The following is a 65,000-nucleotide window of genomic DNA, read 5'->3' on the forward strand; positions in this document are numbered from 1 at the left end:
AGGACGTTACATTAGTGCATTAATCACCTGGGCTGTTTCTGTTCCTATCTGACTACTAATTCAGTTCTAATGACTGGATCGCTCTCAAAACATCTCAGCTTACATTCTACTGTCTCTCTCTCTCTCTCTCTCTCTATATATATATATATATTTCTCTCTCTCGCTCTCTGACTTGCATACATACTGGCCACACAGAGTACTACATTAGAGCCAGCGACTATTTTACACCCCACAGGCAAAAGTTAAATTGAGAAGCTTGAATTTGACATGTTGGGGCGAGTACCGTACCCCTGGTCTGTGGGAACAGTCCACCAAAACGAAACACTGGAGAAACACGCGGGGGCTTTTATGATTCAGCAAAATCAAACACGTTCACGGGTTTGATCTGCAGCTTGGAGCACGGGCATCAGATTTACTCAAGTAAAACAATTCACACAAAAAAAGGGGAGAAAAATATCATAAAATGTTATGTAAATACCCGTCGGGAGCCGTGGAAACAGAACGGGATCCGCGACGGCGTTCCAGAACATTCCCTGGGCCTTCGCCGCCGCGCCGTTTCCGACGGAGACGCTCCGCATCCCAGTTTTTTGGCTCGGAGCGCCGGTGTGTGAAAAAAAAACTTGGCTGCGAGATTTATGGAGAGAAAACAGCCCCGCTGCGAGAAAGAGAGGAACCTCTCGGATAAATTAAATAAATCAGGTTGACCATAATTAAATCAGCGATTTTTTGAGCGTGACGGGGTGTGTAATTGGTGTGTGGGCGTGTGTGTGGTGTGTGGTGTGTGGTGTGTGTGTGTGTGTGTGTGTGTGGTGTGTGGTGTGGTGTGTGTGTGTGTGGGTGTGTGTGTGTTGTGCGTGTGGTGGTGTGTGTGGTGTGTGTTTCAAAAGTGTCGTGTGTGTGTGGAGGTGGCCGAGTCGTTGTCAGAGTGATTGATCCCAGTCTGAGTGATTGATCCCAGTCAGAGTGATTGATCCCAGTCAGAGTGATTGATCCCAGTCTGAGTGATTGATCCCAGTCAGAGTGATTGCTCCCCAGTCAGAGTGATTGATCCCAGTCTGAGTGATTGATCCCAGTCTGAGTGATTGATCCCAGTCAGAGTGATTGTTCCCAGTCTGAGTGATTGATCCCAGTCTGAGTGATTGCTCCCCAGTCTTATGTATCTCACCAGACCTGTACAGGGTCAGGGCAGTACAGATTGTCTCGTCAAATCAGAGCGTGTAACATACTACAGCACCTGCCAATCACAGCGGTCCTGGCCTCAGAGTGATCTGATTCGGCCTCACCGCCCCAAGGGGAACCATGCAGATTTCTCCCAGCATGCCGTTGGGCAGGGCTTCGGTGCTAAATGTGTGTTATTCTTTCATACTGTCGCTCAGTTTCAAATAAAATGCTGAATCTGCAACTCTGCATGGTCCTCATTTAGGGTGAGGTTTTCGTATAAGGTTCTGAAAATTTATTATGTCAATTTTTTTTTAAAAACTTTTTTTAAAACACTGTTGGGTTGAAGCAGAGAATCAAGAAATACAATTCGCCTTGCGGTCTATTAAAATATTCTCTTTAAGGGGACAGATGTACAGCCTGGAACACTGGTCATGTTTAAACATTATGCGTTCTCATTATTTGACATTTCTCTAATTTGTAAAGCTTTGGCACCACAACGTTGTTCATTCTCATGCCTAAGAAGCTTGTTTAGTTATTGAGCAAGACAGAGAGAGAACAAAACTAAAGAAAATTCAACCCCACAGAAGTTTAAAATCATCTCGTGTGTCCCTGTAAATCAGTTACAGAACGCACTTTACAAATCAGCATCTCTTACACGGCTGGGCTGTAATATTCGTTCTGACGCACACGCATGTGTTTACAGTTTACACCCATTTAGCACATGCCAGAGGGACTCGGAGGGTGGACGGAGAGACAGACCAGCCGTGTCTGTAATCTAGAAATCAGTTCAGTTCAGGGAAGAAAAATACCCCTTTAAGTGCTTCACATAAATATATGGAAAATCAAATATGTACTGTAATGGGGGGGTTTATTTATTTTTGACCACGCGATAGTATCTTAACAACCTGACCTGGCTTTCATACCCCCCAGTGCATTGTGGGGCAAGAGGAAACCCCGTTATGATCCGCTCCTAAATCTCCGTTTCCAATCGAAGTGCGGGACCGTTGCATGCTGGTGTGCTGAGCCAGCCCAAAACCAGCACTGTATATCACGGCCGTACACCGCTGAGCATCACACCGGCTGACCTGCTGCAGCGGAGTACTGGCACAAGCTTAAACAAATGTGTAAGACGAAACGTACACTTTAAAGGAAACGTTTCTCCAAAAACAAAAAAAAAAAACGTAGTTTCAATGTCAGCAGACAGTAGTGAAACGCTCAGAGCCATCTTCACTGCCAGTTTAGCATGAACCACAATAGAAATAAGTCTGTTTGCGTCTGTTTCTGAATCAAGCAGACTTGCCTACTATTGAGTATACAAGTCGTATACAACTTGTGTGCAACTTGTATACTCAATAGTAGGCATGTGTGCCAATTCAGAAACTGTGTTATCCGTGATATCAGCCATTTAAGCTGAGATGTAACCCCACGATTACATTACTTTTATTATCAATTAAACTAAACTAAACTAAAAAAAAATGTAACGCCTGATGCATGTAATGCCCTGTGAAAGCTGAAAGTACTCCTAAAACAGTTGGAAAGAACTCTGCTCTTGTTCAATATAAAAGTTGGCCTGCCTGTATGTCCTCATTCATACGCTCCAGTTTTTGCTGTCATGATTCAAATTTCAGAATGAATTGTCTAAACAAGCACAAGCCCTTTGTCAGTAAATTAGTAGTAGTGAGTCACTGCGATGTTCTTGTTTTTTAAACTATATAACCATATAGATTGTATGCTGTCATTTCCATGTTTTCCTTGACTCAATCTCCCATAGTTCATTGCAGAGTCATTGTGTGTGATGTCAATTAAACGTTGGTGAAAGGCTTGATGGGACTCGTATCAAGGCCTCGGAAGACCAGCTTGGCAGAGCACGGTAGCTCTACCATTTTAAAACGGCATTTTTATAACTTAATAAAAAGGAATCAAGCCTACATATTGGTTGGATTACTACTGCAATAAACGCAAGTAACGGCAGGCGGATTCAGCTAATGGCAGTGAGTTTTGCCTGTTAAAATACGAGAGTCTGATGAAAGTAACCCAATACCCCCCCGGCCTTAGGCGAGTGGGTCGTTAGTCGCTCCTCGTACCTGATTGGGGATTTAAGCGTTCCAGTTGAGCCCTTCGCTGGCCCTTTTAGGTAAGCCGACTGTCCCTGCTGGTGTACCCCAGAGAGAGGACCTGGGGCTCTGCCCCAAACACAGCTCACAGTTACACTCTGACTTTGGGGAAGCTTAAGAAAACCTCTTTCTTAGTAGCTACAGATTTGTGTGCGAGAGAGTGTGCAGAGAGAGTGCAGGATGGAGAGAGAGTGCCAAGTATGAAGACAGAGAGAGTGCAGGATGGAGAGAGAGAGCCCAGGATGAAGACAGAGAGAGTGCAGGATGGAGAGAGAGAGAGCACAGGATGGAGAGAGCGCAGGATGAAGAGAGAGAGCACATGATGGAGAGAGAGAGCACAGGATAGAGAGAGAGAGCACATGATGGAGAGAGAGAGCAGGAATCTATTCTGTTTCCTAAATGAATACCTCTCAATTGACATGAAAGCACTGTAATTTTAAATCCATCAGTTTTATACCCAAGAGGACTAAACACCACCTTTTTCTGTTAAATCATCATATACATGTGTATGAGTATCAGAACAGAGTTACTCATGAGCAGAGTCTGCTGTCCTCTCCAGCCAGTGTGTGAGTCCTTACCATACTCATAGTTTTGTGTAGCGCGTTTTGTAATTAGCATAAATATACAGGCTTTAATTTAATTCGTGAATCATGTTCATGCATGCAAAGTTCATTTCCTGTCCTAACGTTACTTCCTCTGTCACATCAAATATATTGAAAACTAACGGTGAAAATGGCAGCCGAGCAGCATCGGAGGAGTTGGTCCCACTAGCTGGTAAGCCCTGTTTGGGAGTTTTTTGGCTTCTTGGCCATAAATGGCGAGGACAAGGACAAGAAAAGAGTTTCGTGCAAGCTTTGCAGAGCAAGTCTGGTGTATCCGTTTGAATCGTTTTTGTGTTAAGAAATAAACAGGGATTTCCTATAAACAATCATTTCCCTATTATTGCAATTTGAAAAATGCCGAAATTACATCCACGAGAAAATGCTTTCTTCATTTGCGCATTAGGCTATAGAAACTGCACTTGCATGCATATGTCAAGTGAAGACCTGACGTGGAGCCACAGCCGTTTCCACCGTCAATTCGAGTCATGTTTAAATTTTATAAATCACTACTTTGACGTGATTTTCTACGTACACGCCACACAGTTGATCTAAAATACGTTTTATAAATGAGGCCCCAGATGTAGTAACCTAGTATGAAAGTTCACTGATGTCCTCTATTCTACTGCCCGCTTGTGGAAAATAACGTGCTGACCAGTTTAAAGGGAGCGTCACGTGCATATTGCGCCCGACAATAAGCAGCTTATTTCTGTGAATTATAGGCAAATGATATTTGAATATATTCAAACGCTAAGTACAAAAGCTAATATTAAAACTTAATTTCATGGCACTTTTGACAGCCTTACAGAGTATACCTGTGTTAGTGTGCGTAGGTGTGTGTGAGATTTTATCCAGTGTGTGTGAATATTTGAGTGTGTCCTTCTTCTTCGCTGCACTCTGTTCTTAACCATGGATGGAGTGAAACATAAACCCGAGACCTTCAAACGAGTTTTAATGCGCCGTTTAACGAGACTTTCCGCCGAACGGCTGCACAGCACGCACATAAACCCAGACCCCGCGGTCCGCCCGGCTGGACCCAAAGCTCGGGTCAGGACCCCAACATCCCGCCACACACAAGCCTGCCGGGACCTCCCTGCTACCCTAAATCACACCGGGCGCTCCCCAAAAAATAACAACAAAAATAGTGTTCAGCTTTTATGACTAATGGCCCACAGTAGCATTCATATGAGGTCCGTGTGGGGTCCCAGGTCCGAGAGGTCCCAGGGTCCGTATGAGTTGCATGGGGTCCACAAGGTCATATGAGGTCCTGTGGGGTCCCCAGGTCCGCATGGGTCTCAGGTCCGATGAGTCTGCATGGTGTCCACCAGGGGTCATATGAGGTCCACCAGGGGTCATATGAGGTCTGCATGGGGTCCACCAGGGGTCTGCATGGGGTCCACCAGGGATCTGTATGAGGTCCGCATGGAGTCCACCAGGGGTCCGCATGGGGTCCACCAGGGATCTGTATGAGGTCTGCATGGAGTCCACCAGGGGTCCGCATGGGGTCCACCAGGGGTCCGTATGAGGTCTGCATGGTGTCCACCAGGGGTCCGAATGAGGTCCACCAGGGGTCTGTATGAGGTCTGTGTGGGGTCCACCAGGGGTCCGCATGGGGTCTATCAGGGGTTCGTACGAGGTCTGCATGCAGTCCACTAGGGGTCTGTATGAGGTCCCAGGTTAGGCGAGGACTCGAATATTTGCTCAGTTTGGAAGCCGATACAGCCCTGCTTCATGTCTTGAGGTAAAAAAAAAACTCTGATAGATGGGTTCTCTGAGGTACGTAAAAAACAGGCACGGTAGCATGAAATGTAATTTATGGTTCTGCGTATGTTCAGTGTACAGTAGGGAGCTTGGGTTCATAAATCAAGTTTCAGCATCTGTTATCAGTTCAAAGAGCCACTTGTTTGGACTTATAATTATACATGCTGTGTGTGTGTGTGTCTGCTCTCTTTGTGGGGAACTGGGTTCTATCAACATTTAAATCCGTGAATTTGACATGCAAATAATTTGTGAAGTGAAAGTTTTTCTTCAAAAGTGAAGTTTTTCTTCATAAATTCAGTTTGGCAGATTGAACAGGACTGAATAAAATAAAAACATGAATGCTAGCGTTTGTTTGTGAATCAAAGTTAAGGACAAATTGATTGAATCTTGGCCTGTTTGTGCATGTGTGCGTCTGCTGGTACTACAGCACAGTAGTTCCATATGAAATAGAGTGGTGTTTTCTTTGGACTGCGAGCATTGAAGTTATGATTTAGCCACTACGCAGTCAGTCATATTTATGACACAAATGCCTCTGTCATATCAGCCATCTTCCAGCAGTGATTAATCATTCTTGTGAAATATGTGTGGAAAGCTGTGTAGATGATCAGACCCTTCATAACCTCAGCTTTCAGACAGGGGCTGAGACAGAACCAAGATCAATTAGCAAGCCCCCCCAGTCCCCCACCTCCCCCAGCTCAGATCTGGACTCACTCATCTCTGGAGAAACTGGACTGGACTGCGTTGGACTCCAAGCTGGCTACAAAATATTGAAATGGAATCCATTGCCAAGATCAAAAACAAGACACTTAAATGTATATCAGGCGCTTAAATGCGTATATTTGCTGGACAAGCACACCCCCAAATTGGATGGAACCGGTCACATCCAGTCACATCCAGGTCCAGAAATTGCGGATCAAAGAGACGTCTGTTGTTTGGATTAATGCATCATGCGAGGGTAAAAACAAATTTGACATTCCTCTAAACGGACACCACCTTTCACCAGCAATCGAAACCTTTTCCAGTCGGCCATTGGCCATGAAAGCAGTGTTTCAGTTCGAAAGAAGTCTTTTTCTCAGCCTTTATTTTTATTTGCTAAATGGCTTTCGTGGAACAAATATCGCATACCCCCCCAAGGAAATGGCAAAACAAAATCCATTTCTGTTTACTTGATTCGTGTTGGCAAGGGAGTGTTTATGCTGTGCCTGCACAGCTAGCTTACTAGCCTGCAAGCTAAATGGCCTGATAAGCTATAGCTAGCTGGCAGCGCTATCAAAGCTAGGTAGCCAAGTAACCCAGCCAAGCCAGGCCAGAAAAGTCTGACACATTTCCACATTTCACATTCGAAAAAAAAATCATATAGTGTACAGTCTCCTCTCCACTTCCCTGTCTGTCATTAACTTCCATTAGGGGAATATTTCTCTGATTGGTTGCTCCGGAATTGGATGCGTCCAATCAGATTACGGCGTGCCAAGCTAAGCAAAGGCATGCTATTTTTGCGCAAACCTTGAGTCTGAGCCTGAGCTGAGTGCGGCACTGTTGGCGCTTCCGCCAAAAAAAACCCGCGGAAGGACGCCGACGGCGGACTGAGAGGAGAAGAGGGTGGAGCGGAGTCCTCTTTCTTCTGAGGAACCTCAGGTGAGGAACCTCAGGTGTAGTCCGTGTCCACCTGTAGGATTCACCTGTACGGACGGCTGCGAATGCTGCAGCGTCGTGCGCTGTGGCTCGGGCTTATTGCTTGTCCTCCATCCTGCAGCTTTAACTGAGACTAGGGGTCCCCAACTGTGTTCCTGGGGTCCTCAAATGCATTTCTGGGGTCCCCAGATGCGTTCCTGGGGTCCCCAGCTGTGTTCCTATGGTCCCCAAATGCATTTCTGAGGTCCCCAACTGTGTTCCTGGAGTACCCAAATGCATTCATGGGGTCCCCAACTGTGTTCCTGGGGTACCCAAATGCATTCATGGGGTCCCCAACTGTGTTCCTGGGGTCCCCAAATGCATTCATGGGGTCCCCAACTGTGTTCCTGGGGACCCCAAATGCATTCCTAGGTTCCCCAACTGTGTTCCTGGGGTCACCAAATGCATTTTTGGGGTCCTCAACTGTATTTATGTTTTTATGTATCTATTTGCTCTTAATTCAACATTATATCAGAAGCAATATTTACTGTGACAGAGTGATAGTTACCAAAAAAAACAAAAACAAACGACTGCTTTTATTTTCTGTAATGTGCTGTGGCGCACGGTTCATTTAGAAAGCGGTTACATCTTTAACTGATTTTGATAAAAAATGATAAAATCAGCCCAGTCCTAAATGCAGATAGTGGACACTTGGCCACTGAAACTAGCTGAATGAAGAGTTCGGAGGCCAAGCCAATGGCAACGAGCCAAACCTGCGCTGTGTCAAAACCTGTTTCGGAAAACAACGTTACGGAATTACGCGCACGCCTGTTTTCAGTAGCCTCACGGATCGAGATATCGGCCGAAATGAAAAGCAGGAAACACAGCGGACGCAAGCCACCGCTTTGCAGAGTCCATCTCTCTCTCTCTCTCTCTCTCCCTTTTCTCCTCCCCCCCCCTCCTCCCCCCTCACCCTCTCTCTTTCTCTTGCTATCCCTCTCTCCTCCCCCCCCCCCCCCCCCCCCCGGACCTTAGTTCACAACCTCTTGGCCCCTCCACAGCCTGACGTCACCACCGCCCTGGATCCTGGGGTCAAACAGCCTCTCCAGCTCAGCACAAAAGATGAAAGATCGGAAAGGACATTGCAACGCTTCACGATGTATGGGTAAACATACGTAGACTGGATACGATTGCCGCTTTGAGATATTGCAGCAGACTTAAAAAAAAAAATTAAAAGTGCTTATTAATCATTATATATATTTTTTAAAAAGCCCAAATATTGCTTATTTTCCCCATTTCCATAAGGGACTGCAAGTGCTGCAAAAAGGATTGTGAGGCTCCTTCAGAGGGGCCGGGGCAGACCTGGTTCAGCCTCTCCACCCTGAAGCACCCCTGCACCTCACCAGGGTTCAGCCTCTCCAACCTGAAGCACCCCTGCACCTCACCAGGGTTCAGCCTCTCCAACCTGAAGCACCCCTGCACCTCACCAGGGTTCAGCCTCTCCACCCTGAAGCACCCCTGCACCTCACCAGGGTTCAGCCTCTCCACCCTGAAGCACCCCTGCACCTCACCAGGGTTCAGCCTCTCCACCCTGAAGCACCCCTGCACCTCACCAGGGTTCAGCCTCTCCACCCTGAAGCACCCCTGCACCTCACCAGGGTTCAGACTAACGGGCCGCTCCCTGTGAACATGACCGCAGCCCGTTATGACATGGTTACTACTACCATGCCGACCGTATCCATGCAACATTAACCAACTGCACTGGAGGGGAAAGGGCTTTCCCCTGGTGCCGAACCGCCACTTTGAAGAAGGAAGACACACACATACACACGCATGAAGACACACACACGCACAGGCACAGGCAGAGGCACACACACACACACACACACGCACAGGCACACACACACACACGCACAGGCACAGGCAGAGGCACACACACGCACAGGCACAGGCAGAGGCGCACACACACACACACACACACATACACACGCATGAAGACACACACACGCACAGGCACAAGCAGAGGCGCACACACACACACACACACACATACACACGCATGAAGACACACACACGCACAGGCACAGGCAGAGGCACACACACGCACAGGCACAGGCAGAGGCGCACACACACACACACACACACATACACACGCATGAAGACACACACGCACAGGCACAGGCAGAGGCGCACACACACACACACACACACATACACACGCATGAAGACACACACACGCACAGGCAGAGGCGCACACACACACACACACACACACACACGCGCATGAAGACACACACACGCACACGCACAGGCAGAGGCGCACACACACACAGGCACAGGCACATGCACAGGCACACACACACGCACACACAGATACACACACTCACACATGCACAGGCATACACACACACACACACACATTATCTGAGTTTAATAGACATGAAAATAAATCATGAGCCAGTACAGCTGCCCTCACCAAGCCTTCCCTGGTGTCTCTCTCTCCCTCCCTCTCTCTCTAGCTCTCTCCCTCTGTCTCTCTCTCTCCCTTTCTCACTCTCTCCCCCTCTCTCTCTTCCTCTGTCTCTCTCTCACTCTCTCTCCCTCTCTCTCTTCCAATCTCTCTATCTCTCTCTCTCTAGTCTACCCTAAATGGGCTCAGGTAAGTGAGAAGTTTCTTTTAGGATCAATATTAGTGCCCATTCTGTAGCCCCGTAGGGTACTTTGACCTCTGACCTCCCTGACATCACAGTATTAGCATTACGACCCTTCCATGCATTATAGTTATGTCACTGTGATTGCTGGAGTCCAGACCTGCCCGATGCATGCCTACTCTGATTATGACCTGGGGTCGCCATTGGGGCTCTGTTTCTCCTCCACACATTGTACATCTGCACACATTGGCCCTGTGAGCCTTATCGGCAGCCATTACGGTTCTCAGTCCTCAACGCACGGTGCCAGTAGTGCAGTGTCCACTGCCTGCGTCCCCACCCCCCTCCCAAAGCCCTGGTCTGCCATGGTAGGGAGCCCTTCGGGGGGGGGGGGGGGGGGCTTGTTTGCGCTCTAGAAATTTCTGTAAATTCGTGCGAAGGGGCCGCTGGTTGTCATGACGTCGTCCGCACTGCTCACGCCACACGTACTCAACTGATCGCACACCCTATAAATTCGGGAGGGAAAGAAAACAAGACAGATGATATACTGCGGTCTAACGACTGAACATGGAGGTGGAGGTGTGTGTGTGTGTGTGTGTGTGTGTGCGTGTGTGTGTGTGTGTGTGTGTGTGTGTGTGTGTGTGTGTGTGTGTGTGTGCGTGTGTGTGTGCGCGTGTGTGCGTGTGTGTGTGTGTGTGCGTGTGCCTGTGTGTGTGTGTGTGTGTGCCTGTGTGCGGTAACAATCTGACAAAATGTCTCAACTTCCATAAGGGCTTGACTGTAGGGGAGCTCTGAGGAGCTGACTGTTGTTAAAAGGCGTTTTCGTGGAAAGAGTTGTATTTATACCGGGGAGGTAACGAGCTGAAATTATTCGGCAGCGGACGAGCCGGACGGCCGAGACTCGCCCTCTCTCTCCCTCTCTCCCTCTCTCCCTCTCTCTCTCTCTCTCTCCCTCTCTCTCTCTCTCTCCCTCTCTCTCTCTCGTGTGTCAGAGCACCGCTGTGTTTTCATTCAAAATAAAAGCCAGACCTTCAAATTAATCCCAATTTACATACTGGCCCCGCTCCGCTTCTCAGGGCCTCACGCCGTCGCCCCGGGCCTGATTATTTTATTAACTAATTAATAATTCCCCCGGCGCCACAATTAATTTGGAAATTAGCTAAATAAACGGGACTCTGGGAGCCAGAGGTCTGGAAGGGTTTAACGGTGCTTTTACAGAGAGGGGGGGAGGAGAGAGGGATAGCAAGAGAAAGAGAGAGGTCGAGACAGGGAGATGGAGAAAGATAGAAAGAGAGGGACAGAAAGAGAGAGGGGGCGAGAGAGGGATAGTAAGAGAGAGAGAGGGTGAGAGGGGGAGACAGAGAGATGGAAGAGAAGAGGGAGAGACAGAGAGATGGAGATAGAGAGCAAGAGAGGGACAGAAAGAAAAAGGGGGAGAGAGAGGGATAGCAAGAGAGAGAGAGGGTGAGAGGGGGAGACAGAGAGATGGAGGAGAAGCGGGAGAGAGTGATGGAGGAGAAGAGAGAGAGAGAGCCTGTGTTCATGCCTAACTCAGTGAGCACACACAGGCCCAGTTTGTGGCAGGACGCAGTAAAATGAGGTTCCTGTGGCTGTATGACAGTGCTGCCAGACCAGCTGAGAGCATCGAGCTCCACCAGCTCCTCTCTCACGGAGAGTCTCCCTCTCCCGGCTTCACTGCGTCTCCCTGGGCGACGGGAGCCCTCCGTGGGCCGCCAGGCCTGGCCCTAACCCTGCGCCTCCAGGGGATTCGCTCTGGTGCGTAAACGTGCAAATGGGCGATCAGCACCTGCCCCGGGCAGAGAGAGAGAGAGAGGGAGGGAGAGAGAGAGAGAGAGAGAGGGAGGGAGAGAGCGGTAGAGCGGGGGCGGAGGAGGTGCGTAATTCTTATAAATGGGGGTAATTATCAGGCCTAATTAGCACGCCGGTGCTCAGAGTGACTCACGGCACTTCAGTGGAGTGAGCAATTATCCCAGGGGACTGGCAGAGAGAGAGTGATGATCCCGGGGGACTGGCAGAGAGAGCGATGATCCCGGGGGACTGGCAGAGAGAGCGATGATCCCGGGGGACTGGCAGAGAGAGCGATGATCCCGGGGGACTGGCAGAGAGAGCGATGACCCCGGGGTACTGGCAGAGAGAGCAATGACCCCGGGGGACTGGCAGAGAGAGGGATGATCCCGGGGGACTGGTAGAGAGAGGGATGATCCCGGGGGACTGGCAGAGAGAGCGATGATCCTGGGGGACTGGCAGAGAGAGCGACGATCCCGGGGTAATGGCAGAGAGAGCAACGATCCTGGGGGACTGGCAGAGAGAGGGATGATCCCGGGGGACTGGCAGAGAGAGTGATGATCTGGCAGAGGCAGAGGTTAGTGTAGATGCACTCTCGCTGTGTAGGGGCAGTCCAGCCCCCCCCTCCCCGCTCACCGCACATGGTGTGTGGGGCTCAGGGTGATAACCCCTCCCTCAGAGAAACAGGAGGTCCTGATTAGGAGGGTCTGGCGGGATTAGGGGGCGCCCCACCTCGAAGCGGAGACGGTTTGGGGTTCTCTTCCTCTCTGGATCACCGCAGACCCCCCGTGCTAAGCCCAGCAGCTCAGCCCACGCAGCCTGGCTGCTCACTTTAAGCCCTGTGGTAAATAATGTCTGAACCCAAGCAAACACTGGCGCGCAGATCGCCAGTTTGAACTCTCCTTCAGTTCACTGGATTTTTCTGGGCTGAGAAGCTAAGAATAACAGGCCTTAGACTAGTGTGGCCTGCAGGACTGGCAAAAGAGCAGCAGCTAGCAACCACCGCTTACTCACTAACCCCCAAATATCTACATCCACTAACCTCCATATATCTATACCCTCTCACCCCCACCCACTAATCCCCACACTCCTACGTCCACTCTCCCCCACCCACTAACCCCCACATCCTGCATCCTCACCCACCCACTAACCCCCACACTCCTGCATCCACTCACCCCCACTTACTAACCCCCACACTCCGACACCCACTAACCTCCACACTCCTACATCCACTCACCCCCACCCACTAACCCCCACACTCCGACACCCACTAACCTCCACACTCCTATACCCACTAACCCCCACCCACGAACCACCACACTCCTACACCCACTAACCCCCTCCAGTGACTGCATTAAATCTCACTTTATTTTAGTCTTGAAATGAGGGAATCCCCCCCACACTGTAGATTTGACCTTCCTGAGACTTTAGAAATGAGCATTTACTTAATGCGAAAGAGAGCAGATAGAGTCACTGATTGGTACAGCACAATGGCTGGCCTCGCTTGGTCTCCCAAATCTGTAATACCATACCAGCCCTGGGACATTCCAGATTCCCCTTGTAGTTCCCCCAGAGCACCACATGGGGGCGCAAAATCCCCACGGGGACAAGGCAGGAATCCCCAGACACCGCCATCACCCAAGAGAGTTAGAGTAGGATCTGCCCTCCACCCTCTCAGTGCCTGAAATCTCGCTCTACCCCCGCAGTACCTGAAACCTTCACCCCCTCAGTCCCTGAAATCTCCACCCCCTCTGCCCCCCCCCACCCCCCGTGCTTGAAATCTCTCTCCACCCTCTCAGTGCCTGAACCTTCACCCTCAGTGCTGAAATCGCCACCCCCCCCCACCCAGTGCTAGAAATCTCTCTCCACCCTCTCAGTGCCTGAAACCTTCACCCCTCATGCCTGAAACGCCACCCCCCCCAGTGCTAGAAATCTCTCTCCAGCCCCTCAGTGCCTGAAATCTCCATCCACCCTTTTAGCCAGATGAACTTGGTCAAACGAGCCGTTCTCGATCCCGGGTTACACTTGTGGTCAGCCGATATGTGGCGGCCGCAGACACAGTCACGGTTTGTCTCACAGAAATGCATTAAAATCGCTGTACGTGCGTTTCACTTTGTCGAGAGTCCGGTGTCGAACGCGCCGCTTGCTTTTGAAATAACTCTTCACGGTTCACGACCGTGGCGTTATCTCATAACACATAAAACGATTTCACGTCCAAACTGACAGCACACTAACAGCAACACACAACGTTCTCCCAGCGTTGAGCCGACGTTGTGACAGCGCTGATACAACAAAACTGGGTGCAAAATGGGGGGGGTGGAGGAAGAACATATGTTGAGCGTGTGGCTAATTTTCACCCCCCCCCCCCCCCCCGTTTGATTGTCAGAGTGCTAATGAAGGTGATTAGCTAGCCCTGGCGATCCCAGGGCCTCCCATGGAGAAAGCAAACAAGCGGGAGCCAAGCGACAGATTATTTCGCTTAAGAGTGATGTCTAAATTACGCTCCCGTCCAACCGCCTGCTCTCTCTGGCGGGCTCCCAGGGCCCCAGATTCACATATTTTTAACTTCGGTTTTGCTTAAACGTGCGTTAAAAAAACAACAAAAAAACAGCAGAACTGTTTAGCGCTGAATCATAGCGCTGTTATCCCTTTAGGACCGGAAGGTGCCCTGTTAGCGTTAGCGTTAGCGCTGAATCATGGCGCTGTTATCCCTTTAGGACTGGAAGGTGCCCTGTTAGCGTTAGCGTTAGCACTGAATCATAGCGCAGTTATCCCTTTAGGACCGGAAGGTGCCCTGTTAGCGTTAGCGTTAGCGCTGAATCATAGCGCTGTTATCCCTTTAGGACCGGAAGGTGCCCTGTTAGCGTTAGCGCTGAATCATAGCGCTGTTATCCCTTTAGGACCGGAAGGTGCCCTGTTAGCGTTAGCGTTAGCGCTGAATCATAGCGCTGTTATCCCTTTAGGACCGGAAGGTGCCCTGTTAGCGTTAGCGCTGAATCATGGCGCTGTTATCCCTTTAGGACCGGAAGGTGCCCTGTTAGCGTTAGCGCTGAATCATGGCGCTGTTATCCCTTTAGGACCGGAAGGTGCCCTGTTAGCGTTAGCGTTAGCGCTGAATCATGCGCTGTTATCCTTTAGGACCGGAAGGTCCCTGTTAGCGTTAGCGCTGAATCATGGCGCTGTTATCCCTTTAGGACCGGAAGGTGCCCTGTTAGCGTTAGCGCTGAATCATGGCGCTGTTATCCCTTTAGGACCGGAAGGTGCCCTGTTAGCGTTAGCGCTGAATCATAGCGCTGTTATCTCTTTAGGACCGGAAGGTGCCCTGTTAGCGTTAGCGCTGAATCATAGCGCTGTTATCCCTTTAGGACCGGAAGGTGCCCTGTTAGCGTTAGCGCTGAATCATAGCGCTGTTATCCCTTTAGGACCGGAAGGTGCCCTGTTAGCGTTAGCGCTGAATCATAGCGCTGTTATTCCCCAGGGCCCGTGCTTTGTGTTCTGTATTGGAGCGACTGAACGCTGGAGACCCTATATTCCAGCGCGTGGGGGTGAGGGTGAAGGCTCTTTTTGTTACCCGCTTCAGTACCTGCACACGCACCAAGGACACGAGCATCTTAATCGGGGTCTTCAAGCAGAGCTCTAAATCGCTGAAGATGTTCTTGCTCTGTCCTCCAGAACACTGGATTTTAAGTCGAAGGTTAAGAGGTTAAAGTGCAGACTGTCGGCGTCCACGTCCATTCGGGGTTATCAGTGTAGGAATTACCAGTTTGCAGTTGAATCGACAAGTTAGGAGGGATATTTATTCATTTGTTTATTTATTTGTTTATTTATAAATTTAATCATGTGCATGTACATGCACACGTGGTCGAGGTTTATGGGCGCCCCTTGGTCAGGATCGTGGGTGGGTAACTGTGAGTAAGATCGGGGGGGGGGGCGTGGCATTCCTGCCCGTGCTCCAGACTGAAGATGGCTGTGTATCTGGGCGGGGCTTGACAGTGGAACGAGGCGTTTCCACGGGGACGGTGAGGTCACACTCCCAGCTGACCGCCGCCCGGGTGGCTGGACGTGTCTGGCTCCAGCCAGGCGGCCACAGACAGAGCCGCACGGGGGGGGGGGTTTTCAGGGTGACTGAGGACCTTGCAGTCGCTGTGGTGGTGGGGTAGGGTTTCACAGTGACTGGCTGGCACTGATTCACAGAAAACACAGGACCACTTAATGTTACACAAACACACATATGCACACACACACACACACACACACACACACACACACACACCACACACTATACACACACACACACACACACACACAACTCACACACACCATACACACACACACACACACCACATACACACACACTACACACACTCACACACACACCACACACATCACACACACACAACACACTCACACACACACACACACACACACACCACACACACACACACACTCACACACACACACACACACACACACACACACACACACACACACACACCATACACACCACACACAACACACACTATACACACACAGCACACACACACACACCACACACACACACACACACACACACACTCACACACACACACACACACCACACACACACACACACACACACACACACACACACACACACACACACTCACACACACACACACACACACACACACACACACACACACGTTGAATAAACATAAAGATGTTATTGATGAGTAACCCAGCATAATGATGGGCTCTAATTGAACAATCTCTATTGGGGCTCCTTGTTTGTACAGACCTGAGCAATTTAAAGTGGAGCTCCTTACTACTGAGATGAACTGTGTGTGTGTGTGTGCGTATACCTGTGTGTGTGTGTGTGTGTGTGTGCATGCATGTGTGCGCATGTGTAATTCATATGTACGTTTGTGTGTGGGTGCATGTGTGCATGTGTGTGTGCGTATACCTGCGTGTTTGTGTGTGGATACGTGTAGTGTGTGTGTGTGTGTGTGGTGTGTGTGTAAGTGTGTGGTGTGGTGTGTGATGTGTGTGTGTGTGATGGTGTGTGTTGTGTGTGTGATGTGTGTGTGGTTATGTGGGGGTGTGTGTGTGTGGTGAGTGTGTGTGTTTGTGTGTGTGTGTGTGAGTGTGTGTGTAGGTGTGTAGTGTGTGTGTGTGATGTAGTGTGTGTGTGTGTGTGTGTGTGTGTGTGTGTGTGTGTGTGTGTGTGTGTGTGTGTGTGTGTGTGTGTGGTGTGTATGTGTGTGTGTGTGTGTAGTGTGTTGTGGTGTTAGTGTGTGTTTTAGGTGTGGTGTGTGTGGTGTGTGCTGTGTGTGTATGTGTGTAGAGTGTGTGTGTGGGTGTGTTGTGTGTGTGGAGATGTGTGTGTGTGTGTGTGTTGTGATGTGTGTGTGTGTGTGTATGTGTGTGTGAGGTGTGTGTGTGTGGTGTGTGATGAGTGTGTGTGTGTGTGTGTGTGTGTGTGTCTGTGTGTGCACCTATGTGTGAGTGTGTGTGTGTGTGTGTGTGGGGTATGTGTGTGTGTGTGTGTGTGTGTGAGTGTGTGTGTGTGTGAGTGGGTGTGTGAGTGTGTGAGTGTGTGTATGGGTGTGTGTGTGAGTGAGTGTGTGTGTGAGTGTGTGTGTGGTATGGGTGTGTGTGTGTGTGAGAGTGTGTGTGTGTATGGGTGTGTGTGTGTGTGTGTGTGAGTGTGAGTGTGTGTGTGTGTGAGTGTGAGTGTGTGTGTGTGTATGTGTGTGAGAGAGAGACAGTGCTGGAGTGGGGTTCCCTGCTCTGACTCCCTCCCTGTCGAAGCTGCTCTCTCCACAGTGCAACTCTTTGATTTATTAATGATCTGAAGGACGAGCTCCTCTGCTGCTCCAGCCCAGGCCGTAAATCAGCCAGGCTTTTCAGATGAGCCAGGCAGCCATTTCCATTCTCTGACCTTTTTCCCCCATTCGCTTTTTTTCTCCATTCTCCTGCTGCTCGCTCATCTGATAGACAGCTCATCTGACTAGAGTATCCTCCTCTCCCTCCTCTGCCCAATGAGATCTGACCCCGCTACTGCTCTGGCCAATGAGGTGTGACCTCGCTCTCCCACTGACCAATACAATGTGAGGAGATCCGATCATGGTGGCACAGTGTTTTGTGCCACTGGAGCCAGTTTGATTGATACTTGACTCTGAAACCAAACAGACACAGACACACACACACACACACACACATGCCCCCATGCATGCGCTTACCAAACCAAAACTCAGGGGCTGCACTCTTGCAAAAAAATATAAAATGATCTTGTGGGGGAAGGCAGATTCATGAACCTTTCTGCCGTATGGTTTTTGTATATTTTAAATAAAGGGCGCCCTGACTGAGTGCTGAGGAGAGGCTGCAGGATGAACTGAGGCTGGTCAAACGGCAGAGTGTTAGGGTTAGGGTTGGAGCCTGAGTCAGCAGTAATACATTCAGAATGACGTCTACGCTGCCGTTTCCCAGGGATGGGGCCCCCGGGACAGGTCGACCTGAGAGGAGGGCACACAAGTTTTTAAAAGATTTTATGTCCGAATAAAATCCACGAGACCCGCTGCTCCGCAAACCCACACCCCCCCCACCCCCTTCCTAGTGACACACCGAACAGTGACGCACTGGCAGACAGCTAACAGACCCCAGCATGGTTTTTATGCTGTTTAGTTTGATTTAGAGAAAGCAGAGAGAGAGAGGCCAGGTTTCACCATAGGGGGGTTAGTCTTTCTGTAAATATTCATTTTGGACACCCGCCCCCCCTTTTTTTGCCTTTCCTCCCTGGTGAGTTTTCCTCATCGGTGGTGAGCTGCGCTGGCTGAATGGTCCCAGGCCCGGCTCGGCTCGGCTCGGCTCGGCTCGGCTCGGCTCGGCTCGGCCTGGCTCAGCTCGGCCTGGCTCGGTTCGGCTCTGCTCAGCTCAGCTCAGTTCAGCTCGGCCTGGCTCGGCTCGGCTCGGCCCGGCCCGGCCCAGCTCAGCTCAGCTCAGCTCAGCTCAGCTCGGCCCGGCTCGGCCTGGCTCAGCTCTGCTCGGCTCAGCTCAGCTCAGCTCAGCTCGGCCTGGATCAGCTCTGCTCGGCTCGGCCCAGCTCAGCTCAGCTCAGCTCGGCCTGGCCCGGCCCGGCCTGGCTTGGCTCAACTCGGCTCGGCTTAGTATGGCAGCGTCCTGTTGCCATGGCACCGCCCTTCACCGAGGAAGGGCCTCTGGCCCGTGCGTGGCTTCCTCAGGGTTTACCGAACCACATCATTGGTGGATTCCAAATGACGGGTAACCAATGGCAATGCCTGATCAACAGCGCAAATGATCCAAACCCCTTATTCTTTAGGATCCTCTTCCCAGATTTGTCAGTCTGGGTTTTTGGGTGGGTGGGTGACCAGATGAGCTTTATGATCGAATCGTGACTCTCAGATTGGCTGTAATTTTGAAGTAACGTCCCCCCACCCCCTCACCCCCCTGCAGGGTTGATGCAGGGTTTGTTTAGGGTTTATGAAGGGTTCTTGCAGGGTTGATGCAGGGTTTGTTGAGGGTTTATGAAGGGTTGTTGCAGGGTTGCTGCTTGTACTGAGGGAAGCAGAAGAGAAGAGCAGTTAAGTCTGATCACCTCCACGTGTGTTTATTCTTTCCTCCCTTGCTCTCAACTGTCTGTGAGTGTTTCCAACCTGATTAATGACATTGAGGGATTCATTGTTGCATTAAATCCTTATTTGCAGTTTTACGCAGAGTAATAAATGTGTAAAGTGCAGACAGCTAGCGCATGTACCGAGAGGCTAAGAGTGTAACACTTTATAGCACGTGTAGCCGCACAGCTTATAGCCACAGAGCACGTAGCTACAAAGTGCTTAGCCACAGAGCATGTAGCTACAAAGTGCTTAGCCACAGAGTGTGTAGCTATAAAGTGCTTAGCCACAGAGCATGTAGCTATAAAGTGCTTAGCCACAGAGCTCATAGCCACAGAGCTTGTAGCTACAAAGTGCTTAGCCATAGAGCGCATAGCTACAAAGTGCTTAGCCACAGAGCTCGTAGCTACAAAGTGCTTAGCCACAGAACTTGTAGCTATAAAGTGCTTAGCCACAGAGCGTGTAGCCACAGAGCTTGTAGCTATAAAGTGCTTAGCCACAGAGCGTGTAGCCATAGAGCTTGTAGCTATAAAGTGCTTAGCCACAGAGCTTGTAGCTATAAAGTGCTTAGCCACAGAGCGTGTAGCCATAGAGCGCATAGCTACAAAGTGCTTAGCCACAGAGCTCATAGCCACAGAGCTCGTAGCTACAAAGTGCTTAGCCACAGAGCTCATAGCCACAGAGCGCGTAGCTACAAAGTGCTTAGCCACAGAGCTCATAGCCACAGAGCGCGTAGCTACAAAGTGCTTAGCCACAGAGCGGGTAGCCACAGAGCGCTTAGCTACAAAGTGCTTAGCCATAGAGCGCTTAGCTACAAAGTGCTTAGCCATAGAGCGCGTAGCCACAGAGCTCATAGCTACAAAGTGCTTAGCTGCAGAGCACGTAGCCACAGAGCGTGTAGCCACAAAGTGCTTAGCCACAGAGCGTGCAGCGACTGATTCGGTTTTCTCATTTGACGGGGGACATTGAGGAGCTGGAAGTCGTGCATAAGTCATTTGTTTTGGGGCTAGATCAGCCAGACCCTAAACATTGGACATCCACCCGTCCCAGCAGGGGATGGCTGTGACTCCGTCCAGAATCTCCGGTGGAGAAAAAACTCTGCAGTGCTTTACACTGTCAGCACATTGCAGTCACCTCTCAGAGAATATGTGTGTGTGTGTGTGAGTGTGAGTGTGAGTGTGGGTGTGTGTGTGTGTGAGTGTGTGAGTGTGTGAGTGTGTGTGTATGTGTGTGTGAGTGTGTGTGTATGTGTGTGTGGGTGTGTGTGTATGTGTGTGTGGGTGTGTGTGTGTGTGTGTGTGTGTGTGTGTGTGTGTGTGTGTGTGTGTGCGTGTGAGTGTGTGTGAGTGTGTGTGTGAGTGTGTGTGTGTGTGAGTGTGTGCGTGCGTGCGTGTAAGTGTGTGCGTGCGTGCGTGTGAGTGTGTGTGTGACCTGTGAATGGAAGCATTTACTTTTTATTGATTCACTTTTGTGTTTTTTTTCTTCCCTCTTTCACAGCTGAACAATTTCACTCCAAAGAAATAATTCCAACCAATTGCCGATAATTGAGAAAGATGGCAGCCATATTGGCAGGGGTCAAAGGTCGCGGGCTCCGGGCTGATTGCCAGCTGTGGCTGGGTCAGGACAAATTTGTTATTAATAGCCCGAGCTGTCGGGGGCAATGACTGTCAGGGGCAGGCGTCCGCACTGGAGGCCAGCGCTCGTCTATCCAGCCGGAGGAAGGGAGGATCACAGCCCCAGTCGTCCTCTGACATTTACCAGCTCTGAGAGCCCATGTTAGCGGACGGCAGCTCAGACGAGTGAGCAGCCAGGTAGGCAGGCTGTGGACGGGTGTGGCTGGCTGTATGGAGTCAGGTAGGCAGGCTGTGGACGGGTGCAGCTGGCTGTATGGAGTCAGGTAGGCAGGCTGTGGACGGGTGTGGCTGGTGAAGGAGTCAGGTATGCAGCTGTTGGACGGGGGCAAGCTGGCTGTGGAGTCAGGTAGCAGGCTGTGAGACCGGTGTGGCTGGCTTATGAGCCAGGTGCAGCTTGCCACAGGTGTCTGCTGTAGTTAGGGTCTAAGTAGGCAGCTGTGGTCGGTGGGCACTGGCTGTATTATGCCGGTAGGCATGGCTGTGGACAAGGTGTGGTCTGGCAGTATGGTAATCAGGTTAGCAGGTGTGACAGGTGTGGACTAGCGTGAGTCAGGTGGCACTGTGGACCGGTGTGCTGCTGTATGGGTTCAGGTAGGCAGCTGTGCCGGGGTTAGTTCACTTTGGTGTTTGGAGCCTGGTAGGAGGTCTGCCATGCTGTAAGGTAAATGGATGGCTGTATGGAGTCAGGTAGGCAGGCTGTGGACGGTGTGGCTGGCTGTTGGAGTCAGGTAGGCAGGCTGTGGACGGGGGTGGCTGGCTGTATGGAGCCAGGTAGGCAGGCTGTGGACGGGTGTGGCTGGCTGTATGGAGTCAGGTAGGCAGGCTGTGGACGGGTGTGGCTGGCTGTATGGAGTCAGGTAGGCAGGCTGTGGACGGGTGTGGCTGGCTGTATGGAGTCAGGTAGGCAGGCTGTGGACGGATGTGGCTGGCTGTATGGAGTCAGGTAGGCAGGCTGTGGATGGTTGTGGCTGGCTGTATGGAGTCAGGTAGGCAGGCTGTGGACGGGTGTGGCTGGCTGTATGGAGCCAGGTAGGCAGGCTGTGGACGGGTGTGGCTGGCTATTTTGTGACCGTTTGGTCTTTGGTCCATCCTCCAGCACCGGCCTTTTGCCTCTCCTCCAAAAGACAGGGCAGCTCAGAGCCGTAAAACCCCCACCCACTATCACAGACTCTAGCCAATCATGTCTGTTCACGTTTGTTCAACATCGGCTCTAGCCCAATCATCATAGCCGAATCTATGATTCAAACATTAAATTTAAGACCAGGGAAAGCTGTTAAAAAGCGAGAGGAGGTGTGTGTGTGTGTGTGTGTGTGTGTGTGAGATACGTCACACTTCCTCAAGCCGCATCTCCGAGAATCTGACCAATGACTATGCTGCCACATCCGCGGTGCGGCCAATCACAGCTGGAGTAAGTGCTGCTCCTCGGACGGTAAGAGGAGAGAGTGACCTTCAGGATCTGAGAGCATGGCTTCCAGGCCTGCTCCTCCTTCAGTTCTGTTTGTTTGTTTTAGAAATGGCCCCTCTCTCTCCACGCTGGAGACCATCCTGAGATCGTTTCCCCCCCCCCGAACGGCTGAATCCCATAAAAACTTGGAGTCGGCTGAATCCGGCGACGGATGATTTCAGACCTGGCGCGGTCACGGGTCCCAGTCTGGGGAGGAACCTTTCAGCACAACAAAAAAAAAAACGGGAAAGAGAAATCGCAACACTAATCGCACAAGACTGCCATTTCTCATTCGTAAGTGGTGTACCGTAGATTAAGATCTTACAAGTGCATTTAAATTTGGACTGGGTGGTTCCCTCATATAATTCTGCCGGACTTGGCAACACACACAAGCGCACTCACGGACGTAAAAGCAACCAAAATACAAACAGCCAATTAGCTGCTAGCATTTATTTCATGTGCCGCTGGTTGAGTCATAGAAAACTTCCATAGCTTGGACACACCCACCCCCTGAGACACCATACCCCCCCCCCCTCCAACAATGATCTGTACTCTTACCCCCCCCCTTCCCCAGCCCGGCCACGCCTACTTTGCCACAGAGGCTCCTCCCCTCCACCTGTTCTCGCCAAACCGCACCACACCCCGGGTGACCTCTCCCAACATCGGGGGGCAGAACACAGCATTTCCTCAGCCTCTCTTACCCTTCAGACACCGGTGCAGTTTCCGCACACCATGGACCTGTCTTCACCAGTCAGAAAGAAGAAAAAAAACCCCCTTGATCCATGCGGTGTAGGCATGCTGGTTAGTGCCGGGTTTCATCTGACCTTCTCAGGCCACAGCTGTGCTCCATTCAGAGTGTTTCAGAAAACGGACTTTCGGTTGCATCATAAGGATGTGTGTGGGGAGAGGGGGTTGAGCGGTGAGCAAGCCGTCGCTAGGGGAACTGCCCATCGCCATGACTACAGATACAGCTTTAGCACTCTTTTGGGGGAAAGCGCGCCCGATATTGATGAGTCATGGAGGCACGCAGGCTGAATTCTCCCTGATCATCTACGCTCAGCTTTTCCACCAGCGCCATTAACCCTTCGAAGGGGAGGTTTTTCGGAATGTTTCTTCCGAAATTCCAAAGTCTTGTCTCGCGCCAAATGTGTGACAGTGTTCATAACCCTGCCTGCTGTTACAACTCTGTTACAACTCTGCCCGCTGTTACAACTCTGTTACAACTCTGCCCACTGTTACAACTCTGTTACAACCCTGCCTGCTGTTACAACTCTGTTACAACTCTGCCCGCTGATACAGCTCTGTTACAACCCTGCCTGCTGATACAGCTCTGTTACAACCCTGCCTGCTGTTATAACTCTGTTACAACCCTGCCTGCTGTTATAACTCTGTTACAACCCTGCCTGCTGTTACAACTCTGTTACAAACCTGCCTCGTGTGTCTTATACTCATGTTACAACCCCTGATAGCTGTTAATACGTCTGTTACAAACCTTATGCACGTGTTCAACAAATTTGTTATATACCTGACTGCCTGTTAAACTCTGTTACCACTGACCATGCTGCTAAATCTGTTACAACCCTGCCTGCTGTTACAGTTGGTTACAACCCGCCTGTGTTATACCTGTTACAACCCTGCCTGCTGTTACAACTCTGTTACAACCCTGCCTGCTGTTATAACTCTGTTACAACCCTGCCTGCTGTTACAACTCTGTTACAACCCTGCCTGCTGTTACAACTCTGTTACAACCCTGCCTGCTGTTACAACTCTGTTACAACCCTGCCTGCTGGTACAACTCATTTTGCAAAGCACTTAGTCCTACAAGGTTTATGTAGTCTTATGTAGTCTACAAATTTAGAACAAGAAAACCCAACAAAAATGAAAAGTATTTGAATAATGAGTATGTGTCAGCCTTGTGCATGTGCACACAAATTTCCCAGGTCATTTTTATAACTGTGAACTTGCCTTTAAAAAAAATGATTAGCTCTTATCTGATACAACATGCTATAGCTAAATATCTTACACATGCCTGTCACTGTTATCTGTTCAGACAGTTTGTTTTGGTTTTGGCAAGTCATCCGATGAGATTAAACCTGTATGCCAAAAGAAATGCAGGCGAAGAAGATATCCGACAGCCTGCGATGTTCACACAGAGATAAACGCCTCTCTACTGGGCCCTCACTGCGTTTGGGAAGGAGCCAGCCAGGCTGCACTTCATTTCCACAGTTGTGCTAGTCTTTTCCCTGACTTAAACACACAACCCAAACATTCTGGTCTTAAACACACAACCCAAACATTCTGGTCTTAAACACACAACCCAAACATTCTGGTCTTAAACACACAACCCAAACATTCTGGTCTTAAACACACAACTCAAACACACTGCCTTAAACACACAATGCAAACATACTGCTTTTAAACACGCAACCCAAACGTACTGGTGTTAAACACACAACCCAAACATTCTGGTCTTAAACACACAACCCAAACATACTGGGGGGCGGGGGGGGGAGGGGGGTAAGTGTAGTTTAGCTGGTCAGTGTTGGGGGGTAAGTGTTGTTTAGCTGATCAGAGTTGGAGGGGGGGTAAGTGTAGTTTAGCTGGTCAGTGTTGGGGGGTAAGTGTTGTTTAGCTGATCAGGGCTGGAGGGGGGGTAAGTGTAGTTTAGCTGGTCAGTGTTGGGGGGTAAGTGTAGTTTAGCTGGTCAGTGTTGGGGGGTAAGTGTAGTTTAGCTGATCAGAGTTGGAGGGGGGGTAAGTGTAGTTTAGCTGGTCAGTGTTGGGGGGTAAGTGTTGTTTAGCTGATCAGAGTTGGAGGGGGGTAAGTGTAGTTTAGCTGGTCAGTGTTGGGGGGTAAGTGTTGTTTAGCTGATCAGGGTTGGAGGGGGGGTAAGTGTAGTTTAGCTGGTCAGTGTTGGGGGGTAAGTGTAGTTTAGCTGGTCAGAGTTGGAGGGGGGGTAAGTGTAGTTTAGCTGGTCAGTGTTGGGGGGTAAGTGTTGTTTAGCTGATCAGAGTTGGAGGGGGGGTAAGTGTAGTTTAGCTGGTCAGTGTTGGAGGGTAAGTGTTGTTTAGCTGATCAGGGTTGGAGGGGGGTAAGTGTAGTTTAGCTGGTCAGTGTTGGGGGGTAAGTGTAGTTTAGCTGGTCAGTGTTGGGGGGTGAGTGTAGTTTAGCTGGTCAGTGTTGGGGGGTAAGTGTAGTTTAGCTGATCAGGGCTGGAGGGGGGTAAGTGTAGTTTAGCTGGTCAGTGTTGGAGGGATTGGTGAGTGTAGTTTAGCTGGTCAGTGTTGGGGGGATTGGTGAGTGTAGTTTAGCTGGTCAGTGTTGGGGGGTAAGTGTTGTTTAGCTGATCAGAGTTGGAGGGGGGGTAAGTGTAGTTTAGCTGGTCAGTGTTGGGGGGTAAGTGTAGTTTAGCTGGTCAGAGTTGGAGGGGGGGTAAGTGTAGTTTAGCTGGTCAGTGTTGGGGGGTAAGTGTTGTTTAGCTGATCAGAGTTGGAGGGGGGGTAAGTGTAGTTTAGCTGGTCAGTGTTGGGGGGTAAGTGTTGTTTAGCTGATCAGGGTTGGAGGGGGGGTAAGTGTAGTTTAGCTGGTCAGTGTTGGGGGGTAAGTGTAGTTTAGCTGGTCAGTGTTGGGGGGTAAGTGTTGTTTAGCTGATCAGAGTTGGAGGGGGGTAAGTGTAGTTTAGCTGGTCAGTGTTGGGGGGTAAGTGTTGTTTAGCTGATCAGAGTTGGAGGGGGGGTAAGTGTAGTTTAGCTGGTCAGTGTTGGAGGGATTGGTGAGTGTAGTTTAGCTGGTCAGTGTTGGTGGGATTGGTGAGTGTAGTTTAGCTGGTCAGTGTTGGGGGGATTGGTGAGTGTAGTTTAGCTGGTCAGTGTTGGGGGGTAAGTGTTGTTTAGCTGATCAGGGCTGGAGGGGGGTAAGCGTAGTTTAGCTGATGAAGCTGTTCACATACCTTCTTTCCAACAACGCACAAAAGCCAAAAGGGACTCATTTACACTTCTCCTAAACCAGTCCTGTCTATACACTCTGCCCAAAACCAGAGAGAACCCATTTACCCCCCACCCAGCCAGTCCTGTCTACACACTCTGCCCCAAACCAGAGAGGACCCATTTACCCTCCACCCAGCTAGTCCTGTCTACACGCTCCACCCAAACCAGAGAGGACCCATTTACACCCCCACCTCCATCTGACCCTAACAGGACCTTTCTGTGCTCCCCTGTTTTATTATTTTCTCTCTCTCTCTCTCTGTCTCAGAACCCCCCTTGCGGGGACACTTTGAGGAGAATCCCAGACCCATCGGAGGTCTCAGTCTGCTGGACCCATCAGGGCCCGCGCCTGCTCACCCCCGTCGCCGGGGAGACCATCGCCCGGGTAATTTCCATAAATATAAAACGCGCATCGTTTTTTCCGCTTCGGAATGGCGGGGCCCGAGGGGGACATCGCCCTGTGATGCATGCGCCATGGCATTCGCAGCCCATAATAATTTACCTGCAAATGGAGTTCTGGATTCCCCATGATTCATCTCCGCGTTTCGCGTTCTCGTCCGCCGGCTTGTGGAAGCAATCGAGGGCGGCGGAATTTAAAATGGCCCCCAACGGTTCCATACATCACCTGCTCTGGCAGGACGGTGCTTAATCACTCCCGCTGACAACCGCAAGCCAAACTGATCACAGAGAATCGCATTTGGACAGAGAATATGCCAGTTTCCACCTGGACCTCATGCTTGCTTCCATTCGTCCTATCATTTCCATAATCTTTTTGTTTTTCCCTCAATGGTGCCATGTAATTATATTAATTGCAATGTAATAATTTAGATCCCTAGATAATAATAATTACACATTTCTTTGACAGAGTTAGATCCCTTATTGTAATAATAAAGACGTGTTTTTACACTCTCAGAAAAAGGGTATGGTAGGGGTCAATTTTTGTTCTTGAAGGCACAGCTCTTGTTAATGTTCTCTCTCTGGGTCATATAGATCTGAAAGCTATAATAGGTGTACCTTTGAATGACAAGCCTTTGGAACCCTATAGGTACATTTTTTGCACAATTGTTTTCTGACAACGTATGATGTAGAGGCAATGTGCAGTGTTGCACGAATTTACAGTTGCTTCCTTATCGCTGTTGTTCAAAATTTTATTTGGGTTCTTCATGTAGGCTACCGCAACACAGAGTGCGATTGGTGCTCTGTGTCAGAGCAGCTGGCTTTATTGGTTTTATATCATGTATAACTTACGTAATTATCTTTATAGTGGCTTCAGGAAATTTTAACAACAACACAGAAAATCCTGGCACAGATACGCAATGTATAGTCATAGTTGAAAAAAAAAGCACTCTTTGGGCCCAGCAAAATTCTTTTACAGACCGGGTTTAAGCACAGGGCCCGTGAGTTCATTTCCAAGCTCTTCAGAGAATTTAAAGGTTCGCTTGAACTGGTCGAGTCTCAGGCATCTTGAAGAGCAAAGCTTCCTACGCTAATAAAATGGATACATTGAATAGCGGAGTCACGGGCCATTTGCTGCGAAAGAGCCCTTTTCTGCGAATCCTGTCTGCGTCTTGGCAGAGCTTTCTCGAAATCCAGTCCCTGGCACGATTAACTCCGCAAGGAGGCACGGGTCAGGGAATGACTCCTTCCCCAAATCAAAAGGTTCCTTTTATGGGATGTTCATCTCTGCCAGCTACGGGAGTCAATGAGACAGAAAGGAGGAGGGGGAGAGAAAGAGACAGAGAAAGAGAGGGGAGAGAGAAAGTGGAGAGGGGGAGAGGACAGAGAAAGAGGGAAAGGAAGGAGGAAGAGGCACACACTGAGAGAGGGGGGGAGAGAGAGATAGACCATGTGACAAAGGGAGCATCCACATAAATATTATACAAATTACTTCCATAGTTGTTAGTTATTTGGTTAACTTACCGGTACATTATTTATTTATTTGTTTAGAACTGTAAAAAAAAACATTCAGGAACACTTTACGACACGTCATTTACTAAATGTGATTTACTCAATGTTCAACCACTGTCAAGATGTGAACGTACAACACTGTACAGTACATAATAAGTGCATTTTGGAATGTGCTTATTCAGGAACAATTTACCACATGTTTATGAATGCTAAGCAAGCACTACTGAGGTGGGAACATATGTGCACTGTATGCGCTAAGTGGGCTACATTTTGGAATGTGGAATTTTACGATTTTCACATTCCGGGAACATACAAACTTTTGCATACGTTTTCTCAAGTCATTGAGATGTGATTTTCAAAATGTCACATTAAAAGTAATTGCAAAATGTTCAATATATTTTACATTTCAGTATAAAAGCACCAGTTGTCCTTGGACTTTTGCAGAAAATAACAAATTAAACGTCGTAATGGTACTTTGGTAATGTGAGTATGTGATGAAAATGTAAAAATTATAAATACAGTACAGAGCTGCGTGTTCTGCACAAATCCTTTCTCTGTCCATCATTCCACCACCTTTTCATTCATGAATTTTGCTTATGGATCCAAATAAAATATTAACACATTTTTACATGAAAGTTGAGAGGTTCCTGCAAACACAGGGTGTTAGAGGAAGCTGTGTTTACTGAAATTATTTATTTAGTTCCTTTGACACTTGAGGCATGCCAGGAATTTCAGAGACTGGCAACCAGATACCCATTTGGGCAAAAACGGAGGAACTAAAATCATTTTTTAACGTACTGTAAAGGCAGTGTATCCTAAATAATGCATGCTAATGAGTTCTGTTTTAAAATGAGCTGTTGGTGAATAGTTTTAAATCTGCTCAGAGGACGAGAACGAGGTATAAATGATGTGTTTAATGTGCCCAGTGAGGGTGATTATTCCTTCTGTTAAAAGTGGAGAATCCTTGAATAGAAGCAGACACAACTGCTTTAAAACGCTGAAGCTGCCAGGAAGCTGTCCAACTTGATCACAGGTTCCAGAGGTCCTCATAATGTCTGTGTGTCACCTTCCACTTACCCTTCTACACACACACACACACTCCTACATACACACATAAACACACACACACATATACACACACAGAGACTCCTACACACACAAACACACACACAGACAACTACACACATACACACACACAGAGACTCCTACACACACACACACACACATTACTTACATTACTTATAGCATTAGCAGACCTCTTATCCAGAGCGACTACACAACTTTTACTTAGCACTTACATTATCCATTTATACAGCTGGATAAACTGAAGCATGCAGGTTAGTACTTGCTCAAGTACAACGCAGTGTCCTACCGGGATTCGAACCTCGACCTTTGTTACAAGCCAGTTCTACCACTGCCACACCGACACACACACACACAAACACATACACACACACACGCACACTCCTACATACACACATAAACACACACACACACATATACACACACAGAGACTCCTACACACACAAACAACTACACACACATACACACACAGACTCCTACACACACACACAGACTCCTACACACACACACACACTTACACACTGCTACACACACACATGCACACACACACTCCTACACACATGCACACACACACACACCCATACACACTGCTACACACACACTCCTACATCCACACACATACACACACACACACACACACACACACACACACACACAAACAGATACTGCTACACACACACTCCTACATCCACACACACACACACATACATACTGCTACACACACACACACACTCACACACTGCTACACACACACACACACACACATAAGTAATATTCCTCTAAGGGAGAGATTTATAAAACGGCAGTGTCCTGTTTCTCATCTCTGATTGGCTGATTACGGTTCATAATCGCGGGGCGGGCAGTCACAGACCGGCGCAGCCTACATCGAACCGCACGCTTCCGCTACACTCTTCCGCCGAGTGCCCCGTCCCACAAGTCAGCCCCCTACCCACTCACCCCGTTACCCACCAAGTCAGCCCCCGTCCCCACAGTCAACTCCCGTTACCCGCACCGGCAGCAGCCCGTACCCCCAAGTCACCCGTTACCCCGCTCAATACCCACGTACCCGCGACCGCCAGTCACTCCTTACCCCCACGACCGCAGTCAACCCCGTTACCGCGACGCCAATCAGCCCCGTACCCAACGCCAAGTCAGCCCCCGTTACCCCGGCGACCGCCAAGTCAGCCCCCCGTTACCCCCGGCACCGCCAAGTCAGCCCCCCGTTACCCCGCGACCGCCAACCAACCCCGTACCCCGCGACCGCCAAGTCAGCCCCCCGTTACCCCGGCGACCGCCAAGTCAGCCCCCCGTTACCCCCGCGACCGCCAAGTCAGCCCCCCGTTACCCCCGGCGACCGCCAAGTCAGCCCCCCGTTACCCCGCGACGCCAAGTCACCCCCGTTACCCCGCGACCGCCAAGTCAGTCCCCGTTACCCCGCCACCGCCAAGTCAGCCCCCCTTTACCCCCGCCACCGCCAAGTCAGCCCCCGTTTGGCCTGAGTTTCCCAGAACTGCGTAAGAGCGTCCGTCTGCGGAGGAGAGGACGCTACGCTAATGTCTTTAGCATCCCGGCCGGCCCGCTCCCGCTCTAAATCACCGCCCGCCGGGCCGCGCGGCTGCTTTAGCGCTAAACGGACCGCGGCCGGGCCGCGAGCCAGCCGGCGCCGCCACGGCAACAAACGCCCCGCGCAGTCTCCACGGCGACCAGCGTGACAGGCCGTCTCCACGGCGAGCGGCGTGACGCGGCGGCGTGGTTCCGCGGGGAGACAGCGCACGGGCGCGGGTCGGTCTGAGGACTCGTACCCGGGACTCCCGCCAGGCCGGGGCAGGGGCGGGGCTGGGGGCGGGGCTTGCTGTGACGTGGGGAGCAGAACCCAAAGCCTGCCACTGTTTAAAGGATCAGGATCTGCAAATGGACTGTGTCAGTAACACCGTAAATCACTTAGGCTGTTTTGTTTTTTTTGTTTTTTTTCTCCTGAAGGCTGAGTCACTAAGGCACTTTTTCAGGGCTGGGTACCACCCCGGATCATAGAGGTTATGCCTTTCTGCTGAGAGGTCATTGTAAAATGCTTCACTGAATCTAGAATCTGCTGCACATCTTGTGCGTATGCCTGTACAGTACTTTCGATGGCAGTTCTGTCTGATTGGTATAGTCAGGGCTCCACGCTGACTTTTTTTTTTTTCCAAGGAGCACATGTGTTCTTCAGTTGAAAAGTATTAGGGGCACAGTAATGCATCCCAATCAGGAGATTATTTTCCAGCAAGCACACATGGAACAGATGCTCTTAAAATGGGAGCACTGTACACTGATAGTCTATGAAACATTCAGAAAGGTCTATGAATTGAGTTTCAGAAAGGTCTATGAATTGAGTGAGTGAGCATGAGAGAGAAAGAGAGTGAGAGAGAGCTAGTGAATGAGTGAGTGAGTGTAAGAGAGAGAGAGAGAGAGAGAGAGAGGTTTTTGCTTAGTCATACCAGACTAAAGCTTTTAAGATTTCACAATCAAGGACAGAATTTACAAGAGAAAAAAGGTGTAAGATGGACCCACTTTTGATGACCTGGCCATTTTGAATAATTTCTCAGATTGTTAGCCATGGCATCGCTCCGGTGAAAATTCTACCCTGGTTCCATCCAGGTTATAAACTGGTCCAGCTGGTTTGGAGATGGTGGTTGAGTTAGCAACCATGCCAGCAAGACCAAGTCCTCCTGGTGGGCCAGCTTTGGTACAGACATCAGACCATCACCAAAGTCCGAATGGCATCCAGCAGGAGCAGAAGCTGGTTCCATCTCAGGCAGGTAGCAGGGCACTCCTCCAGGGCTAGGCTGGGATTTCCTCCGGGGCTGGATTCCTCAGTGTGTCCCTCTGGATCAAGCTACGCAAACTGAGCCTTGGGGCTAACCTCGTGCCGGGGAAGACTCCGTTTCCCAGAGGCACCGGCAGCCGTCTAGAGCCCAGCTGCCTCCTGGGAAATGCTTCAGACAGAGAGGGAGTGTAGCGTGAGAGAGTAGCGGTCTGCTGTGGAGCACACAACACACAGAGCCTCGTGTAAACATGCTATAAGCATGCTAACCGCGCTAGCGTGTTCTGACCCCAACGGGAACCTGGAGTCCGTTATAAAACAGCAGCCCAAGGGAAAGGAGGCGTTTGTTTAGATGCACAAAGAATGTGGCAGTATTTGAAGAGAACTTTGTTTGTATTCTGTAATGTGGACAAATTACTAAAAAGAGAAATCATGTACACACACACACACACACACACACACAAACACACATGCACACACACACACGCGCGCACTCACACACACACACACACACACACACATGCACACACACACACACTCACACACACACGTACACATGCACACACTCACACAATACGAACACACACACACACACACACACCTACATACACACACACAACCATACACACTCACACATGCACACACACACACACACACACACATACATACACACACACCTATACACACACACACACACACCTACACACACTCACACACATACTCTCATACACATTCTCACACACACACACACACACACACACACACACCTGTACACTTACGCAGACACACATACACACAGACACACTCACTTGAGTAAGTGAGATAATGAAGACAGAAGAATGATCATTATGGAAATAATGCGCAGAACGATCAGAGGTTCCCTAACTAAACCCTGAAGCAATTCAGCTCCAATCAAGCAAGACAAACACAACGTTGTTTAACTGATAACACTTCAAGAAAAGTGGTGTATATGTGTGTGAGTGTGCAGGTGTGTGCGTGTGTGTGGTGTGTGTGTGTGTGTGTGTGAGTGTGTGCATGTGGGAACATTTGTGTGTGTGTGTGGTGTGTGTGTGTGTGTGTGTGCCTGTATCTGTGAGTTTGTGTTTATGTGGGTGGGTGGGCGGATGACAGACACTCAGAAATAAATAGAAAATGAGAGTATAAAATTGAGGAGTTGTAAATGACTACTTTGAAATGAACCACTGAAGGGACATTAAAATCTGTATTCCACAAAGGTCACTGACTAAGAAGTGTTCTTCACCCAAAAACCAGAGAACGCTTAGACATGCCACAGCAATGCAATTACCATGTTGCCAGTCGGCCTAGACCAGAAAACTGTCTGTGTCCATTTTTATTCATTCGGAATATCTTTATTTAACTGCACCCAAGAGCTCCACAGCCTGTAACCAGGGAAACCAGTTTATCCTGGGAATTTTTCTCACCTGCAGTTCAGTCATCCCACAGCAAGGGGTCGATAGAGGCTTCTTGTCAAGTATCACATTGCCTCTCCCCAGTATTGTACATCAATTCCCACTAACTGCACGAAGAAGGATTGACAGCAGTGTTACCACATCCTGCTCTCTGTGCGTATGACCGCACATGCCTGTACGTAGCGGACACTTTTCTTAGCAGTAGGAAGTACACATAAATGAATGCAATTACAATACCTGCACGAATCTTAAGACGTCTTATAACAATGAAACAGTGTACAGTTGCGTAGGCTTATTATAAAAAAATAAAAATAAAAAAAACAAACATATAAACTCAAATGAAATAATGGATGTTTTAAACTTGGACCGTTTTATAATTTGCAATCAGCTAGTTCAGACAGACAATACTTATCAAGCCCTGGAATCCAGTGGCAGTTTTGTCTAGTTTTATGGCCAAGCCTAAAACTTGTTCTTACGTGTTCCATAGAAGAACCATGCAACATTAATAACGAACTAATTTCTGTTGCTTTGCAGGGTTTAAAATCTAAGTGATTAATAGTAAAGTTGATATAAATGGCCTATCGCTACTTTTTAGAAATTGCTTGTCCAAATTCCAGTCATGAGTGTTACAGTGTGAGCTTTATATGTTAAAAGGACTGCATTTGGCATCAGGACTTTTTTTTCTAGTCAGTATCTTAGATCAGCACTACTCTCTTCTTCACCTGTACAGCATTGCATTGTGGGATTTCCTTCTTGATGGAAACTTGCATTTTATACCTTTGGCAGGAGGGAGAAAAAATGAGTGAGTCTGCCTCTCCTTCCATAATTCGAAACCGTGTGCCGCTTGGTACAACTGCCATAATTCATCTGGGCATTTTGGGGATACCCCACTTGAAGCAAGGGAAGGGGACATGAGGTGGAAACAGAAAAGGGCCCTAGATCAGCAGTTATACTCTGAGTTGCCTTGTCAGAATGAGACCTGACCTGGGATCAGTTTGGTCTTGAAGCTCATAATGGATGAGGTTAGGATATACACAAGCAAAATGGACCTTAGAGTAGCGCTCCTGCTGTACTCTGAGGTGCTTTATGAATACTGACTCAGGGCTTCATGAACATAGGCCCAGAGCCTTATGAATACTGGCTCAGGGCTTTATGAATACTGGCTCAGGGCTTTATGAATACTGGCTCAGGGCTTTATGAACACAGGCTCAGGGCTTTATGAATACTGGCTCAGGGCTTTATGAACACAGGCTCAGGGCTTTATGAATACTGGCTCAGGGCTTTATGAACACAGGTTCAGAGCTTCATGAATACAGGCTCAGGGCTTGTTTTCACCTCCTTAGGGTTATTTTTGGAAACGGGATGTTAATAGAAATTTGATTGATGCCACATATTTAGTCCTGAAATTGGAGCCGTTTCCCTGAAAAGCCGCAAGTCGTTATTTTCTTGTTCTTGTACGGCTGCTGCCTCTCATTTTTCCACCCATGTCTGCAGTCTTAAAAACAGACTCACTTTTACCTTTTCTGAAATTGTAGCGGCTCAATAAAAACGTCCCCTTATCTTTCCTTAGCGAATAAATTCTGACCTCGCAATCCACGCAAAAGAAAGAAAAGCAGTGTGCACTGAATTTGGGTTGGGGGGGGGGGGGTAAAAAGGTAGAGGTACTGGGAGTGGGGGTGTGGGTGAAGTCCCCGCCTCTCCTCGATGTTAAAATAGCACCGGGGGAATTTGTGAGAACAACCTGGGAGTCAGCATCGCCAACAAAAGCCAAGGTGTCCTGGGACCGGGCCAACTTCCTTTCTGCCGTTAAAAAAAGCGTCCCAGTCTGGCGTCCTCCCTGCCGCTGAGGTCACGGGCGCGGTGAAGAGGGGCCGTCGCGTCGGCGGAGGAAAATACCGCGGAGGCTCGGAACGCGTCACGCCGCGCCGCCCGAAAACAAACCCGTCGGCGAAAACGACGAAAAGCGCACGTGAAACTGGGAAACCACTCGAGGGTGTTATCTGGACTTCTGGCTCGGGGTCTGCTTCAAAAAAAGACAAGGAAGAGAAGAGAAGGAAGGGGGGGAAAAAAAAGGGATAAATGATTTCACGTTCATCTGCGGTTTACGTTTCAAGCGTGAACGTTACGCGACGGCGTCTGTCGTCAGCGGGAAATTCCGAGCCTGCCAGGATTCGTCGGGACTCGCGGAACTCTCGGAAAAGGTGCGCGATCGCGGCGGCTGGCGGCTGGCGGGTACCTCAGAGGTGAGACCTGCGTCCCGCTCCTCTCCCGAGGCGGAGGGTTCAGCGTGAGTGCCGCGTCGCGTCGGCGCGTTTTAAAAACCCGCCGGGGTGAAGGAAAGCGCCGGAGGAGAAGCAGGGGCTGTGTGCTGTGTCCTGTGGAGAGTCGGCTGCTGAACAGCGATAGCTCACATTAGCGCGCGCGGGCTTGGCCAGTGGCCCCGCGGTCGGAGCGGCTGCCCTGTGATCGCGGGGCTGCGGCCCACCGAGGCTCTGGAAAAGCGGGAACATATTCGCTCATATAGGTACCCTGTCCCAGCACCCTCTAACCCCCTCAGTCTTAGTCCTGAAGGGCTACTCACCCCTGTAGGGCCACAGTTCCTACAGGGCAACTGAACCCAGGTCCTATTGGGCGGAGCTTCCTGTCGGGTGTCGCAAACCTCACCTTGTAGAGTCACATGCCTGCCAGGCAACTTAGCCCTGGTCCCGAAGGGTCAGTGGTGACAGTTGGGCCTCCTGGTCCTGGAGGGTCAGAGGTGACTGTTGGGCCTCCTGGTCCTAGAGGGTCAGTGGTGACAGTTGGAGCTCCTGGTCCTGGAGGGTCAGAGGTGACTGTTGGGCCTCCTGGTCCTGCAGGGTCAGAGGTGACTGTAGGGCCTCCTGGTCCTGGAGGGTCAGTGATGACAGTTGGAGCTCCTGGTCCTGGAGGGTCAGAGGTGACTGTAGGGCCTCCTGCTCCTGGAGGGTCAGAGGTGACTGTTGGGCCTCCTGCTCCTGGAGGGTCAGAGGGGACTGTTGGGCCTCCTGCTCCTGGAGGGTCAGAGGGGACTGTTGGGCCTCCTGCTCCTGGAGGGTCAGAGGTGACTGTTGGGCCTCCTGGTCCAGGCCTTTGTTTGGTGGCATGCCACAGAGAGGAACACATTTTAACATCAGAGCCATCAATGGAAACAATAAGCATACTCATCCACGTAACTGCACATGTACCATCTGCTGCGGTAAAGGCAACGGACAGTTAAAGCAGTGATCGTCGGTTTGTCTAACTCAGCTGGCGGGGCAGGTTTGTATCTCGGCCAGACCTGGGCCAGACCTGGGCCAGACCCAGGCCAGGCACACATGATGCGCTAGGGCCAGGCAGGCAGGGGCTAGTAAGTGCTTAGACCTGCTTAAGTGGCCTGCCCTTTAAAAAAGACACCCATTAGTACAAAGAGAGACGGAATAATAAACAATAAACACAGGTCCACCTGGTTTCCAGAAAACTTCCCCACCCAGGGAAGGGGGGAGGGGGGGTTTAGTTGCCCAGGTAACAGATTTGTAAGAATCTTCCGCAAGTACCCAAAGCTTCCCTCTCAGAGGCACACACACACACACACACAGGCAGGTAAAATAGCTTTAAAAAGTTAATAAATATAAGAATAATAAAAGAATAAATAAATAGAAAATACTGGGTCGTGATGAAGTCATTCCCCCTGAGCCACGTTCAGAATCGTCCTCTCTCTGCAGGCTCATCCAGTCGCCCCGGTAACTGAGTCAGACTCCTTAATGGTCCAGAGTACTCCGGCCCCTTTCACTCTTTCCAACCACCCCCCCCCCCCCCCCCCATCCCCCACACCCCCACCTCATCCCCGGGACCGACTCCTATTTGAGGTAGTGGTGAAGGACGTGGGTGTGGGCATGGGTGAGAAGTGTGTGCGTGGCGTTTTAGTGGTGTGTTGTCTGCCTCATTCTCTCCCTGAGCAAACAGGACATCGACTGGTATTATTGAAAAGATTCATAATGGCATTACACAATATGTAATAAGACATGTAAGACAAGATATGCAATTGCTATAAATCTCTAACATTCTCCACCTCTCTACCTGTACAACCTTCACAGTGAGAAATAGCCTGTCGAGTGAGAACCAGTATAATCAGTGTGAAACAGCCTGTACAGTGTGAAACAGTATAATCAGTGTGAATTAGCCTGTAGAGTGAGAACCAGTATAATCAGTGTGAAATAGCCTGTAGAGTGAGAACCAGTATAATTAGTGTGAATTAGCCTGAACAGCGTGAAACAGTCTACACAGTGTGAAACAGCCTGTACAGTGTGAAACAGTCTACACAGTATGAAAGAGTCTGTATAGTGTGAAACAGTCTACACAGTGTGAAACAGCCTGTACAGCATGTGTCTGTTTGACAGTTTTTGGTCTGTCTGTTCCTCAGATTTACCACTTCACCTCTCATCCACTACAGAAGAGAATAATTTAATCCCAGAGCTGTCTTTTATATGAGGCGTGTGCGACATGCTTGGAGACGTAACGGGCGAGTGATTGACAGCTGGCCCCATAAACATGTCAGCGAAGGGAGGGCGGGGGGGTCGGGGGGGGGGGTGGAGTGGCTCATCTCCACGGTCTCTGAAACGCTAGCTCCTCTGCCAGGTGAGCAGGACTGGAGGAAAGAGAAGTGAATCAGTCATCAGGATGGGACTGCCCCCCCACCCCCCCATCCCCCCCGCCCCGCCCTACATCGCAACTGTCACACCGTTACAGCTTTCTGTGGATAAAGACTACGACTCGAGACTTGAAGAAAAAAAGAAACAGAAAAAATTGACACATTGCAGTTTTCCTCACACCCCTCGTCACCACGGTAACGTCACCACGGTAACGTCCGCAGGCAGCCATATTTCAGCTCGGCGCACCTGGAGGGGGGGGTTATTTTTACCTGTGACAGAGGATGTGCTCACCTGTCTGCTTCCGCTCGGTTTTCCTGAATGCGAGCTCTGCGGCGGCTCTGTCTCTGCTCGCCCGCGGCCTGTGTGGTCTCCCCCCCCCCCCCCCCCGCCCGAACCTCCGGGCCTGGGAAATTATCTCTCCTTATGACGAGGCTCTCTCAACAAGGGTGCGCTAACGTCCGACACACTTTCTGTGTTGCTTTCAACACATTTCGCGTACACTTCTGTGTCATGAACATACAATTTACACGTTACAAAGGGAACCGTTTTAATGCTGTTAAAACTGTTCTGAGCATATTCTACATTATTGACGGCATTGGGCCTGCAATGTCGACCTAGCTAGCTCTAGACTGTGAGAAAATGACAACGGGTACACAAATCGATATTGTCATTTTCCAGACTATCTGATTTGGCAGAGTAAATATAATGTGTCTTTTTTTTAAACACACCGGTCACATTGTGTGTCACTGTCAACACAGTCTGTGAGAAAAACCTGCAGAACAATCTTTCATTATGAGGTGGCATCTTGTCCTGCTGCATATCTCATCATCCACTCCTCCTCTACATTACAAGCATTTAGCAGACACTCTTATCCAGAGCGACTTACACAAACTTTTATACAGCATCCATTTATAATGCTGGATATATACTGAAGCGATGCAGGTTACGTACCTTGCTGAAGGGTACAATAGCAGTTACTAACTCGGGAATCGGAACCTGTGACCTTCAGGTTGCAAGACCATTTCCTTGCCCATTGTACTACACTACTGTACATGAGAGCTCAGCCTCACGGCTCAGGGTAGCGAGGCAACAGCAAGGTAGGTATGTGCTGCCCTTTTAAAACCGAGGTGGCAGTTACCTGGGATTCCACCAGAGCAAGGGGATCGTTACTGAGGAAAGCAAAGTGTCAGTCACCTGGTGACTAAGCAGCGCCCAATGGGAGAAGACAAGGGCGACTGTGACTTGCTTGGTTTGCACCTTGACTGATGCTGCTACGACTTGCGTTGTCTTGAGCCACACCAGGACCGATACTGTCTGGTGCTTGCTTTGGTTCAACATAACACAATATTCGACAAGAACCGGAAAACAGTGCTCCCCGTTTTCCTACCATTGAAGGGTACGTGGAGCTCACCATTCACCAGAAACTTGATAACATCCAGCTCCCATTTCAAACCTGGTCTTAAAAGCCCCCAGAGTTTCTGCCTCTATTCCGTGACCTGGCAGGCTGTACCACACACTGAATATACTCTCTGTGTGAAGAAATACCGCCTGATGTGTGGAATTTAACTTTCGCTAATTTCCATTTATGCCCCCTTGGTCTATTGACAGAACTCAACCCGAAGAATCTCTTGGAATCTACAACTCGACTGGCACAATGACTTAATCTACCACGGTCTGCAGTTTGACTGAGACTAACATTACATGGATTTTTGTAGTCTTCACCGTTACTGAAACTACCGTGACCTAGCCTAACTGTTTCCTGTTGGGCTTACATCCATTCAGGGCTGTTTGCACAGACGCCAAATGTAACAGACTCCCTCTTTTTATCTGTACAAGTAAAAATGCTTTTCAGAGGAAGAGAGCCAGCGAGAGTCACGTCAGGTATGCCAGGCATGCCTGTCTGTGACACAGGTATGGTGGACACGCCCACGTCTGATACAGGCATGCCACTTACTGGGTTCCTTGAGCAGTCTTCCCAGACTGTTCCCTGGGGGTAGGAGACCTGCACGTCACACAGGCAGGCTATTTTTGGACTCACGTCTGATTAGCGTCACTATGGAATGGTGTCACCTTGAAACCAAATCACCACAAGAGCACCTCAAAGGGCGTCCAGTTACGCACCCGTACAAAATCGTAGCGAGAGACAGAGACAGCGGAAGAGGGGGCGGGGGGAGGGGGGGGGGGGAGGGACCGTAATCAGAAGGAATCTGTCTCAGGACAGCCACAGGGGAAAGAAACCCTACGCATTTCACACAGACCTGAGAACACGGTCACACTGGAGCCTTCGGGGTTTAACAGGGAAGGGACGAGAGGTTGTGTAAAGTTTCACAGAAACGCCCATCTTTTTACAAGACAGGGGTAAAAATCCGTCTGTTTCCTAGACACTAAAATCATCAGTAAAATGCCATTGCGAGTACTGGTAGCAGCTTGCTTTAGGTACGATATGGCATCACGTCCCTAATCTCACTGGCGATGTTCAGAGCAAAATTCTCTGGTTGTCGACTGAACGTTTCATTCAGTGACGTTTTCAGTTGAAAATTCTCAGGAATCTGCTGGAGCTCTTTAAAATTCTTTTTTTTTTTTTTACCAGTGCCCAAGGAGTTGAGAGTACGCAGTATTTAAAGTGTGCGTCTGACCCAGATCTGTGAGGTACTACGTGAGCGCTGCCGTCAGCTCAGGCCTTTCCGGCACCAGTCCAGTTCGCTTCAGGGGTCCATTATAAATCTTCTGACCGCACGAAATGACAGAATAACATTGTAGCTGTGAGTCTTTCTGTAGCTCTCCCTCCGCAGATCTGGTGATGAGGCATATATATGTGTGTGTGTGTGTGTGTGTGTGTGTGTGTGCGCACGCTCCGTGGTCCAGACCTCCGCACCTCACACACACACTAGGCCCATTTGAGTCACTGGCGCCTGGGTCTTTGAGGAAGTCCAGCTGGACACCGCCTGTCTGTGCCTCTCTGTCCGGCGGGCCCTCCCGCTCACGGTTGTGGTCACGGTTGCGGTATCGCCGGGACCGTGTGCTTATTCACCACTCAAAACCCCTGCTGTGCGCTTCCACAGGAATTAAGGAGGGAGATGATTGAGCTGGGATTCACACACACACGGTCCTCTTAGTGACTGTGCTCAGACCTGAGCTGGGATTCACACACACGGTCCTCTTAGTGACTGTGCTCAGACCTGAGCTGGGATTCACACACACACGGTCCTCTTAGTGACTGTGCTCAGACCTGAGCTGGGATTCACACACACGGTCCTCTTAGTGACTGTGCTCAGACCCAAGCTGGGATTCACACACGGTCCTCTTAGTGACTGCAGTCAGACCTGAGCTGGGATTCACACACACGGTCCTCTTAGTGACTGTGCTCAGACCTGAGCTGGGATTCACACACACACGGTCCTCTTAGTGACTGTGCTCAGACCTGAGCTGAGATTCACACACACACGGTCCTCTTAGTGACTGTGCTCAGACCTGAGCTGAGATTCACACACACACAGTCCTCTTAGTGACTGTGCTCAGACCTGAGCTGAGATTCACACACACGGTCCTCATAGTGACTGTGCTCAGACCTGAGCTGGGATTCACACACGGTCCTCTTAGTGACTGTGCTCAGACCTGAGCTGGGATTCACACACACGGTCCTCTTAGTGACTGTGCACAGACCTGAGCTGGGATTCACACACACGGTCCTCTTAGTGACTGCAGTCAGACCTGAGCTGGGATTCACACACACACGGTCCTCTTAGTGACTGCAGTCAGACCTGAGCTGGGATTCACACACACTGTCCTCATAGTGACTGTGCTCAGACCTGAGCTGGGATTCACACACACACGGTCATCTTAGTGACTGCAGTCAGACCTGAGCTGGGATTCACACACACACGGTCATCTTAGTGACTGCAGTCAGACCTGTGCTGAGATTCACACACACTGTCCTCTTAGTGACTGTGCTCAGACCTGAGCTGGGATTCACACACACACGGTCCTCTTAGTGACTGCAGTCAGACCTGAGCTGGGATTCACACACACAGTCCTCTTAGTGACTGTGCTCAGACCTGAGCTGGGATTCACACACACGGTCCTCTTAGTGACTGTGCTCAGACCTGAGCTGGGATTCACACACACACAGTCCTCTTAGTGACTGTGCTCAGACCTGAGCTGGGACTCACACACACGGTCCTCTTAGTGACTGCAGTCAGACCTGAGCTGAGATTCACACACACTGTCCTCATAGTGACTGTGCTCAGACCTGAGCTGGGATTCACACACACACACGGTCCTCATAGTGACTGTGCTCAGACCTGAGCTGGGATTCACACACACGCGGTCCTCTTAGTGACTGCAGTCAGACCTGAGCTGGGATTCACACACACTGTCCTCATAGTGACTGCAGTCAGACCTGTGCTGAGATTCACACACACTGTCCTCTTAGTGACTGTGCTCAGACCTGAGTTGGGATTCACACACACGGTCCTCTTAGTGACTGTGTTCAGACCCGAGCTGGGATTCACACACACGCTCCTCTTAGTGACTGCAGTCAGACCTGAGCTGGGATTCACACACACACTGTCCTCTTAGTGACTGTGCTCAGACCTGAGCTGGGATTCACACACACACGGTCCTCTTAGTGACTGCAGTCAGACCTGAGCTGGGACTCACACACACACGGTCCTCTTAGTGACTGTGCTCAGACCTGAGCTGAGATTCACACACACGGTCCTCTTAGTGACTGCAGTCAGACCTGAGCTGGGATTCACACACACGGTCCTCTTAGTGACTGTGCTCAGACCTGAGCTGGGATTCACACACACGGTCCTCTTAGTGACTGTGCTCAGACCTGAGCTGGGATTCACACACACACGGTCCTCTTAGTGACTGTGCTCAGACCTGAGCTGGAATTCACACACACACACGGTCCTCTTAGTGACTGCAGTCAGACCTGAGCTGGGATTCACACACACGGTCCTCTTAGTGACTGTGCTCAGACCTGAGCTGGGATTCACACACACACGGTCCTCTTAGTGACTGTGCTCAGACCTGAGCTGGGATTCACACACACGGTCCTCTTAGTGACTGTGCTCAGACCTGAGCTGGGATTCACACACACGGTCCTCTTAGTGACTGTGCTCAGACCTGTGCTGAGATTTACACACACGGTCCTCTTAGTGACTGTGCTCAGACCCGAGCTGGGATTCACACACACGGTCCTCTTAGTGACTGTGCTCAGACCTGAGCTGGGATTCACACACACACACACGGTCCTCTTAGTGACTGTGCTCAGACCTGAGCTGGGATTCACACACGGTCCTCTTAGTGACTGTGCTCAGACCTGAGCTGGGATTCACACACACGGTCCTCATAGTGACTGTGCTCAGACCTGAGCTGGGATTCACACACACGGTCCTCATAGTGACTGCAGTCAGACCTGAGCTGGGATTCACACACACGGTCCTCATAGTGACTGCAGTCAGACCTGAGCTGGGATTCACACACACGGTCCTCATAGTGACTGCAGTCAGACCTGAGCTGGGATTCACACACACACGGTCCTCATAGTGACTGTGCTCAGACCTGAGCTGGGATTCACACACACGGTCCTCTTAGTGACTGTGCTCAGACCTGAGCTGAGATTCACACACACGGTCCTCTTAGTGACTGTGCTCAGACCTGAGCTGGGATTCACATACACGGTCCTCTTAGTGACTGTGCTCAGGCCTGAGCTGGGATTCACACACACGGTCCTCTTAGTGACTGTGCTCAGACCTGAGCTGGGATTCACACACACACGGTCCTCTTAGTGACTGTGCTCAGACCTGGCTGATCTTATGCACATATGATCCAGTCCAGGTCAGATATAGATCTGATCAGATAATTTTACTAAATCATATTCCATCTGCCTGAAAGCTTAAATACCTTACCGGGACATCCTGGTCGATTTACTGTAATTTGTAGGGTCCTACTCAGGAGTGACATCACAAGTCAGTTGATTTGGACCAATCACAAGTAGCCATTACAGTATAGACCCTTCCCCCCACCAATCACAAGCAGCCATTCCAGCATAGTCCCTGTCCTCCACCAATCACAAGCAGCCATTCTTGCATGGCCCCTGCCCTCCACCAATCACAAGCAGCCATTCTTGCATGGCCGCTGCACTTCAGTGAGACTGCACAGTTGTACGCTAATTGCTCTGACACTCGGTTGGTTTTTCTTTCCACGGTCGGCGTCCCGCGAGGCGTGCCCTCGAACCCGGGGAACGAGCTTTGCCCGCGTGCGTAGCTCGCCCCCCCTCGTTCCCCCCCCCCCCCTTAACGGGAGCGGATTATAAACGCCTCTCTGTCCTGCGCCTGATTAAGACCCTCTGAGGAGTTTATTCGCCATGTTGTCACCCGTTCAGCTTCACGCACGTTCTCTGGCCCACTGAGACCCTCTCCCTGATTTTTTTTTTCTTCTGTTCTCTTCCATTTTTTTTTTTTCTTCCTCTGTCTTTTTCGCTTGTGTTAACCTAGCGATAAATGAGAGGCAGATGTGTGGGTGATTTTTTTTTAACCCTAATGTCAGTGTTCTAGAACTCCACTGCTTTCAGTAGTGATTGTGACATCAGCATTAGAATGTTCAGTTAAGGACATTCTAATCACATGTTTGTGACCTCACACTGTGATGGGTTCAATGTATTATTGAGCACAATGCAGTTTACTCTGTAATGTATGGGAAATATATATTTTTTATTGAGCTTCTCTAGAATTGCAGTTCCAGGGGAGCTGGCACCACCACACGTCTCCCACCCTCAGTCCCACCGGACTGACCTGAGTCCAGCCTTCTGAAAACCTTTATTTTGGGGGGGGGAGGGGGGGTGGCGTGGTGTTTATTTCACTCAGTGGGTGTGGCTCGACCAGACGCGACACCATTAAAAGGTCTCCATCGGCCTGTAACTTAACTTTGCGAGGGTTTGGATTTCACCTAAAAAAAAATCAGCCATCGGCCTCAATTTACGATCGCGATGGACCGACCGAAGGCTCCCCCTTACCGCCAACGGCCCCCGGCACGGGGCGACACAGCGCCGCGCTTCAGTCCCACACAAATCACACGTGAAGCGCTGTGTTTCAGTCCCACACAAATCACACGCGAAGCGCTGCGCTTCAGTCCCACACAAATCACACGTGAAGCGCTGCGTTTCAGTCCCACACAAATCACACGCGAAGCGCTGCGTTTCAGTCCCACACAAATCACACGTGAAGCGCTGCGTTTCAGTCCCACACAAATCACACGCGAAGCGCTGCGCTTCAGTCCCACACAAATCACACGCGAAGCGCTGTGCTTCAGTCCCACACAAATCACACGTTAAGCGCTGTGTTTCAGTCCCACACAAATCACACGTGAAGCGCTGCGTTTCAGTCCCACACAAATCACACGCGAAGCGCTGCGCTTCAGTCCCACACAAATCACACGTTAAGCGCTGTGCTTCAGTCCCACACAAATCACACGTGAAGCGCTGTGTTTCAGTCCCACACAAATCACACGCGAAGCGCTGCGTTTCAGTCCCACACAAATCACACGTGAAGCGCTGCGTTTCAGTCCCACACAAATCACACGCGAAGCGCTGTGTTTCAGTCCCACACAAATCACACGTGAAGCGCTGCGTTTCAGTCCCACACAAATCACACGTGAAGCGCTGCGTTTCAGTCCCACACAAATCACACGTGAAGCGCTGCGCTTCAGTCCCACACAAATCACACGCGAAGCGCTGTGTTTCAGTCCACAAATCACACTGAGCGCTGTGTTTCAGTCCCACACAAATCACCGTAAGCGCTGCGTTTCAGTCCCACAAAATCACACGCAGCGCTGCGCTTCAGTCCCACACAAATCACACGTGAAGCGCTGGTTTCAGTCCCGAGCACAAATCACACGCGAAGCGCTGTGCTTCAGTCCCACACAAATCACACGCGAAGCGCTGCGTTTCAGTCCCACACAAATCACACGCGAAGCGCTGCGCTTCAGTCCCACACAAATCACACGTGAAGCGCTGTGCTTCAGTCCCACACAAATCACACGTTAAGCGCTGTGCTTCAGTCCCACACAAATCACACGCGAAGCGCTGCGTTTCAGTCCCACACAAATCACACGTGAAGCGCTGCGTTTCAGTCCCACACAAATCACACGTTAAGCGCTGTGCTTCAGTCCCACACAAATCACACGTTAAGCGCTGTGCTTCAGTCCCACACAAATCACACGTTAAGCGCTGTGCTTCAGTCCCACACAAATCACACGTTAAGCGCTGGCTTTCAGTCCCACAAATCACACGTTAAGCGCTGTGCTTCAGTCCCACACAAATCACACGCGAAGCGCTGCTTCAGTCCCACACAATCACACGTGAAGCGCTGCGTTCAGTCCCACACAAATCACCGCGGCGCTGCTTCGTCCACAAATCACCGGAGCGCTGGTTCAGTCCCACCAATCACACGCGAGCGCTGTTCAGTCCACACAACACACGCAGGTTCAGTCCCAATCACACGCCGTCGAATCAGTGCTAGTACAAACACCCGCTGCTGGAGTGCTTTTTGCCAACACAAGTTAAAACGTTTTATTTTAAAATGTTTTAATTTATGAGGCAGCAATAATGGCCTTCCTCTCCCTTGTCCTCCTGACTGCTCAGGGGTTTGACTGGACTGGACTGCAGACTGAAAGCTGGCTCTCACAATGGCGGGAAGATTCGTGTCCTTCTCTCACATCCCCTTCTACGTCTCTCCCAAACTCCGCTCCGTCCTTCACAGAACTTCACGAGACGAGTGGATTTTAGTGTAAGATGCGGGAGGGAGAGAGAGTGTGAGAGAGAGTGATAAAAAAGAGAGGGAGAGGGTGAAGAGAGAGTGATAAAAAGAGAGGGAGAGGGTGAAGAGAGATGGGGCAATGAGGGAGAGATGGTGGGAGAGGAGGAATTTCGTTTCGTTTGGTAGCCACTCCTGAGGCACGTGCTCGGGCTCAGAATTAAATTTCGTAGGGCATTTGTAACGCACCTTCCCTTTACACCGGGCCGGCCAGCGGGGGATGGGCTCCCCCTCTGTACCCGGGTTCCTCCCCAGATTTCTTCCCCATCAGGGAGTTTTATATCGCCACCGTTTGAGGGATTTTATTTATGTATTTATGTATTTATTTATTATTTACCTCCAGCTTGCTTTTTGGGGTTGCAGGCCCAGTTACTCTGTGAAGCGTGGCTCTGTCCCAGCGGCTCTGTCTGCAGAAGGCGCTGCGCAAACCGAAATTGATTTGATTGAATTTAAATAAATTCGCGAGCGAGTGCTTATGGTGAAACTACACCCCCCCCCCCCTCCCCCCCGCCCCACCCACTCCAGGTCTTCAGTCTCCTTTACAGTAACAGCACAGAGGCTTCTGTTACAACTCTATTCTTAGCATAAACCACGGCCAGTCCAGTAATATTTTTAAAGATTATTATAATATTTAGCAACGCTTGTTTCCCCCTTCTGGCAGCGGTCCAAGCGTTTTTCCCTCCCTCTCTCCCTCCCTCTCTCCTCTCCTTCTCAGCAGCGGTCTCTGGCTGTAAAATAACAGACCTGTCGGCCAGCGGTATGCATCTACAGCCAACCGGAATATAAAGCTCACAGCGCTACGTCACTCTCGTCAGATCATTCTCTAGCTTCTTCTCTCCCTTCCTGCTCTCTTTCTCACCTCCGTTCCTCTACTCTGTCTCGTCTGATACTTTCCACCTCACCCTCTCTCTTCTTCTCTCCCCCTCTTCTCTCTCATGTTCTGTCTCTCATTCTCTCAGTGTTATCTACCTCTCCTTCTCTCTTCTTCTCTCCCCCTCTTCTCTCTCATGTTCTGTCTCTCATTCTCTCAGTCCCTCTGTCACATTCTCACTCTCCCTCTCTTCTCTCTCTTTTTCTCCCTCTCATTCTCTCTATCTCTGTCTCAGTCTGATAGCTGTTATCTCTCTCTCTCTCTCTCTCTCTCTCTCTCCATGTCCTGTGTGTGTGCAGACAGGTCTCAGTCCTGGCTATCAGCAGTAGTAACAGGCTGGGGATGGTTCTGGGTTTGGAGCGCTGCAGTGCTTGTGTTGGCCCGTGACGGACCGCACAGTGCAAGGAGGGGTGGTGGGGGTCGGGGGTTTGGGGCATGTTCCTGAGAGAAAGAGAGGGATGGAGAGGCTGCTACTGGGATGGAGGGGCAGACAGACAGACAGGCAGGAAAAGAGCGACAAAGAGAAAAAGAAAAACAGAACATGAAAAAGAAATATGGAGAGAGAGAGAAAAACCAAGAAAGAGAACAAGCGAGATGGAGAAAAAAATGAGAGTAGTAATGCTGTGTTAAATTTTGGCAATATTAAAGTCTGTAATTCATGCTAATCAAGCAAGTGCAAATGAGCTGAGAGAGATAGAGATAAAGAGGGAGAGAGACAGAGAAAGAGGGAAAGGGGGAGAGACAGAGAGAGAGGGAGAGGGAGAGAGAGAGAGAGGGAAAGGGGGAGAGACAGAGAAAGAGGGAGAGGGAGACATTCTCACAGGTTTTGATCACAGCCTCTGAAACAAGGCTTACGAGAGCTGGGAACACCAGTGCATCCTGGGATAGCTCCATGATGGAGAAGTCCCTCTCCGAGTTCCGTCACCACGGCAACCGAGAAGATTCAAACAAACAAACAAAAACAATAAAAAAAATGTAAAAAACTTTAAAGAAACGGGAATGGGCCAAGCGACGTCCGTGGGCGCTGTGGTGAATGCGTAGTGACAGGGATAATCCTGTGAGCCACGTGCACGGCATTCTGGGATACTGTGGGTACAGAGCGCCAGACCAAAAAAAAAAAAAACCCATCTGAAAAAAAGAAGGAAATAGTCCATACATTTTAATGCATGCACAGGGGAGGTTATAAAGGTGGGCTTGTGTTTCCTAAAACAGGATGATCTTGGCCAAAAGCAATCTTCAGGAGCCCGGTGAATGTTTTCATTGTTTTTTCTTCTGCTGAGCCGCAGTTGAGTTTGTCTTGCTTCCCGGCCAGCGGCTCGCGCTCCTGAGGCTGGCGAGGAAGACGCGCCGCCTCCACACCGTGACCCAGACACCCGGACACCTCCACCCGGGACCTGGGACCTCCACCCAGACCCGCAGACCGCAGACCTCCACCCGACCGGAGCCACGACCTCCCCACCCGCGAGACCCAGACCTCCACCCACAGACCCTGCCCCGAGCACACAGCCCACAGACCTCCACCCACAGAGAGGTAATAAACAGCTCCTCACACCCCGTGCTGGCCTGACCGAAAAAGTTCACAAGCATTCGCTGAACCTCCAGAATGATTCCTTCTGGTGGCTTGAACATGTATCCTAAGTGCTTATAAACTGTTTCAAATAAACAGAGGGCGCATATATGTATTCATTATAAGTATTATATTATATTACATTTATTTAGGAGATGCTCTTATTCAGAGAAACTTACAATGTTAGCGAACATAAGTCTGCCTGAGGTGTGCGAATAGCAGTGCCAGACCTGACTAATGGCATTCCCAGACCAGTGAGTGAAGGTGGAACATCATTAAAACACTACATGTTTAATAAAAAAAAATTTTAAATGAATAAAAGTTTAATGTGCAAACGGAGATTTATAATGAAGAGATTTTGGCCTTTGGGTGAAATTGTACGCACACCCCTCAGGACGTGTACTGCTGATTGGCGTGTGCTTTTCACTGTGTGACGCGGGCCTTGAGTGCCCGTGCATCGTTAGGGAGGCTGAAACATAAACAGACAGCTCACCGCCCTGGCTTCTGAGCCACAAGCGCCGTCTACACAAAGCCAGCAAATATGAAAGGGTTTACTTTGGGTTACTTTGATGTAATTCTCTCTTCTGCCAAATAATAACAATAAATGATAAATTATCCTAAATAATGATGATGATGATGATGATGATGATGATGATAATAATAATAATAATAATACATTTTCCATTTCACTTTAGTACATTACTGCAAATAAATGTACTGCACACACCAAAGTATACTACAGCAGTACAACAAGCTGTGTCTGTATGTGTGTCTGAGTGTGTGTGTGTGTACATGTGTGTCTTCCCCTCTATAGCTGGGTTCCTTTTGAGATTTCTTCCCAATGGGGAGTTTTTTTCTTGCCGCTCTTTGAGGGTTTTCTCCCCACTGGGAGTGTTTTTACCTCATGTACCTGCTATTTGGGGTTCAGGCCTGGTGTTTGCTCTTTTTGCTCTTTTTTCTCTGTCTCCTGCCTTGCTACTCTGTGTCTTTGTGACAGTTCTCTGTAAAAGGTTTTCTGTAAAAAGAAATAAAATTGAATTGAAAGTGCATGTGTGTGTGTGCACGCGTGCGTGCATGTGTGTGTTTGTGTGTGAGTGTGTGTGTGTTTGTGTGTGTGCACGCGTGCGTGCATGTGTGTGTTTGTGTGTGAGTGTGTGTGTGTGTGTGTATGTGTGTGTGCGCGCGTGTGTGCATGTGTGTGTTTGTGTGTGAGTGTGTGTGTGTGTATGTGTGTGTGCGCGCGTGTGTGCATGTGTGTATGTGTGTGTTTGTGTGTGAGTGTGTGCGCACGTGTGTGTATGTGTGTATGTGTGTGTTTGTGTGTGAGTGTGTGTGTGTGTATGTGTGTGTTTGTGTGTGAGTGTGTGTGTGTGTGTGTATGTGTGTGTGCGCGCGTGTGTGCATGTGTGTGTGAGTGTATGTGTGTGTATGTGTGTGTGTGTGCATGTGTGCATGTGTGTGTTTGTGTGTGAGTGTGTGAGTGTGTGTGTGTGTATGTGTGTGTGCGCGCGTGTGTGCATGTGTGTGTTTGTGTATGTGTGTGTGAGTGTGTGTGTGTATGTGTTTGGTTTCCCTTCCTGAGCGGTGAGTGTGTAGAGCTTGCAGTCGCTGAGTGAGGAATCCCACCTGCTGCACACGGTGCGTCTGCACACGCGCAGGTGCGGGCGAGCGCAGACGAACGCGCCTGAGCCCGTCACGCTGATTCACTGCGCTCTGAGTTCTGGGCCGAGCGCGGCCGTAAAGGGGGGGGGGGGGGTCTCAGAAGGCCGGGGTGTGTGGCAGCGCGGCGTGCGCCCCCCCCCCCCGGTCCCTCACTCCGCTCTCTTAAGTGTGTAATTAGGAGAAAGCCCACAGGGCCTATCAGCGCTAAACTCGCCTGCCGCCATTTACACCCCCCCCCCCGTCCCCCCCCCCCTCCCGCCCCCGCCCCGCCCCCCCCCCGTCCCCCCCCACCCCGAGCCGAAAATGTCTTCAGCAGCCCCCACCGAGACTGCTAATCCTCATCACCTCCGACTGATGAAGGGGTGATTTATGGCCCTCTCTCTCTCTCTCTCTCTCTCGCTCCCTCTCTTTCTCACTCTCTCTTCCCCCCTCTCTCTTTCTCTCTTTCCCTCTCTCTCGCTCCCTGTCTCCCCCCACTCCCTCACTCTCTTTCGCTCTCTGTCTCCCTCGCTCCCTGTCTCCCCCCACTCCCGCCCTCTCTTTCGCCCTCCCTCTCCTTGTGGCGAGCGCTGCTGCTTATCCAATCAGCCCAGAGCAGCTGACCGTCTCTGTGTTTGCACCTCATTTTTGGGGTGAAAGGTCAAAGCCAGCCCCGTCTGGGTACGAGCCTGCTGTGCCTGCTGTCTGAGGGCTCTGCCACTGGCTGCAGAGCGAGGAGGATTTATACATTCATACAGCTGCGCATATGTACTGAAGCGATGCAGGCTAAGTAGCCTATGTACTGTGTCCTGTTCGGGGAATCGAACCCACAACCTTCAGGTGACAAGTCCAGTTCCTTACCCATTATGCTACACTGCTTCCCCCTCTCCCCCCCTCCTACCTGCTGCCTGTGGGGATGTGGAGACAGACAGAGCAGCTCCTCCGCCGTGACCTCAGGGTCTCCCCCCCTCGCTGTAGTAACGGCTGCCACCGACCCGCGAAACGTTCTCCCCCTCTGACCGCGGCCGCCGCCCGCCGCCACGCCCCTCCTCTGGGGACGGCCGCGCAGCGACGCCTCCGCTGAGGTCATCGCCCAGGCGTACGCGGATCTCGCCTCGCAGGTCGCCTCCTGCTCGTTTACATTGCAGCCCCCCCCTCCTGCGCGTTACCGTGGAAACGCGCAACCGCGCAGTTTCGCGCTCGAGCGTCCGCCGGACGCGACGGCTCTGACTGCTAACCGGCTGAGACGGCCAATCCGGTCACGGTCAACGACGAAAAAAAACCAAAAAAAAACAAAAAACCAACACAGTCGTGACGAAAAAGCCCCGCTGTGTCTCCAGCCTTCTCCTGACTTCTGGCTCTCTGCAGAGCTTCCCTTCCCCCGATAAATCCCCCGGTGCTGCTCTGATCTTCAGCTCAAACCCGGCAAACCAAGTGAGAAAGGAAGGGAGAAACGGTTGTGGGGGGTGGGGGTGGGGGTTAAAAATAAACATGATAAACGAAGTTAGACGCGGTGTGAAATGGCAGAGCGCAATTCAAAACAAACTCGGGGTCCTTCCAATTCCATGGAAATTGTGAATAAAATTAAAATGAGACCGGACAAGGGTTGATGTGTACACATGAATGTCCTCATTGTCGTGTGTATGTACAGGATCAGGAAATAGGAGACTCTGTGAGACCTGTTGCTGACGATGGTTGTGAGGGATGCTGGGAGTTGTGGGTAATTTAGAGAAGTGATACAGCCCTACAGGGTTCTAGGATGAAGAGCTCCTTTGTCTGAAAATCCATACCTCTGCAGTTATAACACCCATCTCAACCTCCACCCACCCCAACCTCCATCCACCTGATATAACCCATCCACTCCACCCCACCTCATCCCCGAGCTATACAGCATTCAACCTCCACCCACCCCACCTCCATCCACCTGAGCATAACCCTCTCACCTCCACCCACCCCAACCTCCATCCACCTGAGCTATAACAGCCATCTCAACCTCCACCCACCCCAACCTCCATCCACCTGAGCTATAACACCCATCCCAACCTCCACCCACCCCAACCTCCATCCACCTGAGCTATAACACCCATCCCAACCTCCATCCACCTGAGCTATAACACCCATCTCAACCTCCACTCACCCCAACTTCCATCCACCTGAGCTATAACACCCATCTCAACCTCCACTCACCCCAACCTCCACCCACCTATCTCTAACAAATACTCAGGCACACACACTCATACACATCACAGATTTCCACGCACACACACACACACACACACTGCGGCGCACATGTTACACTATACACCGTAAAAGCTAACTGCAGTTTTTAAAAACATAATTGATAAATATATCTGGTGCCAGTTTGCAAAAATACACATTGAACTGAAACTGGCAGTCATTTGTAAATTCTGATGTGCTGAAATATGTTCACAGTGTGTGTTATTTCAATCTATTTCACACTATTTTTTGGTATTTCCATTTCCAAAGGGGACTAATGAACTGAGCGAAAGGACAGTTAGGGTGACGGGTGCAGGACTGCTGTCTCCGATGCGTGTTTATTTTGTCTGAAAGCGACACCAGTTCCTCAACTCAAAAAACAGAACTCCACAGAGAGCGGGCAGAAGACGTTGTTTTTGCCGATAACGGCAACGCCTTTTTCCTCATTTTAGAAACAAAATAATTAAAAATTAATCGATTGAGCGCACAGGCACGAGGAATGGTGGGGGGGGGGGGGGTGGTTTGAGAGAGGAAGCACCGTGGCGACTGTGGCTAATCCTCCCCGACCAATCAGACGAGGCCCAGAAAGCGTGCCGCCGGCACTTGAGCCGGGCCGTGGCGCGCGGCCTGCACTTCCTCGTCCGCGGGGCCTTACCTGGGGACAGGTGAGTCGAGCCGCAGGGGAATTCCTCCGGGCCTCGGACGCCGCCGCCCGCACGCCCAGGTGGGTACCTTGGCGTGGCTCGCTCGCTCGCTTCCCCAGGTGTGCTCGGAAGCCTACCTGGCCGTCCAGGTGGCAGATAACGCAGGTATTCATCAGAGAGGCGGGACGGGCTGAAACCTCAACTCTCAGCTGCTCCCACTTCCTCATTCGAGAGACCGCCATGCAAATCTTACTCTTGTTTATCTGTCTCTCTGATACCAGGCTGGCCCTTTCAGGTACGGACGCTATTATGCTGAGGAGACCTGTTCCAGAAGGGTGGCTCGTTTCAAAATGGTATACAATAACAAACATCGGTGATGCGAAATACTGTATAAAAAAAAACCAACAACATCCCAGTCGTTAAAAAAATCAGCGTCAGCTTCTGAACGCTTGGTTTACACATTCCTTCAGTGAAATCGGATGCAGAACGTGAAGAGGATGTTTCCCGAACATTCTGAAGCAAACGCTGTTCATGTTATTTTTAAATGAGTGGCTTCAAACTAAAAAAAGAAAAAGAAATTCCTTATCTTTTACTAACAATTAACTTTCATCTATTCTTTATTTTGTGTCCTTTTGTTTTCTTCACAGACACAGTTTGTCTGTAGTCAGTGCTGAGCAGAAAACATAAAAAACTGTAACTTAATGTAACAGTAAGCTACTTTTCTTGTATTTTATACATTTTATTCAATTTGCTCTCAAGTGACCAGAGAGAAAATTTCACAAACCTCCAACATTAAATTATCAGTGATTCGCTGGCATGGGCCAACCAAGATTCACAGCGGGTTTTGATTGGTTCATAGAGTGACTGACAGTCACAAAGGGGGGTTGTTCAAAGATCACAATTTAAAGCTGAAAAATACCTGAAAAAAAAAATCGCTTCCAGTAATAATTTATGAATAAAGATCCCTTTATTCACTAAAGCAAACACAACCAGAGAGCTAGCTACTGGCAGGGACACGGCAGCTGTCGCTTAACTTCAGAAATAAACGTTTCGCCCGTTTGAACTTGCGCGGTTGGGTGAAAAACTACGATCGAGAGCAAGCGCACGTCGGTCAGTCCTGATTCCTACGCCAGAGCCACTGTATCGGCCACAACTTTTAAACGGGTGCTGCTTTGCGAGCACACTTTTCCGCAGACACATCACAAACAAATAATTTAAAAACCGGTTTTTAGATGACTGAGAATGACTAGCAGTTTTGATTACGCCTGGATAAAGGTAGTAGCACACAGTGACTTTTCTGATTATTATATCAGTGAAATCACCATGCCCCCCCCCCCCTTCCATGTGATTAAAAGGCTGCAGTTTCTCTGAGAGTGTAATGACTTTAATTAAACCGCACCCTCATTATGTCAGAGAAATTACTCCTGATTTTCGCCAATTATTTAGCTCGGAAAGAAACAAGGGATCCCGTATGTGGGTTGTGTACATTTATATACTGTGTGTGTGTGTGCACGCGCACATGAATGTGTATGTTAGTGTATGTGTATGCTTTGGAAATATTTGCATCATTTCATTTGGATTAATTGTTGAATGACGAGGGTATCAGGGTGCATTCACTCTGAATGGAAAAGGGGTTTTCTTAGCAGATATATATGTTTTTTGAATATTCTATGAATTTTTTTGAAAATATGTCAGTTTATGAAACTGACATAATTAATGTACATTTTGCATTAGATTATGTTGGAGAGATGCAAGGGCTTATTTCAAGTAAAATGTGACAGCAAGCAAGCAGCTTTCGCAGTCCAATCAGTACCAGCTCTCCTTGTAACACAGACCTGAATTATTTTCAACCCCAGCTTCTATAAATGTACCCCCCCCTTCAGAAGGAAATTAATTTTCTTTCTCCTGGATCGAGTAGAGGTGAGGGTGGATTGTGGGGGGGTGAAGGAGGAAAAGAAACTGCACAGAAGTAGACGTTTAGACAAATTCATAAAAAGAGACAGAATTATAAACAGGGAACTGACACAGTCAGCCTTGGAATGATTAATTTCTGCTATCGCACCGTTTCCTAAAAACTGCAAGCCTGCTTATTTCTTCGTAGCTATTATGTTATATTTATTTTCCTTTCTGAACCTGGCCAATTGTTCTTGGATTCAGACAGTTAAAATTGCAGCAGAGTGGAGATTTAGAGAAAGAAGGGGAGAGAGAGAGAGAGAGAGAGAGTTCTAAGTTTCAGAAAGAAAATATTTTTTCAATATTTGAATTGAATTGAATTGACAGAGAGAGAGAGAGAGAGAGAGAGAGAGAGACAGAGAGAGAGAGAGACAGAGAGAAAGGGAGCTTGAGAGACAGAGAGAACAAGAGAGACAGACAGCGATAAAGAGGAGGGAGAGAGATAGAGAAAGAGAGAGACTGAAAGAAAGGGAAACATGGAGAAAGGCAGATAGAAAGAGACAGAGAGAGAGAGAGAGAGAGGGGGGGGAGGAGCAGAGAGAGAAGGAAGAGGGGCAGAGACAGAGAGAGGAGAAAGAGAGGGGAGGGCAGAGCAGAGGACGAGGACAGAGAGAGAGAGAGAGATATTCTGCCAGGCTGTGGGGTGGAGGGATGCTCACGGTGAGTGATATGGAAGTCAGGTTCACAGAAGACGGAGTGAATAAATCTCACCTGAGTCTCTGTTTCTCAGCCCAGAGACACCAAGCAGTCCACCTGAATTTCATAGTTCTGACCAGAAACGAGTATAGTTGCTCTTTGTAGATTTTTCAAGAACATCTATACCCTTTCTACAGAGCTCAGAAGAATCCTTACAGAAATGGAATATATTGTGTATATTTCAGGTAAAGACAATGATAAATATATTCAATATATTTCACGGCAGTGTATATATAGAAACATGTACATTCTGAATATCTGAAAGCAGCATTAATTCCATGTTTCATATGTCCATATATTGTAAATATTTAGAATATGTATTGTTTTGACATGTTCTGGTATATTACCTGCCTGTAAGAGTAGTACTGTAAATGCGGTCTGAATTTAGTCTTGACACAGTATACAGGAAGAATGCGACGATGCTTAACTTATACTTTTATTTTGAAAAGGAATTTTGGGATCTACCCCCCACCCCCAGCCATCCCATCCACCCCCCCAGCTTGAGAAGTCCTGCTCTAGACCCCCATTTGTGGGTGTTACAGAGAAGAGAGGTGGCATACACTTTCACCCAAAATATTCAGAACACCACCCCCCCTCCTCTTTGACCCTCCAAATGGTTCCCCCAAAATGGTTTGCGTTTTTTACAATAAGACTCTCCAAACGGTTTATTGTAAAAATGCAGAGGAATCCGACATTTCTGTTAAAACTGAAAGGCAAAACCGTAAAGCTCGCACAACACTGTCATGAGCAATAACACCCTCGCCAGCCCCAATGAGCACTGACCCTGACACGGGTTATTTTAACCACACGCCTAAAATATGTCATTCATAAACGAATATTATACATTATGTGTAATTTTTATATATGTGAAAAAAATGTAGGGTCCTTAAAGGGGAAATATTTTTCCATTTCGCTGAGGAACCCCAGAGACTCATTTTGAGGACCTTTGCTCTGCACCACCGTACAGTATAAATTGCAAGTAATACTTTGGGGGTGTTGTGGAGGGGTGGGGGGGGGTGGGGGTACAGCACTGGGCAGGTGTGCCGACAGCAACCTTTCACCTCTGAGGGTTCGGATTTTTAGCAAAATATTTTAAATCCCCCCCGCCCCCCCCCGCCTCTACCCCTGCAGGGTTTGTTATCGGAATGGCCAGGAATTGGCAGTTTTTTTTTTAAAGAACTGAAACGGAGCGAGCGTTTGCCAGCGGGGGGGGGGGGAGTGGGTGGGGGGGGCAGCGGGCGGGAATTCTCCCAGTCTCGCCGCGGAAAGGTGCGAGTGGTGAGGTGGCGGCTTGCCTGGCGGGTTTGTAAAAGCGCGGTGTCACCTGTGTCTCACGGGAAGCGACAGTGTGTGTGTGTGTGTGTGTGTGTGGAGGGTGGGGGGAGGGGGGGGTGCTACTGTGTTATTTACACTGGGCCGCAGCGTCTGCACTGTAGCCGCAAGAAGAGGAACTCTATTCAAAATGGCCATTATGTGAAACTGCGTTGTTGACACACAATCTCTCTCTCACACACACACAAACACACACCATCTCTCTCAGACACACACACACACACACAAACACACACCATCCCTCTCTCCCATACAAACAAACACACACACACATTTGAGAAATATCTTCTCAGGACAAATAGAAACACATCATGTTTCTCATCTAAATTATGATCATAAATCTTCGCATAGCAAACCCCAAAGGGCTCTGACCAACCTGATGAAAACTCCATCTGACTGGTATTGAGACAGCTCACCCAGAGTGACCAATCATATGCCTTTCCACTGATCACAACGAGCTCAGAACAACCAATCATATGGCATTCCACTGATCACAACGAGCTCAGAACAACCAATCATATGGCATTCCACTGATCACAACGAGCTCAGAACAACCAATCATATGGCATTCCACTGATCACAACGAGCTCAGAACAACCAATCATATGGCATTCCACTGATCACAACGAGCTCAGAGCAACCAATCATGCTTCCACTTCACAACGAGCTCGAAACCATCATTGCTTCACTGAAGACAGCCAGAGCCAACACCGCACCACTGAGAACCTTCAGAAGGACTGCCAACAGCCACTGTCACTGTTCCTTTACACCCTCAGAACTCAGGACCGTTGACCCTCCCCCATGATATACTTGCTTACTTTAATTCATTACATTACATTATTACATTACAGGCATTTAGCAGACGCTCTTATCCAGAGTGACGTACAACAAGTGCAATAGTTCAAGGTGCAGAGGTGCAAAAGAAACACACTAGAGTGAAGTAAATATCGTAGTGCCAGAAGTGACCACATAGATCAGGACTCCAACCCTGTAGAGTAACCTGTTCAGCAAACAACATATTTAATTAATAATAATTCCCGCCTCCCCCCGAGAGCTTAGGGACACTGAGCCGTATTCAGCCTCCCCCAGCGTGAGACTCGAGCTTGTGTGAGTACCTGCTTACGTGTTTCCCCGAGAACGCGTTCGCAAAAACATTCTCTGCCGTTCGCTAACAGGGAGCGGGAGGGGTCGTCACATGGCGTAAACAAAAAAAAACATCGGCCCTGGCCCCCGTCTGAGATTCGCGGAATTGAAGCCAGTTCCAGGGGGAACGGCGATGGATGTGGTAAATACTGCGTCGCCTCTGGGGTCCCCCGGAGATCGCCCGCCACACCGGGTCCCTGTACAAACCAAACATGGAGAGAAACGCCTGCCTGTTTAATGCCACTCAGATGCAAAGATAATGCGTTTCGTTTTTTTATTTACGTTTCCTGAAAAAATGGCTTGGAAAGTGCAGTCAGTGCGCAAACGCACACACACACACACATACGCACACGCACACGCACACACACACACACATGCACACACACACACACCTACACGCACACACACATACACACACACACACCCCTTGGCAGAGTTTCTGGATTGGGGAAGTCAGCCCGCTGCAGCGATCTCCAAAAGTCCCTTTATTGCAGTCTTTGGCACCAGCACAAAAGATCAACGTTTGTGCCTTTTTCTTTTTCCCCCTTTCAGTCCACAGCCTTGTGTCTCCAGAGGATAAACAAAAAAGGCCAGACTTTTGGAAAAGCAATATGAGAAAAACCTAAACTTTTCACTGCGCAATAAAACATCAGTCATCTCTTATTTTTTCAGGATATGTTTACTCCACTCCCATAATGTCGTTTATACCTCGGGGTGGGGGGGGAGAGGGGGCTCGTTGGAAAAGTGCTCCCTGTGTACATCAGTGTGTTGAAACACGCTTAATCTTCAGGGGCCCAGAGTATACAAAAGACCCACTGCACACACACGCACACACACACTCACACACACACACACGCACACACACACACACACACACACACGCACACACACACACACACCACCCACAGGATAAACAGCACACACACACACACAATATGAGCCACACTTCACTGCGCAAACACACCACACACAGACATTACCCACCCACACACACACACAACACAACCCTGCACACATTACACACACAATCTCGCCAATCGACCCACCACACACACACACACACACACTCGCACACACACACGCACACACACACACACTCGCACACACACACAGTGAGACTTGCACAACCACAGGAAACGGGGTTGAGGACAGGTGAGTGCCTCAGGCTGGTGATGTCTGCTGAGATCTAAGCAGCAGTCATATTTCCCTCTAATCTTCCTGTACCATTCCACAAGCCTGTTCAGAGGGCCCATCGCAGACGTCTGATTGGCCCTAAAGAAGGCTCTCGGCCTCTGATTGGTCCATGGGAGAATGACTGACAGGCCTGTGGGTGAAAGCTCAGACTGTGTCTAGACATCGGTGACTGCCACTGTCCTCAGAAACACTAATGATAGTCTGGCTTGCTATGCTACCTTCTTCAATGGCATGCTGTCGTATTGTCATATTAAAAGAATAACTTTATTTTTCCTTGAAAGAATTTCAGAAAAGAAATCCACATATTTTCTATTCTGCAGCACCACAGATGTACAGTCAGATTATAAAGAATTACCTATCATACATATAATCCTACATATTGTATATAATAATAATTATATTATATACAGTATAATATGTGTACTTTAATGTACAATTGGTAGTTTCACTGTACCTGGCTTGTATGCCTGTCGTGCTGTAGAGATGCATCAGCATACAATCCATTTCCCTGACAAAGCCAGCACACCAACCTTCTGAATTTCTTCGCCTCATCTTAATACTAGACTGTGGGTGCGTATCTTATACCCAAAAGCATTGCTTTGTGTTAAAATACAAAATAAAATACGGTCTTTTCTCCTCCTCTCAGTAACAGCACAGTTTACACAGGTAATCGCGCAGGTAACACAGCACACAGGTAACACAGTGTGCGGTTTTTCCTGTGCTGAACGTGTTTCCCACAACGCTGACCCGTAAACAGTTCCCTTTCTTCACTTCATCCCGGGGTTCTCACAGACACGCAGAATTTGTCGCTCGTTAAACCCGTGAGCTAAGGAGACGGAACGCTAATCGCTTTGCTCTTTTCCCGATGAGTGGAAAATCTGGGCTTCGACGTCTTGCCTTTGCGAGACGAGAGCAGGAGGAAAAAAAAAAAAAACGTGGAAAACTTTTGGGCTTTCTCCATCACTGTGACTCAAGACAAATTATGTTGTTATGCTCTTTTCTGATGACGGACGAGTACACGGTGCATGAACAAAATGCAGTATTCCTGTGATGTGTGTGCGTGTGTGCATGCTCGTGTGTGTATGTGCATGCTCCTGTATGTGTGTGTGTGTGTCGGTGTGTGTGTGTGTGTGTGTGTGTGTGTGTGTGTGTGTGCATGCTCCTGTATGTATGTGTGTGTGTGTGTGTGCATGCTCCTGTATGTGTGTGTGTGCGTGTGTGTGTGTGTGCATGCTCCTGTGTGTGTGTGTGTGTGTAGTGGTGGAGGGTGGCAGTCTTCATCTTTCAGTGTTACTCAGTGAAGTCTGATGATAAGAAAAACATTTTCACCTATCAAATATCAAATAAATAATAGTTATTAGTATAATTACACAGGATATACTGATGACTAATAGCTTTACAGTGACACCTGTACTTCAGGATTTCCAATTGGTGTGTCAGGTGTTTGCCCCCCCCCCCCCCCACACACCCACACACCCACACACCCACACACACACACACACACACTGACACACATTGCAGGTTAATTACCCCTCATCACAGCAGAGCGCTCTCAGTCTGATAGAAGCGTGCGGCTTTGTGTGCTGATCAAAGCGAAACGCGGCAGCGCTGTAAACGTCCCAGACCAGACAGACGGGAGATAAGGAGGCTCGTCGGAGCGCGTCGGAAACCAGGAGCACGGCCCCGCCCGCCTACCGCCCGTCTGGGGTAATCTGCGTTACCAGCGCGAAAAAACCCCAAAAAAACCTGCAATCATGTTTCCTTATTCCTCTAACACGCTGACTCACTGAGTCACTGTCATACGGAGTGTTTATAGAACAGACAGAGCATGCTATGAGGGGTGTTCATAGAACAGACAGAGCCTGCTATGAGTGTTCATAGAACAGAGGCTGCTATGAGCAGTGTTCATAGAGCAGACAGCAGCTGCTATGAGTATTCATAGTACAGACAGAGGCTGCCATGAGGGGTGTTCATAGGCTGCTATGAGGGGTGTTCATAGAACAGACAGAGGCTGCTATGAGGGGTGTTCATAGAACAGACAGGCCTCTATGAGGGGTGTTCATAGAACAGACAGGCCTCTATGAGGGGTGTTCATAGAACAGACAGAGGCTAGATCCTAGAAGGCCGAGATGTTTCTGGGTAACAGCGTGCCCTTATTGTGGCGTGAAAAAAAAAAAAACCCCAAAAAAACCACAGAGGTATTTACACTAATGTAGAGCAAAGTACCTAGCCCTGCTTAAGAAGCCTTTTGTCCTCCTGTCAAAAAAAAAACAGACAGAATGTCTCTCACATATCCTGGCATTCTTCGGGAATGACAATAAAAGCAAAATAAATAAATAAAGAGAAAGAAAGAAAGAGAAATGTTTGCCCATGATTTCAGGAAGGAAGCTCCGTGGCTGTTTATCCCTTCACTGTGTCTGTGCGTAATGCGGTTACATTTCAGGCATGATGATATAACTGGAACATCCAAAAAGATACTGAAGTCATAGGCAAGTGCGGTGAAGCAGTGGAATCGTACAGTTTCACAGACATTTCATAAACCTGCCAACCACTGTGTCGGCTTGTGCTGGAATACGTTTGGAAATTTAACGAAATTATGTCAAAAGACTGAATCAAATGTCAATTATTACACTCCTGGGGCTAAGCTGCAAGGGAGCAAATGCTAAATATCCCAGTATGGCTACAAATGTTTATGTCAATATTGAAGTAAAACATGCTATATCTTCGACATAAACATTATTTGTTCATAGCAAAATTAAATAAACGCAATGAATAGTTTTACTCTTCTGGACATTGTAAATGCTTGGACCCTAAAACAGTTTATAAAAAATCATAAAAAATAGAAACAAATTTGAACAACTATTGATAAAAACTTGATGTTTCCAGCAGGTTGTCCCGTATGTGTACCAATATTACCCAGGGGAATGAAAACAGGCAGCCTCAACTGTTGCAGTTTAAAATAAATTAAAAAATTTTTTTTTTTTAATTAAAAAAAAAACAATCCCACAATTCAGCTGGAGACGGCCGAGTCGAGGTGCCGTGTGGCGCCCCTTGTGTCCCGTGGGTTTTTTAGGCGTCCCTGAACACTGGTGTTCATTATCCCGGGGGTGGGGGGAGCCCCAGATGGGGGCCTTCGAGCCCCCAGCTCGCCGTCTCTCTCTCTCGAGGTGCTCACGGAAAAATCTCAGCCCTTAAAAAAAAAGAAAGAAAAAAAGAAAAAAAGAAGAAAAAAAAGAAGAAAAAAATGAGGGTTTTAAGAGCGGACGGCGGTAATCGGATGCAGGGAGCTCTCCACAGCGGCCCGCGGCCAGTCTGTTATTTTTAGCGTTTTTGAGGGCGGCGGGCTTGTCATTCTTTCTCTGTTTACATTTCAAATTCGAGATATATACGCACGTTACAAATTGCGCATATCACCTTCTCCGCCTTCTTTTTCGCTGTCTGGGAGACCGCAGGTAGCCGAGACGAGCGGACCGGGGAGCCAAGGCTCGGCAAACCGCCGAAGGAGGAGAAATTATTTCACAAGGACAAACCTGGGGATTCAGCTTCGGCTTCCTCCTGTGTTTGCTCAGCATTTGTGGATTTATAAAACCCTTCACTTAATAGTTTAAAAATGACTCAAGCATCAGGAGCTAACTAGTGTGTGTGTGTGTGTGTGTGTGTGTTTGCCCCTTCAACTCAGTAGTTTCAAAATGGCCGACCATAAGGAAGCATCTTGTGTCCTTCCTGTTCGTGTTCATTGATACAGATCAATGGTGCGCTTTTATTAACTCATATTTAAAGTGAAAACTTTTAAGATCTGCAGGGCTGCTGGCCCTGTCAGTTTCTCACTTCTGTTCTTGTTTATCCTTCCAGGTAATTTCACTCCGTATTAATTAAACTCTTATTTTAATTAAACCAGATATCATTTGGTCTCACTCTGGAATATGGGCCATGTGTGAAGAGTTGGGGATGTGTTTCTTTCATTAAGGCATAACCACACAGGCATAATATGCTGAATTATACTGAATAATATTTATTCTGGTAACATTTTAACTTGCCCTGTTGTATTTCATTCTGAGGAACAGATGAAATCGTTCCATGGCTCATTTTCTTTCTCGAACCGTTCTAAATTGTATACAGGTACATATTTTTCCTGTTTAGCATGAGGTTTCGCACTGTAGCCCCACAACGCTATCAATGCAAGTACAACAAGGCATTGATTGACACACAAGAGATGAATTTGTACAAAAAAAGGAAAGATTAAATAGTCATCAGTGAAAATATTTTGAAAGTTTAGAGAGTCACTGAGAGATGGAAATGAAAATCCTAGTCGTGTAGAAGAGCGTGAGCTACGTGACATCGTGTTGGGAGGAAGGCGTTCGCTGAAAGCCCAGTTCTTCCCTCACTCCGTTATTAAGATGTCAGCTACGCAACCTCTGCATTAATCACAGGTATCAATCCAAACCCTTCCAAAGGCCAAAGCTCTCTCTCTCGTTTCACCGGCACTCTGATCTTTTAAAAATTGTATTAAGCGCATGTAATTTTTACATTTATTTTTTCTATTTATTTTCTGTAAATTCTGTGGGCAATGTCTCACATTTCCATAAAAAAATAGGCTCTTTAAATAGGCTGTTGTGACCTGGAAAATGGCATAGCCTCCTGAGGGCCAAAGAGGAGTTGGGGAGCTGGGGTTGGAACTAGGA

At 49.2% G+C, this 65,000-nt stretch overlaps 1 protein-coding gene across 1 annotated transcript; it reads left to right on the top strand.

Annotated features, from left to right (window-relative positions):
• Positions 1-21,418: 21,418 nt before the first annotated feature.
• On the top strand, positions 21,419-30,861 carry LOC135248640 (uncharacterized). The gene is made up of 4 exons (XM_064323459.1): positions 21,419-21,433; positions 22,963-23,034; positions 26,640-26,756; positions 30,355-30,861. Exons 1-4 carry the CDS (start codon positions 21,419-21,421, stop codon positions 30,859-30,861), a joined length of 711 nt encoding a protein of 236 aa, XP_064179529.1.
• The last annotated feature ends 34,139 nt before the right edge of the window (positions 30,862-65,000 follow it).

This window comes from Anguilla rostrata, chromosome 2 (assembly GCF_018555375.3).
Source record: "Anguilla rostrata isolate EN2019 chromosome 2, ASM1855537v3, whole genome shotgun sequence".
In the NCBI taxonomy this organism is placed as follows: domain Eukaryota; kingdom Metazoa; phylum Chordata; class Actinopteri; order Anguilliformes; family Anguillidae; genus Anguilla; species Anguilla rostrata.

Excerpts from the sequence above, each read along its gene's own strand:
- LOC135248640 (XM_064323459.1), top strand. Across the intron at positions 23,035-26,639 it reads CAAACCGCACCACACCCCGG|AACCCCCCTTGCGGGGACAC; the intron begins GTGACCTCTCCC and ends TCTCTGTCTCAG. Across the intron at positions 26,757-30,354 it reads CCGGGGAGACCATCGCCCGG|TCAACTCCCGTTACCCGCAC; the intron begins GTAATTTCCATA and ends CCGTCCCCACAG.